This window comes from Pezoporus occidentalis, unplaced genomic scaffold (assembly GCF_034315485.1).
Source record: "Pezoporus occidentalis ecotype Australia unplaced genomic scaffold, CSIRO_AGI_Poc_V1 ctg21, whole genome shotgun sequence".
NCBI classification, from domain to species: Eukaryota; Metazoa; Chordata; class Aves; order Psittaciformes; family Psittacidae; genus Pezoporus; species Pezoporus occidentalis.
In genome coordinates this window covers 151,339-208,643 of record NW_026913964.1, presented here as the reverse complement: position 1 = coordinate 208,643, position 57,305 = coordinate 151,339, and the positions used below count along the sequence as shown (strand labels likewise).

Below are 57,305 nucleotides of genomic sequence, written 5' to 3'. Positions count from 1 at the left end.
ATGAGCATCTAAAGAATTTAAAAGCATAGAATCCTGTAGGTGAAACAAAGCAATAAAAATTTGCATGATTACTGAATCAATATTATACCATTTCCTGTATACTGAATTCCTTCATTTATGGTGAAAAATACCTGTCTGTTTACCTCTTATCTTCTGTAAATATCGTGCTTATTTTTTTACTCCTCCTCTTTCCTCCTCCCATTGTATCTCCTCCCCTGTGATAGAATCAATTGCATCAGTGGATATTATATAAAGAAAAGGTTTCAGTGAAGTTCCCAGTTCACCCACCTTACCCACCATGGGGCTAAGAGTTGCCAGCCTTTTTATGCTCTGGCTGGCTCTTTCCTATGCAAATGAAATAAGAAAAGGTAAGCTCTAGAAATTAAATGGTAGCAGACTGCCTTGTGGAAAAGAGGGAGAGAATTAAAATACCACTGCAGAGGTAGAAAGAGGCAGCGCATTTAAATAATGCACGGGAGTTTTAAGGTACCTCAAATTTCTTAAACTTTCAAATACTGAGGCTACATGGCTCAGCAAGCATAAGCAGATACTACTGTCTTTGGAGAGATTGGTACCAATATCTACTGCATTCATCTCTAGTTGGAGGTGCTTGGAAAAATTTTCAGTGTTACTTTTCTTTCACTAGGTATGACTGGACTTACTTGGCAGAAAGCAACTATGGGAGTTTGGGAGGTTCATTGTTACATCAATGAAGAAAGTGGACAATTGTGCCTTCTGTTAGTTTGGAATGACATAAGTGCTTTCTTTAAAAGTGAATATACTAACATTGGACAAAGATGATTTTGTCATTCAGGACATTAATAATCCTGTAAATGCTCTAATTTACTCTGTTATCAACTTTGTTTGAAGTGTTGAAATGGAGCTGTCATACTGAAAGCTATTTTTGGAGGGATAGGTGATGAATTTTGAGCCATGATCACGTTTGGGATGTTGGTCTTGCTCGCTGCATCTTGAATTTAGCAATGGGAGGAAAGCATTATCTTATGGGTTTTGTCCCAGCTGTGAGTTGTGGGAGAGTCTCTATGTAGCCTTCATTCTGGGAAAGAAGCATATCAGCTTCTGGATATATCTGGTATGATTGATGCCATCAAAGTACAATAACTTAGAGGTCCCCTTGATAGTTTCGCTTTCTCAAATTAAACACTGTGAGATACTTTTGTGAAGGTGAGCGGCATGTGTGCTTTTGATACCTTGGCAAGCTTCTCAGGTATGCTCAGCTTTTATGTTTACCCCTAATCTACAGCATCTTGAGATTTATCACTTATTGTGTTCATTTGTATTATTTGTTGGTACAAATGGCTGGGAAAGGAACAAATACCATAATCAGCTTCATCTTTTGCTGTTGCAAAATTAATTTTTTTTTGTCTCCTACCATGGTTATTTTCTGACTTATCTTATGAAGAATTTCTATTTGGTAACAATAGAAATCACTACTCTGTTAGTTAAAGAAAGAATTCTTTTAAAACTTCTGCAGCATACAAATCCTTTCAGTACATATAAGCTATTTGCCTTCCAGAGTAGGAGTGGTAGTTCCTTGGTTTCCTATCTTTGTTTTCATTTTAGTGCATGTTGCATCAGAGAAGAAAATAGCTCTTAGAAATATTTAATACCGTTAAAAATAATACTGTGACTCAGAATAAAATCATGTGTTTGGTAAAGCACCTCATTGCACTGATGAACCATCTTGTTAGTGGTCAGAGGGTTAAGTTTCCGCACCTCATGCAGACAAGTTCCTTCACCTCAGTGAGGATTATGAGATATGCATGAAAAACAACAAGGTGGTTGGTGACAGCCAGCATGGCTTCACTAAGGGGAAATCCTGCCTCACCAATTTGGTGGACTTCTATTTTGGGGCTACAAACTGATGGACAGGGGTAGAGCAGTTGATGTCATCTGTCTGGACTTTTGCAAAGCGTTCAACACTGTCCCACACGACATCCTTGTATCTAAATTGGAGAGAAACCAATTTGATAGATGGACTACTCGGTGGACAAAGAACTGGCTGGATGGCCGCACGCAAAGAGTTGTGGTCAATGGCTCAATGTCCAGCTGGAAACCAGTAACAAGTGGTGTCCCCCAGGGATCAGTGTTGGGACCGGTCTTGTTCAACATCTTTGTTGGTGACATGGACAGTGGGATTGAGTGCGCCCTCAGCAAGTTTGCCGATGACACCAAGATGTGTGTTTCAGTTGATACGCTGGAGGGAAGGAATGCCATCCAGAGGGACCTTGACACTCTTGTGAAGTGGGCCAATGCCAACCTTGTGAAGTTTAACCATGCCAGCTATAGGCTGGGGGGAGAAGAGATTCAGAGCAGCCCTGCACAAAAGAACTTGGAGGTGCTGGTTGATGAGAAAATGAGCATGAGCTGGCAGTGTGCGCTCGCAGCCAGGAAAGCCAACAATATCCTGGGCTGCATCAAAAGGAGCGTGACCAGCCGGTTGAAGGAGGTGATCCTGCCCCTCTGCTCTGCTCTTGTGAGACCCCACTTGAAGTACTGTGGACAGTTCCGGTGTCCTCAACATAAAAAGGACATGGAACTGTTGGAACAATTCCAGAGGAGGGCCACAAGGATGATCAGGAGACTGGAGCACCTCCCTTATGAGGACAGGCTGAGAAAATTGGGGCTGTTCAGCCTGGAGAAAAGAAGGCTGCGTGGAGACCTCATAGCAGCCTTCCAGTATCTGAAGGGGCCTATAAGGATGCTGGGGATGGACTCTTCATTAGGGACTATAGTGATAGGACAAGGGGTAACAGGTTCAAACTTAAACAGGGGAAGTTCGGGTTAGATACAAGAAAGAAGTTCTTTCCTGTGAGGGTGGTGAGGCACTGGAATGAGTTGCCCAGGGAAGTTGTGAATGCTCCATCTCTGGCAGCGGTGTAGTGTGGGGTGTCCCTGCCCCTGGCAGGGGGGTTGGAACTCGATCTTAAGGTCCTTTCCAACCCTAACTATTCTATGGTTCTATGATTCTCTACCTGGCTTTTGGAAGTATTTGTTAATGTCTTAATTTCTTAATGTCTTTAATTTTAATTAATTAAAGATTTCCATCTCTTTTGCTTCGTGGGTAGATACTTGAGGTTTGAGATCTGTGGCATCACTGTGCATGAAATTGCAAGTGCTTTCTCCTGTAAAATGCAACACAACCTTTTTTGATGCTAGCTCGCTCATTTCACTTTTCTCATGCCTGTTTCTTTTTCATCACTTAACAGGCAGGACAAGAAACCATGGTCACTATGTCTGCAGCACTTGGGGAAACAACCATTTCAAAACTTTTGATGGAGACATCTACCAATTCCCTGGCATTTGCGAGTATAATTTTGCTTCTGACTGCCGAGAGCCTTACAAGGAGTTCTCTATCCATATTCAGCGTGCTCTGAACACCAATAACCACCCTGAGATCCAGTATATTCTGCTAACAATCAAGGACTTTACACTGTACCTCAGACCAAAACTGGTTGTTGTGGATGGGCAGATGTAAGTTCCTTTAGTGTAATAAATGTGCTGGGAAGTTAAAGCAGGATTAATTCTTTACACAGCTGTTTGTATACCATTGAGGAAACTATTACAAACATTTCCTTGTGCAGAAAAAAAAAAACCTTGAAATCCAGCATAAGAATTACTTTGGAGAGGGACTTTAGTATTAGGCATCGTTTCTTGCAAGTAAGGAAGAGGTTTGAATGAATTGTTCTTCTGGTTGTGCAGGAAACAATCCAGCACGTGATCCAGGCATAAAATGACATAGTTTCATTTGTTTTATGGCGTCACCTGGAGTTTAGCAGATGATCTAGCAGATCCTCAGAAATGAAGATGCATTTCTGTAGGGTCTTTTCCTCTCATTTTGTGGCAGATCATTTTTTCTGATCTAAATAATTTTTTAAGGTCTGATGGTCGTTCCTTAAGGGATTGTAACAGATATTATGCAGGTCAAAATTTACACTGATTTGTACATAATAATATGTACTTCTTCACAGTGAGCGGTAGTATTTTAGTTCTCCTGGAACATGGTTGCACAAAGAACTAGTCTGACACCATTATTTGCCTGAGATAAATAGCTGGAAAAATCCCAGCGACTAGAAATTAGGAGATAAAAATTCTTCCAGTCAAGAGATTAGTGAAGAGGCGATGGGCAGAGACATGAATCTTGTAACAATTATATTGGCAAATCTATAGACATTTAACTGGTTATTTTTACTGGATTCCAGTTTACTCCTGTTTGAACAGAATCTAGTTCTCTAGATTTTATAGGATGAGGCTGCTTACCACAATCCCTTTATTGCTGAATTAAATTCAGTAGTGCACTGTAAGACAGATGCGCAGGAGCAGGAGAGAGATCTGGTGAACTGATTCTTTGTCATACAAAACCATCTGTGCTCACCCTTCTTCAGAATGTTTTCTGTCACATTATAATGTCTTGCTGTCACCATTAACAAGCTTGGTCCTGTCAACTGAAAAATAGTTAACTAAGTACTGCAACAAACTACTGAATTCCTCTTTACATTCTCCTTTCTTTTCAAACTTCTGTTGACAGTCCTTGTATCTGCCTGTGCTTTTTAAACACTATTTTGAGAAGGAAGATCCTTGCAAAGGAACATTCATTTTCCTTGAAATGGTTGTCAAATCTTTTGGTAAAGAAAAGCTTCCATTTATGTTTTTACTTATTTCTTTGAAGTAAATTATTAGTGAGTGTTTGGATATCCTCTGTTAATAGCACAATGAGGATGGATTTTCTTTTGATTAAATTGAAGACATCTGACATTTTGGCTTTTTTCGTAAAGAATCTGTACCCTTAGGGAGGCTTTGCCTCTGAAATTGTTTTGCCTTTTAAAGGCGGTAAGTTATGTCAAGTGCCAGAGAGGAGGGTTTTGTGGCTCATTAAAACAAGGCTCCCTGTGCAGCTAAATTCAGGTGGACAGGGACTGGTTTCTCTATTCATTAGGGTATTTTGCTTATTATAGACAATCATGTCATCTCTTATGTTTCTGTACTAATGCAAAATCTCTGATTTTCTTCCTAGTGTGAAGACACCTTACTACAGCTCCGGTGTGGTCATTGAGAGCAATGACATTTACACAAAGGTTTATGCCAAATTAGGCCTGATTCTGATATGGAATCAAGAAGATGCACTGATGGTATGTATGACCCATGTCTTTTTTATTGACATTTTACTGGGTTTAACAGACTACTGTATACTAAACAGAAGTTGACTCTCACAAACTGAACAGAGCTAGAGTGTTGGGCTGACTCACCCAACTGACGCTCATAGTACCTTATTTTAAAAACATAGAAGTTCCCTTCTCTGCAGTGTGATATAGATAGCAGATGGCATGCAGATATTCTTACTGGTCTCAAGAAAGAGAAAAGAAATGTTCTGAGAAGTAGCTAATGTTTTTGCTATAGCACCCCCATAATCCAATCTGTGTTTTCCTTCATTTGTCTTTTGAAGTACTGCCACCACCTACTTTCCTAATTTACAGCAAGACTTAAATTTCATCCCAGTATGCAATTAAAAAAAGAGAAAATTTAAACCAAAGCAGTAGTCTTGTGATTTTAAGAATACTTTACTTTTCATCTTTATCACTACTTCCGTTATTGAAATACAGAAACTTCAGTCACTTCTTTCTGTTTACTGTGTTACTTTTTGCATCTGTGTGTTTATTAACTATGTTACAAATTTATTTGCCACTTTTCTGAGAATTTAGGGTTCACCATCACTCCTGTCATTTAGTAACTTCTCTTTCAAGTAAAAGTATTTGTTTTGGAATGTCTTCATGGACCAGATAACTCTTTTCTGTTTTTCCTTTTTCTTTCCATTATCTAGGTAGAGCTGGACAGGAAATTTAATAACCATACATGTGGTCTGTGTGGGGATTATAATGGAGTTCCAGTTTACGATGAGTTTATCAATGGAGGTGAGTCATCCTACCATAGTGACAGTTATCACAGAAGATAGTCAGATAAGCATTGTGCATAAGAGAACAACAGGAGAGCGAATTTCACCTGAGGGATTTCTATGCCCCAGAATAAATATTGTGTTCTAGTGCTACATTCCTGGTCTAAGGTTATTTTATTCCCAGTAAATCATCTTGCCCTTTTCCCTACTGGCCTTATTTAACTCTAAATTTTTAAGCATGCTTAGACATAATAGACAAAATTGAGAGCTAGGCCTATGTCTGATAGGCACATTTGATAACATAGTAACCGTTTTCTTTGATCAGTAGGGTCCCAGGAATCAAATGCTCCTTGTTGTCAATTTCTGGGGCTCAGGAAGTCCTCTTTGTAATTTTTTTCTCATAGATGAAAGCTACAATTCAATTACATACGGGAATTTACAGAAGATCAACAAACCCAATGCCAAGTGTGAAGATCCTGATGAAACTCAGGCTCTTCCAAGCTGCAATGGGCATGTGAGTATTCCTAGTGGTGAACTTCACTTGCATGGGCACATGAAGACATCCTTGTTAGTGTGTGTGGAGCTGGAAAAACATAGTACCTTCTAGGGCAAATGGTTTCTTCTTCCTTCTTGAATAACTATTGCTGTTCAGAAGGCAAGTTTTTGTGACAAAGGAGGAAGTGTCTAGAAGCTCAGGTGTTTACATATCTCTGAAATATTATTCTTCTTTCTTAGCGTGATGAGTGTGAGAGGCTGCTGACTTCCTCTGCATTTGCTGATTGTCGTTTACGTCTTAATTTGGAAATGTACATCCAAGCCTGCATGCAGGACAAGTGTGCATGTAATGGAAGTGAGGACTCCTTCTGCCTCTGCAGCACCATCTCTGAGTATTCTCGCCAGTGCTCACATGCGGGTGGCCGGCCGGGTGAATGGAGGACACACAGCTTTTGCCGTAAGCAGCTATATGAATTTTACAAAGAAATATTTTGTGGCTATAGCACTTTAACATTTTCATTTAAATTAATTCTTTCTCTACACAAATTATATGTAATTAATCCATACCTTACAAATTTCATGCCAGTAGTGCAATAAACTGCATAATATATTCTTCTTCTTTTCTTCTTCTATTACCCTTGTTATTAAGAAATCATTTTCAGCAAGTAGAAATTCTGTTCCCATTGAAAACCTGTGAGGTCTGATGCTGCAGATGATTGGGATAATCTGATCTATTTGAAACCAAAAGAAGAAAATATAAAAAGCAGGGGAAGCAGTTCAGAAAAATGCTTTGCCAGATGATATCTGGCTTGGGACATCACTGACTTGAAGGGAATAGGGTATATAATCTGTGGTTTCTGAGGAATGATGAACTTTATATACAAATAACTGGTGGTGACTTTCTCATTCTTTCAGCTAAAACCTGTCCTGATACCATGATCTACAGAGAAAGCAGCTCACCCTGCATGGATACTTGCTCACACTTGGAGATCAGCAGCCTTTGTGAGGAACACTACATGGATGGTTGTTTCTGTCCTGAAGGCAAGTGTTATTCTAGGTGTTGCATGTGAACAAAACCAGGAGCTCTGGCGAAGGAGGTCAAAGCTAAAATATTAAATGTAGTCAATTTATATCTTAAAAATTAGTACTACTGTTCATTATTTCCCCCTAGGTGAAAATTATTTATAAGGTTTTTAAACAATATCATTATTGATTAATCAATGATTTTATTCTTAAATCATATACAGGTAATAAATCTGGTTTTTACTTCTTATTTCTGCTAATATATAGAAAATCATGCTTTTTAGGTTCAACAACTGTGATACAATGGATGTCATTTGCCTAGAGAGTGATAATGAGGGTCACTGAGTGAAATTCTCAGACTCATTGTCGACCATATTTAAAGTCATGGCAGTCAGGTGAAGTTCCCGATGACTGGAAAAAGGGTAATATAACCCCCATTTTCAAGAACGGGGAAAATGGATGACCCAGGGAATTACAGACCAGTCAGCCTCACCTCTGTGCCTGGCAAAATCTTGAACAGATTTTCCTGGAAGGCATGCTAAGGCACATGAAAAACAACAAGGAGCTTGGTGACAGCCAGCATGGCTTCACTAAGGGGGAATCCTGCCTGATCAATTTGGTGGCCTTCTATGATGGGGCTACATGCCAAGTGCAAGGTCCTACACCTGGGTTGGAGCAATCCCAGGCATAGCTACAGGTTGGGTAGAGAAAAGATTCAGAGTAGCCCTGCAGAGAAGGACTTGGAGGTGTTGGTCGATGAAAATGAACATGAGCTTGCTGCAGTGTGCGCTCACAGCCCAGAAAGCCAGCCGTATCCTGGGCTGCATCAAAAGGAGTGTGACCAGCAGGTCGAAGGAGGTGATCCTGCCCCTCTGCTCTGCTCTTGTGAGACCCCACTTGGAGTATTGTGGACAGTTCTGGTATCCTCAATACAAAAAGGACATGGAACTGTTGGAACAAGTCCAGAGGAGGGCCACGAGGATGATCAGGAGACTGGAGCACCTCCCGTATGAAGACAGGCTGAGAAAGTTGGGGCTGTTGAGCCTGGAGAAGAGAAGGCTGTGTGGAGACCTCATAGCAGCCTTCCAGTATCTGAAGAGGGGCTATGTGGATGCTGGGGATGGACTCTTCATTAGGGACTGTAGTGATAGGACAAGGGGTAACAGGTTAAAACTTAACAAGGCTAAGTTTAAATCGGATGTAAGGAAGAAATTCTTTACTGTACAGGTGGTGAGGCACTGGAATGGGTTGCCAAGAAAGTTGTGTATGCTCCATCCCTGGCAGTGTTCAAGGCCAGGTTGGATGAAGCCTTGGGTGACATGGTGTAGTGTAAGGTGTCCCTGCCCACGGCAGGGGGTTGGAACTAGGTGATCTTAAGGTACTTTCCAACCCTAACTATTCTATGATTCTACTGTCAACCTCCAGGAAAAATATTACAATGATAGTCTACAGAATATGCCAGAATGACTGAAAATCTAAACATGTGAAAGTCTGAGATTGTTCTTGTGTACTTGCATTAACCTTTTTGTCTGTGTGTAGCTATATAAACAAGTAGACTTAGGTTTTCAAAACTGGATTAAAGTGCTTCCCATGTGTCTTATAGAAAGCACAAACAGTATTCTTCAGTTTTGATAATTTCAGCCTTTGCTTTCTGTGCTGTATTGAGAGCATGCCTCCTCTGAGAGTTTCTCCTCTCTGGAAATCACTTCTTTCAGGAACAGCTGGAATAGTTTACTGTTGTGCTTTACAGGAGCTGTGTATGATGATATTACTGAAAAAGGATGCATACCTGTTAGCCAGTGCCACTGCAAACTCCATGGAAATGAGTATTCACCTGGAGCAAGCATTACCAATGAATGTGAAGAATGGTAAGGATCACAGTTGTTTATATACCTTTCTTTGCTTGATTGTAAATGGGTCTGTGTTTTTCAGTCTTCCACTTAGTCATAGGAGACTTCCTGAAAACATTCTGAAATTAGCATTTATATTGCATATTTATACAACCAAATCTTTTTAAAGTTTTCCTGTATCTATGGCATGTGGCAGAGGGTAAATCTTAAGGAAATGGTAAAATATCCATTTTTAAAACACTTGTGGTTTTCTTGCTGTTTGCTAGGTATGTAGATGCTTTCAGTGCTCTTAGCTCCTGTAATACCTACAAGCATTTTTAAATTATTTGTCTGTTTATAGCACCTGTGATTCAGGCAGATGGACATGCAAAGATTTACCTTGTCCAGGCACATGTTCAGTGGAAGGAGGCTCCCATATTACCACCTTTGATGGGAAGAAATACACCTTCCATGGAGACTGTTATTATGTGTTGTCCAAGGTACTGTGCACTGTAGATCTTTTCTCTTTTTTGAGTAAATACAGATGTCTGTGCACTGATATGTATCAGCTGCCAATTGTTTTATTCCATTTTTATGGGATGAGGGAATTATAAATGCTGAAAACTGTACTGGAACATTTAGGTGGGGCTGTAATAGCGCTTCTGGGGAGTTGAGCACTTACTACAATGGGTTGTTAACAAAGTGAGATAGTAGACTATGTATGCTGTTATTATCCAGTGGAGTCCTTCATGTATAAGAAATCAAAGGATCACTCTGGCTGCATGAATATGTAGGCTACAAAAATTGGCGGTTCTTAGGTTTAGATGCTTTCAACCAGATTGGTAATAGCTGTTCATGTGTCTAAGTGTCAAAGTCAGCTAGGGAAAGGAGCTGGGCCTGTTCTTCTAGAGAACGACAAAGATCTTGAACTAGAAATTGTAGGCAGTTTGGATTCCAGAACCAGTGCTGAAATGGTGGTCTTAATAGCTAAGTTCTAGAGTAATTGTTATTGTAATTGATTACTTTAGTCTTTGTTTTGAAAATAATCTTGTGAAATCTTTGATTTGGCTAATGGGTATTTATTTCCGTGTGATTGTAGGGTTTTGTAAATGACAGTCATGCTCTCCTGGCAGAACTGGCTCCCTGCGGCTCCACAGACAGGCAGACCTGTTTGAAAACTGTTGTGCTGCTAGTAGATGACAAAAAAAATGTAAGTGTTCTGCTAGATATGTTGAAAATTAGCATATTTCCATTATTGTACAGCAATAACTAATCCTTCTGGAGTCACTGTTGTGGACAGATAAGGTACCTCAGGCTGAAAAGCAGCTCAGGCTTCTGCCTTGACAACTCAAAATAGACCTAAAGAGTACAGAAGATGAAAATCAAATAAGATGACATTTCCCCCTTTCCTCCTCTGGTATATGATTCTTCTTACTGTATTCAGGGTTGCCTGGAAGTAAGAGTGCCATTCTTCATCTCCTCACAGCATTTTACTTTATTGGGATACAATTTTATAGACCTAATTGTGTCTTCTTCAGAAGAGACACCATCTTTGAATATTGATACAATCCAACTTTCTTAAATGTTTATATTTTCATTCATTTTGGTATTCTGTTTTGTTATGGGAATATCTAGATTATATTTATACCTAATTTTACATACATGCACACATAATTTTCCTTCCATGTTTCCAGTGTCACAGTATCACAGTATCACAGTATGCTGGAGATTGGAAGGGACCTCAAAAGATCATCTAGTCCAATCCCCCTGCCAGAGCAGGAACACCTAGATAACGTTACACAGGAATGTGTCCAGGCGGGCTTTGAATGTCTCCAGGGAAGGAGACTCCACAACCTCCCTGGGCAGCCTGTTCCAGTGTTCCGTCACCCTCACTGAGAAGAAGTTCCTTCTCAAGTTTAAGTGGAACCTCTTGTGTTCCAGTTTGCACCCATTACCCCTTGTCCTATCATTGTTTGCCACTGAGTAGAGCCTGGCTCCATCCTTGTGACATTCCCCCTTTATATATTTATAGACACTAATAAGGTCACCCCTCAGTCTCCTCTTCTCTAAACTATAGAGACCCAGCTCCCTCAGTCTTTCCTCATAAGGGAGATGCTCCACTCCCTTAATCATCTTGGTTGCCCTGCGCTGGACTCTCTCCAGCAGCTCCCTGTCCTTCTTGAACTGAGGGGCCCAGAACTGGGGCCCATATCCTTTCCTGCATAACTAGGACAAACCCAAACCAAAACAAATCAGAAACCTATAATTTTATGTTTCTGTATGTACAGACTCTCATTTATGAGGAAGTTTAACAAACTGCTTTCTTACCATGCCAGAATCATACTAAATCATTACACAAGCTGTGGCACATGCTTTCATAGAGATTTGGAACTTGATATAGATCTTGAAGGCCTAGCATTTTCTTGCTGGAAATAAAGTGGCCAATATAAATGAGATTTGCATTTCATTACTGCTATAAATTGTTGTAGGCAGGTGTGAAACACTGAACAGCAAGACAAAACCTTACTTGTATCCTACAGGTCTGCTGCACATTCGATTTTCAGACATTCTTCATTCCAAAGATTTTAAGTTCTAGCCACAGTCTAAATGTGCAGAATGTCTCCCCTCTTGATTTTTTTTTTTAGTTTCTTTTTCTCTCAGTACCTGGAACCTCATTGATTCTATTTGCTATTATGCAGGTCGTGGTTTTCAGATCAGATGGCAGTGTGTTACTAAATGAGATGACCATGAACGTGCCTCATGTGTCAGGTAAGGGAGATAGTCTTGTGTGTCATATGTCATACACCGGCCTTCTCATGTGGAGTTGTATTTTTTTCAGAGGCAAAAGTGGAAAACAGTCATATGAAATTGCTCAGATTTTGGAACTTGGGGATGAAAGTGGTTTACTAGTCATCACTGAGAATTTTATGGGCAGATTGACTGTATACGACAGATGATTGAAAAAATATCGTTTCACTATTTTTCATACCTCTTGAAAATACTTTGGCATGTAGCTTGGGAAAGAGGAATTGCCATGGCTTAAATTTAAAGCCAAGCCTGGCTACATGGTGTGAGTAGGTCCTGGCTCTCATTCATGGTGAGGCTTAGGCATGTCTACACCATCCTGCTTCTTCCCCATGCTTTTTTGTTTTTTTAATTCCCTGTGAGAAGAAAGCCTGGCAGAAGGTAACTGCTGTATTTTCTGGTCAATTTGGGCAGGAAAGAAGGATGTACTGTGTAGCATCCTCTCATCTTCTCAGCTCAGTTGACGCATCAATGTCTTTCAATATAAGCAGTGAATTTAGACAGACACTTTCAGAGGCTGACTCAGATCACCTTATGTAAGAGCAGAACTTCTGGTGCAAGGTCATTATCAGACAGCAGCTGTGGCCTCTTGGAGTAACTGTTGAAAGGAATGCAGAACTTCTCTTAGAACTCCTTTTTAGATATGTGTAGGCAGCATACTGATACGGCATGTGTTGCTTCTTATTTACTGGCCTATCTGCAGATGAAAGAAAGTAATTCTTCATCTGAAAGGAGAAGTATTCGTGGGGTGATACATTCATGAGCACTTGTGCAAAAACAATTACAGTGTGTAGCTGAAAGTTTAGAGAAATTAAAGTGCTTTGGGCAAGAAAATAGACCATCTAATAAGAAGATTAAATGGACAAATAAAGCATACAGTAGCGATTTGCTATAAGAAATTGGTTAGCCAGTAAATATTGGGATTTTTTACTTCAGAAAAGTTTTTGATACTGCCTCTCAGACTATCCTTCTGTACAAAATGTCCAGCAGACAGCTAGACAAGTCCATAATAGGTTGGGTGAACAATTGGCTGACAGGTTGTTCTCAGAGTTACAGTAAATATGGTTACAACAGGCTGGCAGACAGTCACCAGTGAGGCTCCCCAGTGAGGCTCAGTTTTAGGGCTAGTGATGTTTAATGTTTTTATAAACGATCTGGATGCAGAAGTCAAATTCACATTTAGTGAGTTTGCCAGTGTGGAGTTGTGAGGACGAGCACTGTATGTAGATAGCCAGCAATTTTTAGAGGAAAGAAATGATTACTTTGAGCCTCATCTCAGAGATTTCATGGCAGGTTATAACTTAGAATCTAGTAAGTGTTTCTTTTGGCATCCTGTGTTTACCGCACAGTTCATATTTTGTGTTTTCAGCCAGCTTCTCGGTATTCAAGCCATCTTCCTACTACCTTGTTGTACAAACTTCTTTTGGGCTTCAGCTGCAAATCCAATTGTTTCCAGTCATGCAGCTGTTTGCAACTGTGGATCAATCAGTTCAAGGAAAACTTCAAGGTAAGTATCTAGTCAAATGGGAAGCAAAGCCATGCTGTACCACAGCTGAAGAGTCATGTATTCATATATGGGTGATAATTCATGCTACTTACTGATTCAAGAGGAGGAAAATGAAAACAGAAACCAAAACATTGAAAGAGAATTGACTCAAGCAAACTAGAAATGCATTTTTATTATTTCACATTGAAGTCACCTATCACTCCAGTGCCAGTACGTGAATGTTTCCTAGGATATTCCTTACTGTTGTATTCAGTTTCTTTTTTAACAAGTCACAAAATCAGGCTTTTGGTGTAATTTGTGGTTTTAATGTCATCAGAAAGTATAAAACATACAGGACAGGATGGTGGTCTTCTGAAGCAGTGATATCTTCATGAAAACTATTCTTCTCAAGAGGTAAAGATTTAAAGTAGGGCTCCTTAATCTTCACTACTTATAGCGTGCATTAATATAACAGTGGAATTATCAGCTGTATGAACTTCAATTCTAATATTTGTGATGAACCGTTGCTTTCCCTTTGACCTTTGAATGAGAATGAGTAATGATTATGTGATTTTTTTTTTGCCATCTTTTTCAATAGGTCTTTGTGGAAACTTTAATGGAATGGAAGGTGATGACTTTAAAACAACCAGTGGGCTGGTAGAAGCTACAGGATCTGCCTTTGCTAACACATGGAAGGCCCAATCCACCTGTACAGACCAGGCAGAAAAGCTGGAAGACCCCTGTAGTCTCAGCATTGAAAGTGGTAAGCACATTAATAAGTCAGATAGTTGCTGTATATTACTGCAACAGGCAAGTAAGCGTTGTAGTGTGGCACTGATGGTTTTTTTTAGAGGACTGTCAAATTAATAATTAATTTCCGCAAGTATGTATACATAGGATCCCTGAAGTGAAGATTTAGGGGGTGATTGCAGAGGAATCTTGAGCTGGAAGGCAGGGAAACAAGGTCATTAATTTATATTCTCTGCAAAGGCAGCTTGCATTTCCTAGTATTATTTCACCCTATGTTTAATTTAGCTTTGTGATCTCTGAATAAGGGCTGTCACAATTCCATGTAGACAACTTGCAGCAGAAAAATACGATGTTTGATTTTATGACTGTGTCTACTGCTAGATAATTGAATATGAGAACAGAAATACATGTACAGTGATTGCATGTAGTTTCTCCTCTCCCTAAAATGCATGCAGTTCTCTCATTTGTATCATTGTATTGCATTTATGTGACAACATAACTAGACATGGCACAAGGAAGATAAGTGAATATAATGAATGTAATGATATAATTTAATTTTTCTCTTTCTTTGCAGCAAATTATGCTGAGCATTGGTGTTCTTTGCTGAAAAACTCAGAGGGTCCTTTTGCGAAATGTCACTTAATCATTGATCCGTCAGAATACTATAAGGTATTGTAATCTTGAACTCTTTTAGTACTGCCTTATTTCAGATGGGTGACAGTAGACATTTATTATTGTTCAAACATTAGAGACATTACTGAGTAGCTAGCTTGCCCATAACAGCTGGTGAGGCTTTTGCAGTGATTAACTGAGGCAGCATAGCACGCATTAGAACTATTTCATATGATGAGTTTCTTGCCAAGTGCTGCTGAAGAAAAAGATAAATTCGTTCTTCTGTTGTCTTATGTTTTGTATTTAATGTACATTTTCATTAGACTGGATATTTGAACTGGAAAGAAGATTCAAGAGATGCAGAGATGCACAGAAAGTTTAAGTCTACCCTTACACATTAGCTGCTAATAAGTCAGGGAAAAAAAGGTATATATTTATTACGTTTCCTGTGTTGGTTACAATGTAACAGCAAATTTTCTTTTGTGCCAAAATTATGCAGTTTTGTTCCCCTCGTGTTCATCACTGTTGAGCAGTAAATGAGGCCTACCTGCGTAAAAAAGAATTTCTATTTCTTTGCAGCACTTTCAGTCCCTGGTCTTTGTCCTTTCCTTCAATACTTCTCCGAGCATAGGAATTAATAAGAACAACATCAAAAAAAGGACACAGAATATTTTGTAGCAACTGAGTTGCAGTTTGACCATTGGTTTCCTGTGGGCTTACTGACCCTTTTTCTCTTTTTTCAGAAATGTAAATATGACACCTGCCTCTGTGAAGACAGTGAAGAATGCTTGTGCGCTGCCCTGTCCTCCTACTCAAGAGCCTGTGCTTTCAAAGGGATCATACTGGGAGGCTGGAGGCAAAGTGTCTGCAGTAAGTAGTGGAACTGTAATCCATGTGGAATTATTTAGCCATGAGATGTAAGTGAGTTCTCTCTGAATTTTGTTGTCAGTGATCGCAATGTTAAAGGATTTGGAGTATCTTAGAAATGTCTAATGGACTTAAAAGAGATAATGCTTATAAAATTTACTAATTCATGTTACATTTTTTAGTTGTCATTTATTCATGACATATTTATAATTAGCAAGCGAAGTTTTTCACTTTCTTTTCCCCATTTGAATAATAATTTTCATTATCTTTCTATCTTTGACTAATGAAATCACATCCATCATGGCTTTTACATTGTCTTTGTTTATCAGTGTCTTTGTTTATCGTTGTGCTTCCTTTTCATCAAAAGTATAGTATTGTTGAGACTAGGAGTTTATTACATTGTGCTCTCCTTCTGATTATCAGTGTGTGGAACAAATATGGGTATGAAAGTAGAAACTATTAGTAGCAATCAAAAGGAAGTCTTCAACAGGTAAACAAAGTTAGGCCAATGTTACTTGACTTAGGATACCTGTTGAAGACTTCCTTTTGACTGCTACTTAAATAAAACCTCAGGAAGTATTTTTACCTTTACATGCTGCACAGCCAAAGAAACCAAATGGAAATGTCATGGTTAAATTATCCACCCTGCATCCCCTAATTATCAGTTTGTTTATTTTCCCTCCAGCTAGTGAAGTGTCTGCCTGCCCAGGAAATCAAATCTTCCTTTACAACCTTACAATGTGCCAGCAAACCTGTCGTTCCTTTGCTGATGGTGAAAAGCATTGCTTGCAAGACTTGGCTCCTGTGGATGGCTGTGGGTGCCCATATAATACATACTTGGATAACCAGGATACCTGTGTGCCCATCTCCAAGTGCCCATGTTATTACAAGGGATCATACCTGGAACCAGGGGAATATGTCACAAAAGATGGGGAACGCTGGTATGCTTTACTGTGGCTTCTTTTTTGTGGGTGATAAAAGCCCTTTTAAAATTTACTTATTAGGTATAAGTTCCTTAAATTTTTGTGGTGCTTTAATGAGCACTTGTAATGCATTTCACAACATCTTCATGCTGAGCAAAGCATCATCATGTTGCAATGCAATTTATTAATAATTGAGAAATGCGGCACTGTTTGGAGGTCAAAGTACTGGTCTTCACAGATAAACATTACTCTGAATTTACACTGTTAATAAGCCTTTGTTGAGCAAAGGGGTAAGAGGAAGATAAAAGTCTGTCTATAATTTTATGTTGCTGTTTTCTTTTCTGTCAGGGACAGATTGCTTGTGTTTTCCATTGAAGGAAGGTTCCCTTGATATGTATTTACTGTAGCATAGGCTTTTGGAAGGAACTTCCACAATGCTGGTATTTTTTATCATTAATTGACAACTGTTTGCTGCATGAATCATCAGTGCAAACTGTGAAATACTTCTCTTATTCAGCAGATGAAGCATACAGGCCAACAAAATTGCAACGTATGAGTTAAATAGGCATGAAAATGTATTGTTTATCCAAATGAAGGTTTTGATTTAAATTCTCATTATTATCCATTTCATTATTGTGTGTTTCCTGAGCCATCAAAAAGATCAGTATTAAGGATTAGTAGAATAGCTGTCTTAGAATAGCTTAAAAGATAACCTTCCAGCACGTTATGCCTAAAATCTTGCTGTGTTTTTTCTCCTAGTGGAAATGCGTGAGTACACCTCAGTAGTGTTCACCTTGAAATATCCATAGAAATTATGCATAATAAATACTAATAAATAATCTCAAATTTGTATTAATAAATTCTTAGATTTAAATTGAAGACACTGACCTTACTTTTTTTTTTTAATTTCTACTTTCTTCACTTTTCTAGTGTTTGCCGAAATGCAAAGATCCAGTGTACTTCAGTGACAGTAAGAATGCAAAGTAAGTGACATTCTATAAAGTAAACTAAAATAAAAGCCATAACTCAACCTCCAAACCCAAACCTACACTTTCGATTGAATTCTCCACTTCATTGTTTTGTGTGTTTGCTTTTTATCTTTATGTGAAACAGTTAGACATTTTCCATTTGTTCTGTCTTCACTGAGCTTTTTTTTTTAATAAGGATAGCCATACCCTGAGATTTCTGTCTCAGTAACTACCAACTTTCACACATTTATTTTGCCTTTCCTGGGTTCATCCAAACCAGCAAAATACCTTTCAGGTGTAACAGAATGTTCTTCTAACAAGACGTACTTTGACTGCAATGCATCCCCAAGCTGGAATTCACAAACACCTGTACAACTTAGCTGTCACACTCCTCAAACTGATCATGTATGTATTTAGTTTTTCTCCATGTCATGTTTCCTTTATTCTATATTCTTTAAATAACACAGTGCAACACAGAAAATGCAGTTGTAACTAGCAGTTGATTTCTCTTTGGTTTAATCTTCTTTTATCCCAAATAATATTACTCATTTGGTAATTTCATGACTTCTCTCCCCTTTTCCTTTTACTGTGTCTTCATCAAAAAAGAAAAGAAAAAGATTAGAAACCTAGAAAGAAAAACCTTATGAAACCAATCAATATTAGGCTGTTTTGTTACAAATGCTGTTTTTACCAGAGTGCTTATGAATAACTGATATGCAGTGCTTTTTCATAAATTAACAATTTTTGCTCCGATTTCTTAGTTCCAGGCAGAGTGTGTCTCAGGCTGTGTGTGTCTGGAGGGTCTATTTGATGATGGGAAAGGGGGCTGTGTGGAGGAGAAGGACTGCCCGTGCATTCATAACAACCAGTGGTATTCTCCTGGACAGCAGGTAACAGTGGACTGCAACATCTGGTAAGTTATAATTTTGTACTGTCTTCTAGAATATATTCTATGCAGTAAATTAATAGCCATGTGTAGGCTTATGTACTACAGTGGCTGCAATAGCTGCAAGTATAAATCTTTATTTTCAGGCATGCTGTTTGCTATCTGAGGAAACACATATTGTGCTGAAAATGTTGGGGTAATAGTTACTTCTGTTTTCAGTTGGTATCTCTTATTAGGAAAGTACACTCTTTTTTTTGAATATGAACACTATCAGATCTGAAAAATGTAGCTAGCCAGAGTTAAAAATCATGTTATAGGGTTAAACCCAGGATAAACTATTGAAGTTGAAACTTAAGACCCTCTGTAACACTGAAATTGGTATTGTGCACATTGTCATGTTTTATCAACACTTCAAGTGGAAGAGGAGAGTTTACAGGTCATGGAAGGAGGGGCTGGCCGCTTGGGAGGAATATAAGGCTGCTGCTAGAGGATGTGGGAAGGCAGCTAGGAGGACTAAGGCATCCTTAGAATTAAACCTGGCAAGAAGGGTCAAGGACAGCAAAAAGAGCTTTTTCAAATACATGGCAGACAAAACTAACACCAGAGGCAATGTAGGCCCACTGATGAACGGGATGGGTGCCCTGGTGACAGAAGATACAGAGATGGCAGAGTTACTGAATGCCTTCTTTGTCTCTGTCTACTCTGCTGCAGGCAGTCCTGAAGAGCCCTGTACCCCTGAGACCTTAGATGAAGTCAGGTTGAAGGAGCGGTTTGCCTTAGTCGATGAGGAATGGGTTAGAGATCAGTTGAGCAATCTGGACATCCATAAATCCATGGGTCCAGATGGGATGCACCCGCGGGTGCTGAGGGAACTGGCGGAAGTCATTGCTAGACCACTCTCCATCATCTTTACCAAGTCTTGGGAAATGGGAGAGGTGCCTGAGGACTGGAGGAAAGCAAATGTCACTCCAGTCTTCAAAAAGGGCAAGAAGGAGGACCCGGGTAACTATAGACCGGTCAGCCTCACCTCCATACCTGGGAAAGTGATGGAACACCTTATCCTTGGTGCCATCTTAAGGCATATCAAGGATAAGAGGGTTATGAGGGGCAGTCAACATGGCTTCACCAGGGGGAAATCATGTTTGACCAATCTCTTAGCCTTTTATGAGGAAATAACACGGTGGATGGATGATGGCAGAGCGGTGGATGTGGTCTACCTTGACTTCAGCAAAGCATTTGACACAGTCTCCCACAGCATCCTCACAGCTAAATTGAGGAAGTGTGGTCTGGATGATCAGGTAGTGAGGTGGACTGCGAACTGGCTGAAGGAGAGAAGCCAGAGAGTTGTAGTCTATGGGGCAGAGTCTAGTTGGAGGCCTGTAACTAGTGGAGTGCCTCAAGGGTCAGTACTGGGACCGGTATTATTTAATATATTCATCCGTGATTTAGATGAGGGAATTGAGTGTACTATCAGCAAGTTTGCTGATGACACTAAGCTGGGAGGAGTGGCTGACACGCCACAAGGCTGTGCTGCCATCCAGCGAGACCTGGACAGGCTGGAGAGTTGGGCAGGGAGTAACTTGATGAACTATAACAAGGGAAAGTGTAGAGTCCTGTGTCTGGGCAGGAACAACCCCAGGTTCCAGTATAGGTTGGGAAATGACCTGTTAGAGAGCAGTGTAGGGGAGAGGGACCTGGGGGTCCTAGTGGACGACAGGATGACCATGAGCCAACACTGTGCCCTTGTGGCTAAGAAGGCCAATGGCATCCTGGGGTGTATTAGAAGGGCGGTGGTTAGTAGGTCGAGAGAGGTCCTCCTTCCCCTCTACTCTGCCCTGGTGAGACCCCATCTGGAATATTGTGTCCAGTTGTGGGCCCCTCAGTTCAAGAAGGACAGGGACCTGCTGGAGAGAGTCCAGCGAAAAGCAACAAAGATGATTAAGGGAGTGGAGCATCTCCCTTATGAGGAAAGACTGAGGGAGCTGGGTCTCTATAGTTTGGAGAAGAGGAGACTGAGGGGTGACCTTATTAGTGTCTATAAATATATAAAGGGGGAGTGTCACGAGGATGGAGCCAGGCTCTACTCAGTGGCAAACAATGATAGGACAAGGGGTAATGGGTACAAACTGGAACACAAGAGGTTCCACTTAAACTTGAGAAGAAACTTCTTCTCAGTGAGGGTGACAGAACACTGGAACAGGCTGCCCAGGGAGGTTGTGGAGTCTCCTTCCCTGGAGACATTCAAAACCCACCTGGACGCATTCCTGTGTAACATTATCTAGGTGTTCCTGCTCCGGCAGGGGGATTGGACTAGATGATCTTTTGAGGTCCCTTCCAATCTCTAGCATACTGTGATACTGTGATCAGGTAGCTGAGGATTTGGTTTATTCTGTAGTTTACCAAACAACACACTCTTGGTGAGATCTGAAAATTCAACTCTTTTGTTCTCTTCTAGTACCTGCCAAAAAGGGGTTTGGAGCTGCACTGAAGATGTGTGCTATGGCACTTGTATGATATATGGAAGTGGCCATTATATCACCTTTGATGGAAAATTCTATGACTTTGATGGAAGCTGTGAATATGTGGCTACTCAGGTAGTGCTTATCAGGGGTGCTGAAATGACATCTGATTGCCTTGACGATATCCTTTTCTTCTTGGTTTTGTCATTTCTTATTGCCGTCCATCAGTCTTCCTGAGGTGTTTGCACATTCTGCCAAGATAAATTCTGAAATTCTGTATTTTCATTGCCATCAAGCTGTGTGAGTGTGGGCTTTTTTTGATACAGCAGTCACAAATTGTATTATGTAAGAGGACTGTTTTTATAGTGAGCACTAACAACTCATTATCAGTTGTCAAATAAACCAAAATTCTTAAGTTTATGAAACAAAGATATTTATATTTAAAGATATATTCCTCATTTTGTTTTATTGTCCCACTTCTTTCCCAGGTTTTGCCACACATTAGACTGAAATATTTATATGTATGCAGAGAGGTATATGGATATGTTTGTGCATCTGTAAAAATAGATATATGTAGGATTTCACGTATGAAGCAGCAGTAACAATGTATTCATTGTGGAGATTTAAATGATTCTAATTAGTATGAGATTGAACTAAAAATTAAATATTCTACCTAATCTTCTTATGCTCATTTTTAACTTTTTCAATAGGATTTTTGTGGTGACAGAAATTCCAGCGGCTCATTCAGTATCATCACAGAGAATGTCCCTTGTGGAACTACAGGAGTTACCTGCTCAAAGGCTATTAAAATGTTTCTAGGGGTGAGTAATGATGCTCAGTGAATATCAGTATTCAAGTATTAAAAAAATGAAAGTACTGCTCCAAAGCCACATCCCTAAAAGAAGCTATCACAAGCAAAGGTTGGAGGCCCTATCAAATTTATCGGTAAAAGCATAGATTCTCAGGTACTAGAACCTCTGTCAAACAAAATTGCTACACTACTTCCTGTCGTCTCAGAAAGTCATTCTAGACTTTGAGCTATTGGTTTCAGATTACTTGCATTGTTATGAGCATATAAATATTTTTTTCATCATAAAAGTTAATGTTATAATAGTTCTCTCTTTTGTCTTTCAGAAAACTGAATTGAAATTGGAGAACAAAGATTATAAAGAAATTCAGCGAGATACTGGTGATGATGTACATTATTGGAACAAGACAGTAGGCCTCTACCTCGTTATTGAGGCTAGCAATGGTGTGATGCTTATCTGGGATAAGAAGACTACTGTTTTCATCAAGCTGACCCCTGATTACAAAGTTAGGACCTGTCTGTCCTTTTCCTGAAGTAGTAGTATGAATAGATCAGTGAGATAAGGAAACATATATGTTGTTCTATTCTGACTCCATGTTTGATTCCTATATCCTGTGCACACTGATTATTAGCTTGCAATATTACTATCACAGCTTGCAGAAGTGCTACTGGAGTTCCTTACTGTCCATCACGATGCATTGCAGAGGATGCATAGCATGTGATTGCAATAAGGCTAAACTTCTAAGGCATTCTGAGTTTGTAAATGTTAAGAACTAAACATCCAAAGTAATTTAGGGAATGCAAATTGACAATACATGCATTTGGAAACCTGCATAGAATCTCAGCCCTGATTTAAAACCAGTCTCCCCATGCAGTGTCTGGAGATGGTTCTGATTTCTGAAAATCAGCATGCTGAGTTATAGACTATGAGATTCATTGCGGTGAATAAGGAGGTGAGGGGTTGTATAAACAAGATGTTCCTTAAGGGGGCTGATGTACCTTAAATAGCACTACCAAAAATTCACTGTTGTAAGTTGCTAAATTCTTTCTTTCAAGAAAAATGAGTCCCTGTCATTTTTTTTTCCCCCATGGATTAAGTGGTGCTCATTATGTTAGAAGTTTTAAATAAAAACAGTTTTGAGCAGAATAAAACTCACTCAGGCTTATATTAATATAGCTGAGTGATGATAAATTGAGAAAAATGGAAATAAATGAATTCTTCTCAGCTGAAAGAGGTTTACACACTGCAGTGTTATAAGTTGGATGAAAAGATGCCACAGTGACATGGAAATACACTAGATATAATTGGTTTCAAGTAAGGAAGACATGGCAACTGAATAGTTTGCTGAGTACACAGACAAATAAAGGTTTATTTATTTTATATTTTTTATAATTTTATTATATAAATATAATTATATAGAGAGATGTTTACTATATAAACAAATACAAATTTTATATTTATTTATAATTTTCTGTTAAAATTATTTGGAAGTAAAGATGAAAATGCTGGTTACACAGAGAGTCAGTTGTCCTCTTTAATGTCAATGTTTTACTTCAATAGAGTCTGTTTCTCACTTCTGTAGTATATTTAAAATCTGTGGATATGTTAAATTTTTTTCCAGGGCAAAGTGTGTGGTCTGTGTGGCAACTTTGATGACAAGTCTAACAATGACTTTACAACAAGGAGTGGGCTGCAGGACACTAGTGCTCTGAAGTTTGGGAATTCCTGGAAACAGTCTTCCATGTGCCCAGATGTTACAGAAGAGATAAAGCCCTGTGATGTAAATCCACATCGGAAGTCCTGGGCAGAGAAAGAATGCAGCATCATCCAGAGTGAAGTCTTTAAAATTTGTCACTCCAAGGTTTGTAGAGGGTAGTAAGTAATGGGACAGCATGGTGCATTTCCGTTACTGCAGAAGCACAGATACTGTCAAAAATGAAGTGGCTAAATAGTTATATTAAATTAAGTCTTCAGTACAGCTACAGGTGTCAACACATTTTACCTAGCCTTAGTCAAAGTAGTTTGAGTATCTGTGGCAATGTGACTGTATCAGTAGTGGCATCACCCCTGGCTGTACAAGCCCATATTCGTCCCCGCAGTTTCACAGTTTCTGCTATGCAAGTTAGCTTCATAAATCTAGCCTGAATAGGTCTGTGTGTACTGCAGTTACGCTATCTCTTCCTGAGAGACTAGCATACTGTAATTTCTGAAAGGTCTTGTAATCATCAGACCCCTCTTCTGACAGAAGCAACATACTATGCTTGAAAGGTGGCTGTTGAAGAGACCACTGCTGCTTGTTAAATTCAACCCACAGAAGGAATCCAGGTTGGAAACGACTGACATTGTACAGTTTAGTCATTTACTAGCTTTGCCACTGGTAATGTGCCTCAAATTCTCATATGCCATGTCAAGCCAACAGCCTCCAGACTACAGTGCACAGGGAGCAGTGCCCTCTACTTCTTGTCTCTTTCCTAAGTATGGTCATATTAAAAACAGTTTCTTCTTAACTCACAGTGGAAAAGTCACAAAGAATTACTAATTTAATTAACTTAATGTGTGTTTCTATGTTGATTCCTTTAGCAGCTATAATCCAGACTAAGTTACTCTTCTTGCAGTCCCAAACAAAAAGTATTTTGCTAATATGTCTTTCTGTTATTAGTCACCACTTGGTTGGCAAAGCTTATTGGAAGGTTAGACTTCATTGGCATTAAACAAACTTGGTTTTGAGAGCAGTAAAATGTAACTCTGTTAAAAAATGTGGGCACAGACAAGGACTAATTTTTTCAGTCATAGCAAATTATGAAAGTACTGTATTATCCAAATTATTATCCAAAATATATTAAGCAGCTGGAAGCCTATAATCTTTGTGATTTGGTAATTCTTAGAAACAGTCTCATTACTGCCCACCTCAATTTCCATATCTCAAGAGATCTTTCAAGCTTACTAGTTTGAAAACTAATTTGGAGATGAGCTGGGGCATCATTTCTTTCCCCGTCAGGTGGACCCAATTCCTTTCTATGAAGCTTGTGTTCATGATGCTTGCTCTTGTGACAGTGGTGGAGATTGTGAGTGCTTCTGTTCTGCAGTTGCTGCATATGCTCAAGAATGTACCAAGCACCAGGCCTGTGTTTTCTGGAGAACTCCTGATATATGCCGTGAGTAACAATCAAACACAACTTTATCTTTCTGGCTGCTGTCAGAAAACCTATCAAATAAATCATTAATAATATAAAATTTTACGTATCCTAAGTTTAATAGCAGAAAGTCCAGGTCCTATACCTCAAAAGAAATTTTGTTAGCTTAACATGTAGATTCATTTAGATTGTACCTTTAAAGATCTGATCAGAGCTGCAGTCTGGCAACTACACTTTTATCCAGCTTCTCTTTTTTTTTCTCTTCAGCGATATTTTGTGACTACTACAACCCTCGTAATGAGTGTGACTGGCACTATGAGCCTTGTGGTGCTAATATCATGACTTGCAGGATAATTAATAATGTCAGCACCAACTTTTCAATACCATACCTGGAAGGTAAATTCCTTGCCATTTTTGTATTTTATTTCATATACATTTGTTCAGGTACCGTGTGATAATGATGAAATAGTCCATCATCTTGATGAATCAGCTTCATAAATATTTCTGTATCTGTTATGTAGAATTTATCTCCAGTCTTATATAAATGTTTCATACAATGTAATTTGTTATGTATTAACATCAGTGGATGATCGTTACATTCCTGGTAGCCATAAAACTGGGTCTCTGCTTGGATAATATCCTCAAATATGCAAGATTATTACACCATTGTTATTTTGCATCCCATCATAAGGGCATTTCAAGAGAAAGAAACCTTTTACATGGTAAAGAAGCAAGTTACTGATATCTAGGGGGTTTTAACCTCATCATTCTTTATGAATCAGATCCATCTTGACTTTATTAATGTGCAGCATCCTCTTATCTTTAAAAGGAAAATATCTTTGATATCAGGCACACCGATGCTGTTATATGTTGTCAGAGGGATACTGGGGGCTACCTCCATCTTTAGTTGATTTCAGAGGGCTACTGGTGGCTACCTCCATATTTAGATATATTAGTATGTGAAAGTCATTTTGTTTGGTAACTGAAGAAGAATCTTATGTTAGGGGACTGCAATGATCCAATAATGTGAATGGCCTTACAAATATCATCTGTTTTACCACATGATAAAGTTGGAGAAAACAGCAACTTTTTTGGCCTCAGTCTTTTTGATCTGGACTGGAAGCAGTTGTCTGCAGTTCAGAGATCATAAAGAAATTCCCGTAGTTACTTTACATGTTACTTTAATCCTTGAACTGCTGGTAACAAAACAAACAAACAAACAACCCTGAAAAACCCTAAGCAAAACATATTTTTCTTTTTTTTAAAAAAACGTAATTCCATGTTTTGAAATAGATTATTTTAGATTATTTAGAAGGATTTGGAAAGTGTCAGAAGACAGATCATTATATATCCAATTATCTTTCTATATTTTTTTTTCCAGTGGAAATATAGAGCACATTTACTTTTGTTACAGCTTCTTTAATACTAAGAGTGTGAAGCAACTTTTAAATATCAGTTAATTAGTTGGTCGTTAAATTCATAGGCTATTTGAGACAGTGGAACAGGTTGACCAGAGAAGTTGTGGATCTTCCCTGGATTCACCCCTGGCTGTGTTCAAGGCCAGGTTGAATGGGGCTTTGAGAAACCTTTGCTAGTGGAAGGTATGCCTGCCTGTGGCAGGGGGTTGGAACTAGATGAGCTTTAAGGTCCCTTCCAACCCTAACCTTTCTATAATTCTACGATAAATAGAATTCATGCAATTAAGCATTGGATTTTACAAAAGTTTATTTGGAAGCAGGATAGAATATTTTTTTTAAATGTATTTACATAAAAAATGCAATGAGAATTGACATACAATTAATCCGTTTCAACTGGGGTTTAGGTCACTGGGCAAGGGTGCACAAAAATGCAGATAAATTACGTTTGGGATGGAGATACCTGATCTATTGAAGGTGCATAAGCAAGGTCTAGTGTTCCAATAAATGTAGTGAAAAACTTGTTAATGAATCCACTTCCATATTCTTTACTGAATTATTATTGATACAGTGATGACATTTCAATATCTGTAGAAAAATGGGGGTATTTCTTTGTCTTAAAATTACTAGCTGCCCATAGAAATTAATATAAATTAGGGATTTTTCCAAGATCTCAAACTAGGAAAAAACAACTTCTCTAGTTTTCTTGACTAAGCTCTGATTTAATCCTCCTCACCCCAGTATTATCAGTAAGAATTTTTTGATGTCTTTTGGAAAGACTTACTGTCCAAGGTTTAATTTGAATTGGAAATTTTCTGTTTTATTAGCTATGCTTTATTCAGTGAGAATCATTTACCTTCAGAAGATATCCTATCATTGAGTTAATTCTTTATACTTCATCCTGCATACTGCTCTGCTTGTCATCAACAGGTTGCTATCCCAGATGCCCTGATGACAAGCCTGTTTATAATGAAGAGACAAAGGAATGTGTGACTGAAGATCAATGTTGGTGTTACATCAATGGAACTCATGTTCCTCCTGGGCATGAAATAACCACAGAAGAGAACTGTACAAAATGGTAAATAAAAAAATTGCAGAATTTTTGCAGTATTTTAGGAAAGAATTTATGTATGCTGAGGCCCTCATTTACTTAGCTGGGCTTCAAGCAAATAGAGGTGCAAGTTCAACTGAAGAGCTGGAATATTCTAGTATTTATCTGTACAAGTAATAGCATCAATGCCATCTATTCCAGTTGAGATTTACATTCAAAAAATGGGGCAATTACCGTACATATAGATTATGAACTTTTCATTCATAATTTTCCAAACCCATAATAATCCATATTTCAAATTGATAGTGTCATTATAATAGGTGTGTTAATGATTGCAGTAGTATATTTAAGTGTCTTAAAAAAATTAATGACATGAAACCTGGATGTGTCTCTATAACATTTTGATTCTCATTGCTCTCTCTTAGTAGAGAGGGCCTACTCTGCCTTGCATTCTCACTTAAAACTGGGATTTCAGATTCACTGTAACCTGAAATTTTTTAGCCCTGAAAGAGATAGCTGAGTCTTAACTGCTTACCCCTAGAACCTTACTAATGATAGCAGTGACATCTATGACTCTACATGGTGACCATAGACACACAAAACACCGCTTATCTAGCTATAAGTTCACTGCCCTGAAAAGCAGTTGCTAATATTGCAGTATTGCAACTTGCAACACATAGCGATTCATGATAATTTTAAGATGTACTTAAAGAATGAAAGTGATGACTTACTTTAAATGAAATAATGATAGGTAATATTGGAAAATATTACACCCAGAAAAATATCCTGTAGGATGAATAAAGATTAAATGACAAATATCTACAATTCTGTGGTCTTGGCTCTGCTAACAGGTGCCATAAAACATCTGCAATATGTTAATATTTGAAAATTTTGCTTTTAGTGTCTGTGGTCCCTCAGGATCTATACAGTGTACACCAATCCCAGGTAAATAACATTTAATTTTTCTACAAGTTAATGAAAAAAAAATGGATGGAGCTGCTACATCTGTCTCTACAAAAGACTTAGTACAGGTTTGGAATAATTCTTTTCAGTGCAAGAAAGTTGTGGCCAAAGAAAATTGGGCAGCACTTTTGTTAAACCTTGCTGTTAGTATTTCTTGTTCAAACTTCTTCTCACTTCCCTTTATTCTTTCTCCCAGTGTCCCATATCCAAACTAATGGATTTCACTACAAGAGTTTGCAGTCCCAGAACATGTATTATTGTAGAAAAGTATGAGATGGTAAACTGCAGTTGTTATTTCTTAAAGAACATTTTAAGACCTGGTTTGTAACTCTGTTCTTCCAAGTGTTTTATGCAGGGCTTTATTTAATGTTTTAATGTTCCTCTAAATGTCAAAATAAATTAGTGCCATGTATTAGATCTAAGCTCTACATATAGATCTGAAAAGAGCATGCCTGAATCATGTAAGTGCTTACTTGTCCATAAATAATAAGAGCCTTTGTCTCTTACCAAGTAGTAGACAAATTGCACAATAAAGCTGTTTCTTGCAGGATGTCCTTGTGTCATCAACGGAACAAGTTATGAAGTGGGTGAAATTGTGGCACAAATACAGGATGGTAACATATGCATCACATACGTTTGTGCAGAAAATGGTTCTATAGTTGTTGGAAGTACTTATCCTTGTCCGACATCTACTTCACCTACAACCATTTCAACCTCCTTTCCTACCAGTACTCTAACCACCACAGGTAAAACTTCAACAGAGATGTACATCTAAAAATTATTTTCTTTAAGTAAAATTCTTTAAAGATAGAAGTACAAGTATACGGCCTTATAGTTGACACAAACGGAGCAATACTTATGAATAGTTTTATCACTGCACACTAAGATATTTAAAACACTGAGTTAATTTACTTTAAATGGAAGAAATTGTAACTATAAATGTAGATTGTGCCTTCCTAATTCTGAAAAACCCATTAACATTTCAAAACCCTGCTGAGATAGAAGTTTTATCAGTAGTGTCTGCAAAAAAAAATATAATTAGGATATTTAAAACTACTATTATAATTTTTCTAACTTTGCAGATGATGTACTCTAATTTTTTTCTATTTCAGTTACCACTACAAGCCCTCCAATAACTACAAGTAAGTTTTAAATCGAAAACTACGTTAAAAAATGTCAAAAGAATGCTTAAATTAGAAATAAATTGAAGATGGCCACTATAGGAAAAATATCTATAAAACAAAAAAAGAATTTTTTTAATTGCAAAAGTACAGTAAGTGTAGAGAGATGACTTTCAAAGGCCTCTGCTTGGTGATTTTATTTTGATATTAATCTTCCTATTGAAAAACCTGGTAATATAGAACAAGCTGTAGAGCTCTTTTTCTCTACAGAAAGAAATATTTTCTCATTTTGAAAAATTACTAGTTGCAATGGGTTGCTCTAGTCTCTTATGGAGTAGAATACATAATCAAACTTCACAGAATGTTCTCTGTAAGCTCAATGCTGAATCTCTCTTTTCTTGCAGCTCCATGCTTTGGTTTAATCTGTAATTGGACTGAGTGGTTTGATGTTAGTAAACCTGAAGAGGATGGTGGTGACTATGAAACCTACGATGCAATAAGAAATCAATATGGAAACAAAATATGTGAAGCTCCTGAAAATATTGAGTGCAGGGCTAAAGATAATCCAGATGTTAGTTTAGAGGAACTTGGCCAGAAAGTAGAGTGTAATGTTACATATGGACTAATCTGTAAAAATGAGGAGCAAGATGCAACTATTTGGCAACTTTGTTATAATTATGAAATCAGGGTAAATTGTTGTGAGTGGCATGAAATTTCTTGTGAGACTGCAAGTACACGGCATCCAACACAAACTGCAACTGCAACCACCACTAGCACAACAGTACCCATCACCAGTACAGCCAGGCAGCCAACAACAATTACCACCACATCCATACCCACCTCAACAATCACAAGCGAATTCACACCGTCGGTTACCACCCCAGTAACTCCAACCTCTCCAGGTATTTAACAGACCAATATTCTCTACTCTTGCTTTGTATAGTAGAAATACAGGGCTGTCGGTTACCAAAGGCATGTCATTTTCATAGCACATACTGAGCTGGCAAGAAGTCTTATTTGTGCTGGTCTGGGTGTCTCTCCTCCTGCTAGAGACTTCCAGAAGGTCCCATTGTGTGAGACTAGGCTAGGGCTTGATTTAGAGTACCATCATTCTAGGCATTATCTGGGAGGAGCTTGGCAGAATTCCTTCTATTTCTCCTTCTGTTTTCCCTCTAGCAATGCTAAAGTTTGCTAGTACTCTGTAAATACCCTTCATCAGGCTGGCATTGCACAGCAGGGAAATGACATGACAATTAGACTGGAACATATTCTTATGCATACTTCCTTCCCAGACTACAGCTTCCCCTCTTAATTATTACTTCATGACATAGCAAGATGTTCCAAGTAGTAAGACAGGGATAGAAAGCTTCACACAGCCTAACTCCTCCTCATAGTCTTACCTATTATTAGGTAATTTTGCTTACTGAGAAGAACATTACAGCAGTATCTCTAGAAAAAACACAGGGGCAATGTGTAATGTGCGACTTATTAATTCAAAAATGCGAGAAAAACATTGCCATGACCTTGTCTGTGCAGTAAATTTGAATTAGTTTGCTTCTAGGGCCAGACTAGAAGGACTAGAGAAACAGAACTTTACATTGGTAAGAGTGGGGTGACGGATATAGGTCAGTGGCACCTCCCTAACACATCATTTCTTTTCAGTGCACATTATGTCCCACTCAGGTCTTTTGTAACTTACCTGTTTTCTCTATCACCACTATTTATAATAGGAAGACCCTCATCCGCAATGAGCACAGGGTCTTTTCCACCCCTGTCGACAACCACTCCCATGCCAACACCATCAGAGCCTCCCAGTAGCACTGCCAGCACCTTGATGCCCCCCAGCACCACGACGCCCCCCAGCACCACCACCAGCAGCACTGCGGGGACATCAGCAACCGTTCCTGCCACATCAACACTCACCCTAACTACTGCGAGCACATCCACACCCATGCCAACGTACACCACCACCACACCACCTCCAGGTACTTGTCTAGTCTGTGCTCTCGTGTGTTGCCTTGCTGTGGGAGAAATGAAGGTTCGTGAGCACCTCAGCTTGTGTCTTCTGTCTGGGATCAAGGATAGGAGTAGTTGTTGTGTGTTCCCTGAAATGACAAGTGCCCAAAGTTAGCCCTTGGTGTGGCTGGCTCAGTGGTGAGGAGGGTGCAGTGTCCTGGGTAGAAAGTCTTGTGTTCCTTGGCTGAAGAGAGCCCTGAGGGTATTTTCTGTGCTGGTGCCTCTGCCCACAGCTTAGACAGGTACTGAGCTGCTGGGAAATCTTACTTTTGCTGCTGCTTGACCTCATCCTTCAGCAAGAGAGAATGTGCTCAGCAGGCACCATGGTGTGCAGTGGGAGTGGAGCTTGGTTTTGTGGCATTATCATTCCAGGTGCTGTTTGGGCAGAGCTGGGCAGAGTTTCTTTGCTTTCTTCTCTTGTGTTGCCTCTGTGGCCATTGCTGCCACTCACCTGTGGTTCTGTCTGTAGGAAGCTTTGAAGGTTTTCTCCACGAGGCGCTGGGGGAAAAGTTTTGGAACACATATTGCCCCTTGCCTTGAACCAGTGCTCTGGGCAGCTGGACTCTCACAGCGTTCCCACGACTGCTGTTTTCCATCTGTCTGTGTGCTGCCGGGAAGCACATTGGTGTTTCAGCAGCAGCAGGTGTCCTGTGCCTGCTTCCTATGTGCTCACAACCCTACCAAGTGCTTGGTTTCTCTCTGGGATAATGAGGTGGTGTGAGTGGCAACAGAAGGTTAGAGAGTGGTGGGAGTCCCTGCTTCGTCCTGCTCTACCTCATCTGTGGCCCTTTATGTACGCAGTCTTTGCACTCGAGAAGCCCAATAGAGCAACATGCTCTAGCTGTGAGGGAAACACACGTGCCTGTGTGTGCTTTGTCGGGCCATTAAAGAGAGGCCTGTCCACACAAGGGACTCTGTTGCACCAGGGTTAGATACTGGTGTAGCAGTGCCCGAGGGGCACCTTTGTGTGCATTGGACTCACAGGGCACCACCCTCGAGTGTGCTGGTGCTCTGGCTTTCTGTATCTGTTCTCTAATTTTTCTTTTTGTGTCACCCCCCCCCAGAATGTGACTGTGTCTGGACAGACTGGATTGATGTGAGTTACCCAGATAGTTCTGACAGAAACAGTGGTGACTATGAAACCTTTGAGAATATTCTGAAGAACGACCCCTCCTGGGTCTGTGTGAAAGCGGAGAATATTTCATGCAGAGCAGAAAAGTTCCCTACCGTTCCCATTGCGGATTTAGGGCAGAAGGTGGAATGCAGTGTTAACACGGGGCTGACCTGTAACAACAGCGATCAGGTCATAGGAGGCATAATGCTGATACCGGTCTGCCTCAATTATGAGATCAGTGTCTGCTGCATCCCCAACATACCAGAGTGCATTCCCACAAGTGCCACCACGAGCACCACGACAGCCCTTCCTTCATCCACAATGAGCACAGGGTCCTTTCCATCCATGTCAACAACCACTCCCACGCCAAAACCATCAGAGCCTCCCACCACCACCACCATCAGCACCCAGGAGACATCAGAAAGCATTCTTCCCACCTCAACAACCCCCCAAATAATAACCGTAACACCAACAGCTCCTCCTACAGAACGACAAGGTAGGTCCATTACTTATATTTGTTTGCTTATATTGTGATAAAAATGATTTTATTGCCACCCTAATATGTGTTTTAATACTTATGCTAAAGGAGTGACATTGATTTATATTTCAAAAATACATAGAATTAACTACAACCACCATGAGCACCACAACTTCAGGATCACCCACACCAGAGCCTACAACCAGCACTTCTGTATCACCACCACCGGTACCTACATCCCCAGTGACATCCTCCACATCTAGAGTCACTGAAAAAGAATCAACCACCGAAACCACCACATCAAGACCCACACCCTCAGGAACCCCTCAACACAGCACCACAATTGTAACGAAAACATCAAGCCACGAGACGACCTCCACTGGGACAAGGAGCCCCACAGGCACATCACCTACAACCACCATAAGCACCACAACTCCAGGATCACCCACGCCACAGCCTACAACCAGCACTACTGTATCACCACCACTGGTACCTACCACCTCTGTGACAGCCACCACGTCTGGAGTCACTGAATCAGGATTGACCACCAAAACCACCATATCAAGCCCCACACCCTCAGGACCTCCTCCCGCCACTACCAGAGTGGTAACAGAGACATCTCGTCCTTTGACAACAACTGCAACTAGCAGTATGTTAACAAGATCACCTGTTACCACCACCACAACTCCAGGATCACCCACGCCAGAGCCTACAACTAGCACTACTGTATCACCACCACCCTTATCAACAACCCCAGTGACAGCCACCACATCTGGTGTCACTGAAATAGGATTGACCGCCAAGACTACCATATCAAGCCCAACACCCTCAGGACCTCCTGCCCCCACTACCACAGTGGTAACAGAGACATCTCGTCCTTTGACACCAACTGCAACTAGCAGTATGTTAACAAGATCACCTGTTACCACCACCACAACTCCAGGATCACCCACGCCAGAGCCTACTACAAGCACTACTGTATCACAGACACCGGTACCTACAATCTCTGTGACAGCCACAACATCTGGAGTCACTGAAACAGGATCGACCACCAAGACCACCACATCAGGACCCACACCCTCAGGAACCCCTCAACACAGCACCACAACTGTAACTGAAACATCGAGCCATGAGACCACGTCCACTGGGACAGGGAGCTCCACAAGCACATCACCTACAACCACCATAAGCACCACAACTTCAGGATCACACATGCCTGAGCCTATAAGCAGCACTACTGTATCACCACCACTGGTACCTACAACCTCTGTGACGGCCACCACATCTGGAGTCACTGTAACAGAATCGACCACCAAAACCACCACATCAAGCCCCACACCCTCAGGAACCCCTCAACACAGCAGCACAATTGTAATGGAAACATCGAGCCATGAGACCACCTCCGCTGGGACGAGGAGCCCCACAAGCGCATCACCTACAATCACCATAAGCACCACAATTCCAGGATCACCCACGCCAGAGCCTATAACCAGCACTACTGTATCACCACCACCCTTATCAACAACCCCAGTGACAGCCACCACATCCAGTGTCTCTGAATCAGGACTGACCACCAAAACCACCATATCAAGACCCACACCCGCAGGACCTCCTATCTCCACTACCACAGTGGTAACAGAGACATCTCGTCCTTTGACACCAACTGTAACTACCAGTACATCAGCAGGATCAACTGTTAGCACCATCACAATTTCAGGATCACCCATGCCTGAGCCTACTACAAGCACTACTGTATCACCTCCCCTGGTATCAGCAACCCCAGTGACAGCCACCACGTCTGGAGTCACTGGAACAGGATCGACCACCAAAACCACCACAGCAATACTCACACCATCAGGAACCCCTCAACCTACCACCACAATTGTAACGGAAACATCGAGCCAGGAGACCACCTCCACTGGGACGGGGAGCCCCACAAGCACATCACCTACAACGACCATAAGCACCACAACTCCAGGATCACCCACACCAGAGCCTATAACCAGCACTACTGTATCACAACCCCTGGTATCAGTAACCCCAATGACAGCCATAACATCTGGAGTCACTGAAACAGGATCGACCACCAAAAGCACCACATCAAGACCCACACCCTCAGGAACCCCTCGACACAGCACCACAATTGTAACTGAAACATCGAGCCATGAGACCATGTCCACTGGGACAGGAAGCCCCACAAGCACATCACCTACAACCACCATAAGCACCACAACCCCAGGATCACCCATGCCACATCCTACAACCAGCATTACTGTATCACCACCACTGGTAGCTACAACCCCAGTGACAGCCACCACGTCTGGAGTCACTGAATCAGTATTGACCACCAAAACCACCATATCAAGCCCCACACCCTCAGGACCTCCTGCCCCCACTCCCACAGTGGTATCAGAGACATCTCGTCCTTTGACAACAACTGCAACTAGCAGTACATCAGCAAGATCAACTGTTATCACCATCACAAGTTCAGGATCACCCACGCCAGAGCCTACAACTAGCACTACTCTATCACCACCACCCTTATCAACAACCCCAGTGACAGCCACCACATCTGGTGTCACTGAAATAGGATTGACCACCAAGACTACCATTTCAAGCCCAACACCCTCAGGACCTCCTGCCCCCACTACCACAGTGGTAACAGAGACATCTCGTCCTTTGACACCAACTGCAACTAGCAGTATGTTAACAAGATCACCTGTTACCACCACCACAACTCCAGGATCACCCACGCCAGAGCCTACTACAAGCACTACTGTATCACAGACACCGGTACCTACAATCTCTGTGACAGCCACCACGTCTGGGGTCACTGAAACAGGATTGACCACAAAAACCACCACATCAAGCCCTACACCCTCAGGAACCCCTCAACACAGCACCACAATTGTAACTGAAGCATCGAGCCATGAGACCACGTCCACTGGGACAGGGAGCCCCACAAGCACATCACCTACAACCACCATAAGCACCAAAACTTCAGGATCACCCATGCCTGAGCCTATAACCAGCACTACTGTATCACCTCCCCTGGTACCTACAACCTCTGTGACAGCCACCACGTCTGGAGTCACTGAAACAGGATTGACCACCAAAACCACCACATCAAGCCCCACACCGTCAGGAACCCCTCAGCATAGCACCACAATCGTAATGGAAACATTGAGCCATGAGACCATGTCCACTGGGACAGGGAGCCCCTCAAGCACATCACCTACAACCACCATAAGCACCACAACTCCAGGATCACCCACGCCACAGCATACAACCAGCACTACTGTATCACCACCACTGGTGCCTACAACCTCTGTGACAGCCACCACGTCTGAAGTCACTGAATCAGGATTGACCACCAAAACCACCATATCAAGCCCCACACCCTCAGGACCTCCTCCCGCCACTACCACAGTGGTAACAGAGACATCTCGTCCTTTGACAACAACTGCAACTAGCAGTACATCAGCAAGATCAACTGTTACCACCATCACAAGTTCAGGATCACCCACGCCAGAGCCTACAGCTAGCACTACTGTATCACCACCACCCTTATCAACAACCCCAGTGACAGCCACCACATCTGGTGTCACTGAAATAGGATTGACCGCCAAGACTACCATATCAAGCCCAACACCCTCAGGACCTCCTGCCCCCACTACCACAGTGGTAACAGAGACATCTCGTCCTTTGACACCAACTGCAACTAGCAGTATGTTAACAAGATCACCTGTTACCACCACCACAACTCCAGGATCACCCACGCCAGAGCCTACTACAAGCACTACTGTATCACAGACACCGGTACCTACAATCTTTGTGACAGCCACCACGTCTGGTGTCACTGAAACAGGATCGACCACCAAGACCACCACATCAGGACCCACACCCTCAGGAACCCCTCAACACAGCACCACAATTGTAACTGAAACATCGAGCCATGAGACCACGTCCACTGGGACAGGGAGCTCCACAAGCACATCACCTACAACCACCATAATCACCACAACTTCAGGATCACCCATGCCTGAGCCTACAACCAGCACTACTGTATCACCACCACTGGTACCTACAACCTCTGTGACAGCCACCACGTCTGGAGTCACTGAAACAGGATTGACCACCAAAAACACCACATCAAGCCCCACACCCTCAGGAACCCCTCAACACAGCACCACTATTGTAATGGAAACATTGAGCCATGAAACCATGTCCACTGGGACAGGGATCCCCAGAAGCACATCACCTACAACCACCATAAGCACCACAACTCCAGGATCACCCACGCCAGAGACTGCAACTAGCACTACTGTATCACCCCCCCTAGTATCAACAACCCCAGTGACAGCAACCACGTCTGGAGTCACTGAAACAGGATTGACCACCAAAACCACTACACCAAGCCTCACACCTTCAGGAACCACTCAACACAGCACCACAATTGTAACGGAAACATCGAGCCACAAGACCACGTCCACTGGGACAGGGAGCCCAACGAGCACATCACCTACAACCACCATAAGCACCACAAGTCAAGGATCACCCACGCCACAGCCTACAACCAGCACTACTGTATCACCACCACTGGTATCAACAACCCCAGTGATAGCCACCACATCTGGCATCTCTGAAACTGGTTCGACCACCCAAAAAACCATATCAAGCCCCACACCTTCAGGACCTCCTCCCGCCCCTACCACAGTGGTAACAGAGACATCTGGTCCTTTGACAACAACTGCAACTAGCAGTACATTAACAAGATCAGCTGTTACCACCATCACAAGTTCAGGATCACCCACGCCAGAGCCTACAAGTAGCACTGCTGTATCATCACCTCCGGTATCAACAACCCCAGTGACAGCCACCACGTCTGGAGTCACTGAAACAGGATTGACCACCAAAAGTACCACTTCGGGCCTCACAACTTCCGAACTGTTTCCCTTCAGCACCCCGACAGTAACAGGAACTGGTAGCCCCCTGTCAAGCACTGCAGCTTACGCTACTTTAGTAAGATCTACTGCTATCAACACAGCAACAACTGTGGGGCTATCTTCTGCAGAGCCTACAGCCAGCATAACTGTACCTCAGTCATCCGTATCAAGTCCCATGTCAGTCACCACCTCTGGTACAACTCCAACAGAGTCTTTTACCATGACTTCAGGAACTACCTCTAGTAATTTTACCACAATCACTGCAACCACCACCACCTCTGGAATTCTTTCCTCTGGCTCAACTAGTATGTCTGTTCCAATTGCTACCTCAAGTGCAGTCACCATTCCAGGAAGCTCTACATACAGTACAGTTACTAAATTCAGTGCTTCGAGTTCAACTCTAAGTCTACCACCAACCACTCCTGGAAAAAATTGTTCTATTTCACCTAACGAATCTTACGCGGTGAGTAGATTTCTGCTGTGGATGGAGACTAACCACGTAATTTCTATGTTAATAACATATAGAGGATGTATTAATCTGGAAAGAAGAACAAGTTTTAATCCATTCTATTTATTTATGGTTTTTTTTTTGTGTATCAGCATGATTTCCAATGATATTCAGTTTGATAGCTTGTATACTGCTATTAGTTCTTCAAGTATAGTTTTAAAAAGATTTTTCAGGGACGTAGGTAACAGTTCTGTGTTCCTATTTAGGATAGCTTTGATGAAGAGGTAAACAAGAGCAAAGTGGTGCTAAACTATCTTTTTTATTTCTGCTTTTGAATAAGTCTAGAGTGGGTAAAAGTTGTTTATGTGTTTACAGTGCAGCCCAACAAGGAACCAGAGGGCTGTAGTAGTCTGTGTTTAGAATGAGTCATACTGGGTCATAGTCTGGTTTCAGGAGAGTACTATGAAACAGATCAGCGCATTCAAATGCTAATGACATTTGACTCAGGGTTCTGAGGTTTTTCGAACCCTCCACTTCTGACACAGACAAGCTAATGTCTTGTACATTTTTAAAGCCTCCTCACAGCTTAGATGTTTATCAATTTGCTTAGTATACAATATTATACATGGCGGAAAAACTGGTAGAAGATAGACAAAATGCATACAATCACAATGCATGCATGTAATGACCTTAGGCATTACCTCCCAAATAACTGGTGTTCACTGTGTCTTTAGCTCTTAATCTGTTCGAGGCATTCACGGAAGGGGATTGCTTATATATTCATCATGGATCTGGATCAGTATCTTTCACTGATACTGGCTTAGAAAGGGAGTCTAGATGATGAAATTATATCAGACATTTAACTTTTAGATACCCGAAACTAAAAAAGGCAATTCCCACTTGAGGTTACTGGTTTGACTTTTATAAGTAATGCTTTTCAATCAGCAGCTCTCAGTAGTGCTAGTTCATCCTGCAGGCCTTTGTACTGCCTGCTGCACTTCCCATTTTCAGACTTCTGGTGGGAAAAAAATTGTCAATAAAAATATGACATTTTAAATACTGCAAAAGATTTTCAGGCGTAACTGCTGGTAATTTGACCATAAGGTTTCTCTCCCTCTTCCATCAAATACTCTCTTTCCAAACACAGCCAGGTGAATCATGGTGGCTCTGCAACTGCACTAAGGCCATATGCATAGAAGATGATGTAATCCAGGTGGTTCCCATAATCTGTAATCCACCTCCTAAACCTACATGTGCCAATGGTCTTTCTCCTGTACAAGTCATTGATGAGGATGGATGCTGTTGGCACTGGGAATGTGACTGTAAGTATATATTTTGTTGAATATTTTGTCATTGTCTGTGGGAACAATGCTAGTGTCAAGAGCAACAGTATTTTTTTTATTAGGGGATAAGTATCACACAAGGTTGTGGCCCTCAGACTTCTAGTGTTGGACTATTTGCAGTGCTTCAATGATTCTTTTTAGCTACTGAGGGCTTTTACTTATATGCCATAATTTCTATATAATTATTGTGTTAGGAGAAGTAATTGGTCTCCCAAGGCAGGATGTAAATATCCAGATGCCAACATCTATCTAAAGGCTAGAAGCCTACATATACTTGGGAGTGTTGTTTGATGAGAGGCTCAGCACAATGTGCACTTGCAGCCCAGAAAGCCAACCGTATCCTGGCCTGCATCAAATGACACCTACAAGAAGGCAGGAGAGGGATTTTTTATAAAAGCAGGTAGTGATAAGAAAAAGGGGAATGGCTTTAAACTGAAAGAGGATAGATTCAAATTAGATATTAGGAAGAAATTCTTCACTGTGAGGGTGGTGAGGCACTAGAACGGGTTGCCCAGAAAAGCTGTGGCTGCCCCATCCCTGGACGTGTTCAAGGCCAGGTTGGACAGGTCTTTGAGCAACCTGATATAGTGGAAGGTGTCCCTGCCTGTGGCAGGAGGGTTGGAACTAGATGAACTTAGTCAGGCTATCTGTAAAGGTATGTCTAGGATGAAGTTAATCCTATTCTCCATTGTCAGAAATGTCAGATGAGCTGTGCCCTGAAAGTGCCTGTTTTCCTCTATTATTTATGTGTTCTAGATAACGAGCTCATGCATTGACATACACACTTTAAAAATGCTTAAAGTTACATGAAATGAATCCCTACAGATTTTGTTTGTAGTCTGGCCTAATTCTGTGTGTTGCCATAAGGAGCTAACCTAGCTGTATGTTTCTGTAGGCTACTGCATTGGCTGGGGAGACCCACATTACATGACTTTCGATGGACTGTACTACAGCTATCAAGGGAATTGTACATATGTCCTTGTGGAAGAGATTGATAAGAAAGTTGACAACTTTGGTGTCTACATTGATAACTACAATTGTGATGTACGGGATGTAGTCTCCTGTCCTCGAACACTCATTGTGAGACATGAGACTCAGGAAGTGCGCATAGCAACAGTCAAACAAAATACTCTGCAAGTAGAGGTATTGGAAAATGCTACGTTTGATTTCTTGGTTAAAATAATAGTGTAACATCAACTTGATAATTATGTACACAATGTCAGGGGAAAAAATTAAAATCAAATCTGTGTTTCAGAATTAATACTAGCTTGGACTTTTCCACAAAGGAAAATAACAAATGTTGAATGGGAGGTTATAACATAAATTAGGCATAAGATTTAAAGCATTGGCCTTAAGCATTTTTTTAAAGTGAAATTACTAGCTTTGACTGATGTCAATGTTTTCATTTTGCAGAATAGGGCCTATTATGTGTTTATTTAATTGATAAACATGATGTCCCAGTTTTGAGCCTTCAAAATTGGATAAGAAGTGTTTGGGTTTGTGGTTTTGGGGGTTTGGTTAGTTTAGTTTTGTACATTACTGTGTGGGAATATTACAAGTTAGGTTGCAGGATGTTGTTGAAAATTTGCAACATTTAGACCATTTTTTTTTCTGTAAAGCAAAGCAAACTACCTTTGCTGAGTAAAAGCAGTCGTGTTAGTTCCATAGGTATATGACTACTGTATTTAAATAAATAATACAGATTTTGGCTTATTTCTTTAATTTGATTTTCCTACAACCATGTTCCCTTTTTGCCCAGAAAGTTAAAACTGTGCCCACTAGGAATTTAGGAGGATTTCATATTGCACTTTCATAGGGTGTCCTTGATGTCATAGTCACTCTAATAAATCTGTTGAGTGTTAGAGTTCAGCTGGTTTAAACTCTGAATTTTAGCCTAGTTTATCAGTGGCTGACAGGCCTTTTTTTTTGGCTGAGGGAGGAGAAGTTTGGCTTTCCAGTAACACAAAAGGAAACACAGGGACAGTTGCTGCAAACTAAAAGCATCTTATTTGCTTTTACTTTCTGTCTCCCATGCAAAATAATGAATAGTCAATTCTTTTCTGAAGTCAAAATAAATATATGTCTCTTTTCTCTTTATTTATTAGGTGACAGTAAACAAACAGGAAGTGGCTTTGCCTTATAAAAAATTTGGTGTGAGTATCTATGAATCAGGCATAAATCGCGTAGTGGAAATTCCTGAACTAAAAATGAATGTGACCTACAATGGCTTGTCCTTTTCTATCAGAATGCCCTACAGCCTGTTTGGCAACAACACTCATGGACAGTGTGGTAAGGCTTACTCTTGTAGTTTTTGTACTCTCACAAAACCATAAACAGGGAAATGACAGCCTTGCCACCAAGATGAATGGAATTTGATTACAAATCTGTGCACAAATTCTTTCTCCCCTTACCAATTTTAGGTACTTGCAATAACAACACGGCAGATGACTGCATGTTGCCAAATGGAAACATTGCAGAAAATTGTGAAGTTATGGCAGATCACTGGCAAGTTATTGATCCCTCCAAACCACAATGCTCTCCAGGCCTAATTCCTACAAAAGCACCTAACACAACTCCAACGCCTTGCAAAGACTCTTCCATCTGCGAGCTTCTTTTGGGAAGGTAGACATTCCTTTGGGATTTATAAGCCTTTGATCTTCAAATTAAGTGGCAATTTTAAGATTCATTTATCCATAGGAAGTCTTTCTAACTATTACTCCATTTCTCATAGCTTTTTGGGTTGCCCCCATTCCTTTTACTGTTCCTGGATGTCATTCTTTGCTGATAGTTTGCTTCCAACTGTCTGGCTTCTACATAAACCTTTCTTATGTTCTCACATTCTTCTATATCTCTGACCTGCACTGTTCTATGCTCTTGTCTTTTCCCATGCTTAATTAGCAGAAAACAGAGTGCAACTGAAAAGAGAGATCTTCATTTTTAGAATGTTGTGTCAGGAATTGAAAAGAAACCCAAATAAACAAAATCTCTTTAGAGATTTTAGAACTAGTTTTAAAAAAGTAGTTCATGGTTGTTGTGGTTTAAGCCCAGCTGGTAACTCAGAACCATCCAGCTGCTCACTCACTTGCCCCTTTCCTTCCCCCCAGCTACCAGCAGGATGGGGAGGAGAATTGAAAGAATTTAAATCCCATGGGTTGAGATAAGAACAGTCCAGTAACTAAGGTATTATACAAAACTACTACCACCAATAATAATAATAGAAATAACAAGGGGAGAGAATATAAAAGGGGAAAGGAAAAAAACCAATCAATACAAGTGATGCACAATGCAATTGCTAACCACCCTCCAACCAATACCCAGCCTGACCCGAGCAGTGATATGGGCCTCCTGGGTAACTCCCCTAAGTTTATATACTGGGCATGGCGTGCTGTGGTATGGAATACCCCTTTGGCTAGTTTGGGTCAGGTGTCCTGTCTCTGCTTCCTCCCGGCTTCTTGTGCCCCTCCTCGCTGTCAGAGCGTGAGACTGAACAGTCCTTGATCGAGGTAAGCATTACTTAGCAACAACTAAAAACATTGCTGTATTATCAGCATTGTTCTTAGACTAAAGTTGAAAACACAGCACTGCACCAGCTACTAAGAAGGAGAAAGATAGCTGTTACAGCAGAACCCAGGACAATAGTTATGTTTGATAATATTCATGGGCAGAAAATATTGGTGCCTGGTTGTTTTGTAGGTGAGGGGAGGATACATTGCAAGGGGAAGATATGTTGCAAGGTTAAAATCTAGATAAGTGTTCCTAGTAAAAATCTCTCCATAATATAGTCCTTGCTCGTATCTCCTGAAGTACCACATATGCCACATCATAACCTGTTAAGCATCTTGAAGAATTCAGTAACTATTCAGTAACTAATAATGATAAATGTATATGTTTCTAGTGTGTTTGAGCCGTGCCATGGCCGTGTCCGGCCTGAAAAGTACTATTCAGCCTGTGTTTTTGATAGTTGCGTACTTCCCAACTTAGACCTGGAATGCTCAAGTCTGCAGATCTATGCTGCCACCTGTGCTGATCAAAGTGTATGCATTGACTGGAGAAGTCATACAAATGGTGTTTGCTGTAAGTATTTGGCTGTTTGTCCAGACTATTACAGAAGCTTATATGGAACTATTTTGGCAATAATGTCCTAAGAGTAAGTTATACTGTATTCCGATCAATGAAGACACCAGTAAATCACAACAGCTGCTTTTCTTAACTAATTTTACAGATTACATTTTTATCAGTGGAAATGATAAATGATCCTGCAAAAATATACATCAATTGACTGTGCCAGAAACACCTGTATCAATAGATACTTCTTTGTGCATGGGCAGTTTTATGTTTTGTAGGCATCAGCAGATCACTCTGTATTTAGTTACATATGCATTCATTTTCAGCTGTAGTAAGATGAGGACACACGGTATGAATACACTCCCCTTTGAGAACTTGTGAAAAAGAGAATAAAATTATGAAAAAAAAAGAAAAGAAATAACTTTATCTCTTTAATGTAAATTACAGTGTGAGGCATCCCTCCCCATGGAGGGGCTAGAACTAGATGATGGTAAGGTCTTTTCCAGCCCTAACCATTCTATGATTCTGTATCTATATGGCTACATTGCATAAAATAATTCCTTTCAGAGACATGAGTCTGATACCTGGTTCTGGTAGTTTTTCTCTTTGTTTCTCAAGATTGTCAAAGATACATATGGAAATGAGTATTCAGTTTTGAAGTTCTTGACATAAAGTCATGGGACTTTTATATGAAAATTGTCACTGAATTCTTCCTCCTTTTTATTCTCCCATTCCAGCTTATACATGCCCCTCAGATAAAGAATACAGAGCATGTGGTCCTATTAAAGAGATAACCTGCAAATCAAGGTAAATAATTCCATGTTATAGTTCATACAAGTAGCTGTTCAGTCATATTTAATGCATAGGTAGATAAATCAACCTCCTGTTATGTCTTAAATTGACTGGTACCATTGTTCTCTTCATCCTAAATGAGAGTGCATGTACTGTTTATATTGTTTGGTTATACCAAACATGAACACTGACAGTACCTAAATCGCAAATATGCATATTCTTTGCCACTGTATCTTCAGTGAAAGATTATTTGGCATAATCCTCCTCTGCATGTCTATGATAGTAATGGCGTTCCTCTGAAATTTTGTCTCATATAGCCAGCAAAATGAAACTTCAACTAAACAAGTGGAAGGCTGTTTCTGTCCTAATGGAACAATGCTGTATGACTCTGGTGTGAATGTCTGTGTAAAAACATGTGGTGAGTTTTACTGCTTCACTTGGATGCATGTTTGTTTCCTCTTTGTTGTTTCCTTTTGATGTATACAGCATAGATCTGACTGTATGCAGTACTCATCCAACATATAGTAGAGATATCTACTGTTATATCAGTGGTAATTGAAATTTATTTTGATATTTTCACAGGCTGTGTTGGAGTGGATAAGATATCAAGAGAGGTATGCTGCCATATGCTTTTGTATTTCAAATAGAGGCTGAGCCTGGGGAGAGGAAAGTGGTGTCTACTTGTGCAGTCTTGCTTTGTGGTCTCCCAAATTTTCATTCCTGTTTTTACTTCTGTTCTTTTTAATTGGTAATCATGCAATCACTCACTTTATTTTCTTTAATGACAGTTTGGGGAAAAGTTTACAGTAGACTGTCAGGACTGTATTTGCCTGGAAGGTGGAAATGGCATTGTATGTAAGCCTCATGAATGTGCCAAACAAAATAAGACCACTTGTGATGGAGAAGGCCTCCATGAAGTCAGTGAAGTCAATCCTGATGACTCCTGCTGCCCCATTATCACATGCAGTGAGTTTACACTTTTGTTTTCATTCTTCCTGTACCTTTTAGGGTGAGAAAGATAAAAAGAACTGGACTAGTTTAGCACCAGAGACTTGCAGCAGGGAGTCATAAAATAGTATCTTTCTTCATGCTTTTTAAAATCAGCTTGCCCAGTGTTAGGGAAAATACATTTTAATATTGCAATGGCTCAGGATAACTGAATTTAAAATTATGGGACTCAGCTAAATCTATAGTTCTCAAGTTCAGCACCACATTTTATTCACGTGAAATGCAGATAGATTACTGAATTCTATGTGGGTTTTCATTTTGCAGCAATTACTTACAACATTGGAGATAACAGTTGTCCACTAATTCTCTGCAAAGAATTGTTAGTGCTTGTAATTACATAGTTGAAAAATTTTCACAAACTAGTGCCTGGATTCACTAAGAAAAATGTGTTCTCTTTCTGAAATTTGTTTCTTTGGAGAAGATTGAGACTGTTGCTTATCAATAGGAAGTCTATCCTAAATGCTTTATTAGATGTCTATTTCTTGTAGCTGTGATTTAGTATACTTTCTGGCTTATTCCTTTTTTTTCAGAATGCAATACAAGCTTGTGCACAACTAATGCCCCCAGGTGTACACTGGGATTTGAAGTTCATTCTCACATTCCCAGGGGCCAATGCTGTCCTGTGTACCAGTGTGGTAAGTCTCTTGGAAATATATTAACAATGATTAGCAGTATATATTGAATAATTTAGTATCACACTTAGTAAGCCTGTATACAGTAGCCTGTTGAAAGAGGTAGCAAACAGTCAGATTCTACAAATTGGTTACTATTAACATTAGTTACTACTGCTATGGTTATGCTGAAAACCTACAAAATCAGATACAGCTCATGTGGCTCAAATTCAAGTTTCCTTGTTGTAAGTACATATCAGAACAGCTACAGAATTAACTGGAATTGTGGTTTCAGTTTAATCTAAGAAAATGTCCTGCCAGGCATCCCCAGTAGAAGACAGCTTTACAAAATCTGCTTTGCTCTTGGTAATTGAAACAAGGATTTACTTGTACCTGTTAAATGTGCATTCTTGGCTATTAACTGGACTGAGTATAATGGGCTAAATCTTCCTTTCAAGCATGCGGTATTAGTTCTTGTATTCATGTAAGTCATATCTGCTACCAGAAATGGACAAACAATGTATTTGACCATATGCATTGTGATTCATTGTGGAAGGAATGAGTTTAACTAGAGCGGGGTGAAGAGGTTTGTTTTTTTTTTCCCCTCTGTATAACCACCTATCTCCTTGATTGTTAACAGTTTCCAAGGGGGTTTGTGTACATCAGAATGCTGAATTCTTGGTAAGTTCCTATTTCAATAGTCTTCTGAAAATGGTTTAAATACCAGTTAGTATACTTTATCAGAAGTATTATGAGGAGGTTTATCTAGTACAATCAAGTATTTTAGCAGTTTTCAAATGTCTATCAGGAGTCCATCAGTTTTACAAAGCCTAAATCTTTTCTGTAAAGGTTGCTGTGTATAAGAGACTGAAAAGCTGTTTGTATGTCAGTAGCAGAGAGATTCGCATTTAGAGTTAAGTGTACATGCATTTTAAAAAATCAGCTGACGTCTTATGATGTCAGCACATTGTTGCAATTTTAAGACTCTGCTTTCAAAAATGATAATATTTGTAAATAAGTATTATTCTAAACAGACTTAGATTCCTAATAAAGTATGTTTGGTCTAGTAATTTATTTATCGCAGATATTTTTATGACACCTGTTCTTTAGATATCTGAGTTTATAATTGCTATATAGGACTTCAGTAAAGATACACGCTAAATTAAATCCAATATTTAAAATGTTGTCTCATAAATGTCCAACCAAATAGCTATCCAATAGTTGCTATGATTGTTTTGTTTTCTATTGATTAGTTTACTGATTTTTTAGAAATTAAGAAATGTCTGTCACACATGTCATGTCTGATTAATATATGAACCTTTTTGTCTTCAAATTTGTAGCCTAATTCCTCAGTCTTTGTTGATAAGTGTCAGAATTGTTTCTGCACTAATGAAGTTAACGTCAGCACTCAACTGAATATCATCTCATGTGAACATATTCCATGCAACACAGATTGCAAACCAGTAAGTGACAAACTTCAAACAAACAAACAAAAAGCCAAAATACCCATGTATGTGAAAAGGAGTTTGATCCATGAGAGGTATAAGCAAAGGACAAGGAGCAGAAATCCAGAGTCCAACTCCAGCATGGATACCAGCTGTTCTTGAGCAGTCTATTACATGAAGCTTGACTGTGTAACTTACAGTATTCAGTTCATATTGAACTAGCTGGGAAATTTCTGTAGAGCACATAGTAGAGTTGTATTTAATTATTAGGCATATTTATTTTAGTGCTTTAATTTATTCCACCTATAGCCTGCTTTTATTACTTGTCTTCCATTGTGTTGGAACACTGAAAGGTACGCAAAAGCACAAATCTATAGTGCACTTCAAAGCATAATCAATTAATGTGTTAGTATGTTTTCATTTATTTCTCTGAAATATATCTATCATAGTACTTTCATTTTTAATTAATTTTAATATTTAGGGATATGAACATCAACCAGTGGAAGGTGAATGTTGTGGAAGATGTGTGCAGACTAAGTGTATTATACAAACAGCCAACAATTCTGACCTCATCTTGAGCGTAAGTATGCTCTACATCTTCTTTACCAAATTTGTAAAGTTCCCCCTTTCAGAGAGGGAACATCTCCTTTTCAGAGATAAGGCTTAGTATAAGTTTGCACCTAAAAGGTCATAGGCTCACCTAAAGCAAAGCCTATCTGCATTTTTTTGGCTTGAAAAAAGGACTTTTATAATCGAATTTTCTGGAAGGCTCTTCCTGGAATAACAAATCTAATACCATTGGAAAGATTTTTCTTGCAATGTCTGGAAGCTTGGGCTTTTCTATATTATGTAATTTCTGTGTGTTGAAAAACACTATTAAAGCCTGAATATGAAACCGTTTTATTGCCCTGTAGGGTGAAAGTTTAGGATTGTTCTTAATTACCATATTTAGTTTAGCTTTCCCTAGGCAAAATCCATTGCCATAGATTATTCTGTTAATAACTCTGATGTACTCTACATACTTTAGAGGGATTTTTCTTTTGCAAGGGAAATCACATGTAAACATGACTATTCTTTCCATATATGGCATACTGCAATGCATATAATAAGCTGTTAACCTAAAATAATTAAAATGGCTGTTAAGTGGATGTTAAGCTAAAATAATTGACTGGGGAACAATGAGGAGAGTCATTGTCAGAGGGCAGGAAAATTTCTGACTAAGCTCCCTTCAGCTTTCATTATTACGTTTTGTATTTCACTTGCAGCCTGGAGAGTTTGAAAATGATCCTAACAACAACTGCACCATTTATAGCTGTGTAAATATCCAGAACCATCTTCTCTCTTCTAAATCTGAGATAACCTGCCCAGCGTTCAATGAAGACAGCTGCAAACCCGTAAGTAAATATGGAAAACTTACTCTCTACTCAATGTATAGATTACTTCAGTTTACTTCAGCCACTTAACTATCAACAAAAGTCCAATAAAGCTCCGATGACCTTTCACCAACGTCTGTCCGTCCCAAAGGCAAAAGTTTTGCTCCATCCATGCACAGACCTATACAGTGTATGAAGTAAGATATCTGGGTGATAGTTCATGGCTTGTAGCTGGCAGCAGTCTCTCAGCAGCCAAAATACTGTTCAGCACTTAGATACAAAGTCCTTGCTGACTGCTTTGTGTGGGGCTCTGCAAAACATTTTTTTGGAATTTTTTCTGAGGAAAAATTGCATGATGTTAACTGTAGGCTTCCTTCAAAGCATTATCTCAATTTTCACAGTCCTTTGTAAATGGCTATATTTCAAGTCTAGAAGACATCATTATCTTTTTTATCAGAACAATCCTTCAGTTTTTGCTGGTTATTTCCAGCCATTGAGGAATCACTCTATTCAGTATTGGCCTAAAAGCTGCTTTAATAAAGGGAAAGAAAATAATCTTATTTTTCCTGTTTCTTTGTCTTTTAGGGAACTATTGCATTCTTACCTAACGGTTGTTGCAAAACCTGTAAGTATTCCAGTGTACCTGAATCAATAATACAGAGAATGAATTTTCTTTTATATCAATCCGTTTCCCAGCCATAAAGGCTGAAATGTTTGTATTCAAATAGATTATATTTGTGTTTGTTATTCCAAGCATTCCCTGTCCATGTCTCTAGGAAAGTTGAAATGGAAGCAGAAAGACCACTAAAGACGATTTGAGTGCACTAGTGAAGTCCAGCAATTGTTGAACTGCAAGGAGCTTCTGGAGCTGTTTCACTGAAAGTATTTTCTAATCTTTCCCTGTAGGTATACCCCTGGATAGTCCTACACCGTGTTCTGTCCGTCAAAGGAAAGACTTTATCCTCTATAAGGGCTGTCGTTCTGTGGACAGAGTTGTCATGACTGAATGTGAAGGAACATGTGGAACCTTCTCGCTGTAAGTAAACTGATCAGACAATGGGATTTGAATTCTGCTGGCACTGAGCTTCTTTATATAAAAAGAACAATAAATAGTTAGACTGCAGAGTGCTAGAGGACTTGAAACTATCGGCTCCCCAGAGAAACTGTCATTTGCTGCCTATCACTGAATATGCCACAGGGCACCTTAGAGGGGAGAAAACTGATCTTTAGTCTCAGATTAAGCCCCTATTAGCTAGGTGGTTTACCAGTATTTTGAAATACCTTATCATCTTAGAGTCTTGCTCTGGTTGCCTCTGCACCAGTACAAGAAAAAGATGACTTTTGACACAGTTTATAGACTGATACTGACAGATTCTGCCACTTAGGAAAGGTGCTTGTGAAGCTGATGACCACAAGGCTTCAAAAAAATACTTTGCTGTAAGATAGGAACAGAAAGAGCTGCTGCTTCCTCTTCCTGTTAACACTGCTGGGTATGGGACATGCACTTTGATTCACACAATGCGATTGTAGCCCTTGTAGCCAATTGATTGATGTGATGCCATTGTAGATGGCATTGTAGCCACTTGTCTGTACAGTATTTTTACTCAGGTCAGGGCTTTGTCTGCCCTTAATTATTCATCTGGTGTATTTAATATCCATCAGGGCTGGAATGATGAGAGGAATTTAAGGAAGCTGAGCTCCTAGAACTTACTGGGTTATTAGGACTTCAATGCTAATTGTTTTTCCAGAAGAAAAGAAAAATCTCAGCAAATGCAATGAATTTTATAAGCATACTGTTATAAACATTGTTCTGTCAGATGAGTTTAGCACTTTCATTAGCCACAACTGTGGCTCTTCTATATATTATTCCAAACTTCTCACAGTAGTTCCATATTTAATTTCACCCTCTTCTTTATATGCTGGCCTCTGACACAGAGTAATGTTGCCATTTTCATGTTAACAGATATTCTGCTGAGGCCAATTTTCTGGACCACAGCTGTTCCTGCTGCAGGGAATCAAGGACTACCATGAAGGAAGTGAAACTGAAATGTCCCTCTGGGAGTTCAATTTCACACAAGTATATATATGTGGAAAGCTGCAGCTGTCAAGACACTGAATGCAGCAACTCACGGTCCAGTGAGCTGCAGACCACAGAAGAAAATGATGAGGCAAGCACTGTAGACCGTATCAAGAGGGCCATCAGCTTAACATCAAAATGAACAGGAAAAAAACTAGCAGCATTCAACTAAAAGGGTTATGCACCATTCTCATCTTCCTTGACAACTTTTGAACTTTACTTTTCCCAGTTACTGTATCCTGTTTGTTCTCTGATTATTTTTAACAGTGCTGTATTTATTTGTGCACAAAATAAGAACACAGATTTGTATTCTTCCAAGTGCACAGCCTGTTGGTTCCTTATATAATCAGCTTATTTCCTTTGAATGATTAAAAGCACATTTCAAAAAACACGGATTTTGTACTTACTCACATGTTGTCTTGATGAGCCTGAGTTTTAAAAGGGAAGAAAAGTTCTTTTCCAGTTGTAGGAAGTCAACTGACATATTTCTTAAACTTTTGGGGTATCTATTTCTCGCTCTTTAAAAAATGAAGTATCAAGAAGGTACTGTCTGGAGGACCCAGTGCGTAAGCAAGGGCAGAAATTGATGTTGCCAGAACAAAACCAAATATGAAGAATGATCATGAAGTGATTCAAATGACTCAGAGAAACTCGGAAAACTTTGAAAAAAGTTTAGCACCAGATCTTATTTTAGCAGGGCTGTCTCAGTTCATCACAGTTATATATTTTCACTAAGAAAGTGGTCCCTCAGCTTCAGAATATGAAGTTCATTCACAGTGCTTGATGGATGTATAGATAGTACTGTAGTAAGAGCTCTCCAAATTCCAAATGCTTATAAAACATTGGAATGCCCATCTCTGAGCTAGTTATCATAAGCTTCCTTTACAGGAAACTGAGAGAAATAGTCATTTCTGGCATTCATTTGCCTCACAACAAAGGACATATCTGAAAGAGGTCAAATGAATTACATTCTGAAGTGCCTGTTTTTCTGATCTTACTGTAAGGGAGCTGAAGGAGATCAGCTGAGATACGGGCATCTTTTGACTTACCGGAAGTACAATGAGGGTAATCCACACCTTCTGCTGAGTGTGAAAATGCTTTTGGTATTATTTCGTCTCTTTTAATGAACACAAATTGTGCTTTACCCTTCTAAGAACTTAAAGTAACATTAAGATTCAACATTAAGTAATGTTGAGCCACAGTCAATCTGAATACAAGCAACCTTGCTACCTATCACCATTTTGTGCTACTATTAGTCCTGCCAAATGTGATGCAACTTAGAATGCAGACACCAGTAGGAATGCACAGAAAATGAAACTACTGAAGTTTTGCATCTTTAGAATATTAAGATTAGAGAGCTGATTTCTGTGAAGCTTAAAATTATATAGGTAGATTAAGAAGTTCCATCAGTTTACAAAGCAAGCTCCAGTACTAATGAAGCCTGGTTTCTGCTTCAGTACGAGATTCTAAGGATTTCTGTCTCTAGGTTCATCGTGAAATGTGACTGAGACTTTTCTCCTGGGGCATTTACCAGGTCATTCTCCTTTCTGGATTCTTTGTCACATCTAACAGTTTCTGTGCTGACACTATAGCCATTAATTTTCTGGAGTGGTTTGAAAAAAATACTTTTCTCAAAATCTGTTGACATTAACCACCTCTGAGATCTTCATTTTAGCAGTTAAATTTAGCTGAGGTCAGCAAATCTGAGGTCAGCAAATAGCTTCTGGAGACAAACAGATACAAAGTGTGATCAAATCTGCCTCGTTTCCTATGAAAATGAGATAAAACATTCCAAATCAGTAGTGGCATTTTATTGCACACTGTATTTACGCTGAAGACTGAAATCTCCCTTGCTTCAATTTTTTAATTTGTTCTGCAAATGTTCTGGTCTCTTTCTGTACCTTCTAGTGATGAGCATACTACTTCTAAATAAGGAAGTTAAAAGGTACTGTACAAAAGTCAGTAAGGCTGCAGATTTTGGCTACGCCACTGCAGGGCAGTCTATGGCCAAGAATTTAAAATTATTTCAGACACAGAAAAAGCAAGCTGCTTCCAGAAGGGAATTTGTACTTCAACTAGAGGGGTTTACCTCTGAGAGGAATGTATGCTGGTATTCCCCACCCAGCCACTTACATGCTTTTAGTAAGCACTGAAAAAAATTTATTCTGACAGGAATTTAGATGCATGCACAGGATGGTATTCCTTTCAGTGCTCTGGATTATATCAGTGCCTTCAGTTTTGGTGCTATGTCAGTGCTGCCCATAAACAGGCTCCCAAGCTGGTTTTGTCACAGAATTCTTACCTACAAGTGCTTGGTAGTTCCAGGTCAAACTGTACATGTCAAACCTCCACCCCTTTCTGTACTCTTAGTCATGGTTCAGATTGTACCTGTATTTCCATTGGAACTGGATGACTAAGTAGAACAAATTAATCTTTTTCCATCAGAGAAATCCACAAATAGTCTTTTGGAGAGAAAGGAAGAAAAGAAGCTTTAATTGTGTGTCCCTACAAAGACAGTAATAGTGGCAGTGAGCAATACTTTTGCTCCTTAAACAGCCCTCATGGAAGTAAACAGAGACTTGACCTACCTGATCCCATGGAGCATTTTGTTTCTTAAGCAAGAGCTGTTGTGTCTGTAGGTCACAAGCAGAGATTCATCTGGAAAACCAAAGAGATGAACTGAAGAAATTTCTCACAAGGCTGTGTTAGCCCTTTAGGGCCTCAGAGGAGATGGTAGAACCTTCTTACCCTGTTATCTCCTAGGCAGGACCTACTGCAAAGGGTGCTGGCAGCTTCATAAAATGCATTGGTTCTGGAAGGGAATGGGCTTGACTCCCTCTGTCCTCCAAGAATTATTCCATTCCCCAGGAATTTTCTTGTCTTCTGGAGTCTTGCAAGAAGGAAGCAGTAGCAAGAGCCATAGCAGAGTTCAGATGAGTGGCAGAGTGGCTAATACACTGTCATGTCTCCATACGCAAATCATATGTTCATCTCCTCTAAGACTTTCTGTCTAGCCTTTCACTTTCATTGGTGGCAAAGGGTTTCTTTTGGGTTTGTTTCTTTTTCTTCATCACCAGTTAGCAGAGAAGCAAGGAAGTCTTGGGAGGCAAGTGGGACTTCCAGCCACACAGCCTTTGAAGGCACTAAAAGCCAAGGTAATAGCTCTTGCTCTCCAAGAGCTGCTTGATTTGGCCTCACTTTGTTGCATTGTCCATAAGGAAGAGATGAGCAGAGTTCCTCTAAGCATGGTGTGTGAACACGTTCCTGAGGCTCTCAAAGAAGTACTTGAACCTGGTTGGACATCATGCTGAACGAAGCAAAACAAAACAAATCATGGCCTTATTGCTGTTCTCCCTAAGGTAACGAAGGGCAGATACCAACAGGCTGAAATTCCTAAGTACAGGCTGAAGCTGGTATTCACCTGTAGCATAATTATTGCCTCGGTTGCCAGCAGTTGTGATTTTGAGTCCTTGACTCAGGTGCAGGCTCCTCCAATGCAGCTGGAAGCTCAAGCAAATGCTTCCTAGGTAGCTGCAGGCTTACAGGAAGCCCCTCACAGTACAGAGCTAACTGTAGGAGACCACTGCCAAATGCTGGAGCAAACCTGAGTGAGCTGGCTGCAGCTCAGGGAGGGTGCTGTTGCCACAAAAGAGCACTGCAGCCTTCTCCAAGGTAGTTTGAAACTCAGACAATTTCTTCCTAATTACTTGGAGATGCACTGGAAACTCAGTGTTGTTCATGTGATGCTACAGTGACATAGTGAGAGCCTTCAACTGGAGTTAAAAAGGAGTTAGAAGGTTTGCTGATTAAGTGAGCACAGTTATTTTATGAACCATTGCTGGACAAGTGTTTTAAGAACACTGGCAGAAAGGCAAATGCTTGCTAGCAATACGGTAAAATCACTGCTACTATTTGAGGTGAGGAGATGGAATTCAGAGAGTAGAGAAAAAGCCAAATGCAAACAAAGAAGAACCCTGCCCCAAATAATACAAGGTAGGAATTTCTGATCTAATAACTACCTATATTAGTGTTGCAGCTATAATATTAGTATCATTTTGTGCTGTAGGAGAGGAAAGGTAAGATAAAATTTTGAGTATGTTTACTGTTGTACTGTACTTTGCTAAACCACACATCACTGACCTAAGCACACGCAACTCTGCACATAAGCCCCAGTGGAAGGACTTCAGCAAAGGCAAAGCCCTAAGTAAATAAGCATGTAGTTACTGTGCATATTATACACTGTTTGAACTTGTATAGCAAGGCAAACTCAGATATTGAGAAAAGAGAAAGAAATAGACTTTCAAACACTAAGATCATAGGAAGAAAATTCTTGTGAACTTTAGGTCCAACAAAAACTGAAATACATCTAAAGAACTGTAACACTGACATACAATTCCTGAAATTTCATGTCCTAGTAGAAGCTTTGAGAAGTAACCAGAATAAGTTCTTCAAGATAAGCAGCCCTTTTCCTAAACCAAATTTTCTAAATTAAACTCAGTCTTTCCAGAGTGCCACAAACAACTGTGTTCTTAACTGGCAACCTTCCAGACTAACTTCCAACCAGGCTACTCAAGCCGTATTTCCATTACTAATGTAGAAAATCCTGTAAGGTTTTTTCAGCATCACCCTTTTAATATCTCTTATGTTCAAACTGGACTTCCTTAAATGTTTCAGTTTTTCAGCATTCGCATGTAAAACGCTTGAATTCCTTTCACGAACTTGTCTTTAGAACAATGAAAAACATACTAAATCTGTTAATCTCAGTCTGACCTAATGGTAAGAGAAGCATAACAGATTTTCAAATCATACAAAGATTCATATGTATGTGGGGAGTAAGGTGGAGAAGAAATCTTTGATATTAACTGAAGCAACATACGTAAAACTAGCTTATTTGGCAGGAATCAAATAGAAAATACGACAGAGCTGGGGCTGAGAGGAAACACCTTTGCCTCATGCAGCTCTCTTTTAAGCAGTTACAAAAGGCAGCAGGAACTGTGATCAAGGTATGAACATAGCTTTACACAGTGCCCATGACCTGGCACAGCAGTGAAATTTGAATAGCCTGTCCCTTTGGATTAGGGTCGTGAGCACTTCTTGCACTTTGCAGCATCTATGGGAGCTGCATGCTCACTTTCTTGACCAAACAGGCCAAGGTTGCTTAGCTTCTCACCTCACCCTGTTTTCTGCCCCATCTCTCTGCTTTTCTTTTGGTTTATAGTAACTTTCAGTCATGGTGGACATAGTCACTGGGTAGGTAATTTCATGTAATTTCAGGGTTATACAGACTTCAGTATTACGTATGCAGTGGCCTACTCTGAATTGTCTTGGCATCTGTGAAATAACAAACTGCTTTCAAAAAAAGGGATGGAATCTGTTCTAGCCTGAAACCCATAAAACTCTAATTCTTAAAGCAGAATGTTTATATCCTTTCCCAAATGGGAGCCTGTGTTCCCTTTGTTCTACTACTCCACATTTTTCACCATGAAGGTTTAAAGAAAAATCTTTCAAGCAGAAAAAGCTCCAGGGCCCAACCTCCTGTTGAGATGGCTTTCTATGCAGGGAGTCTTTCTTACTTGAGGAAATGCCATGTGGTCAATGAGACCTGTGTGCACAAACACCAGTCAGCCATGTCATTACTCCTTGTGTATGGATTTTGAAAGACTTGCATCTTCTTAAAAAAAAAAAAAAAAAAGCAAAAAAGCCAACCACAAAACCAAATCAGAAAAGAGCAACTGAACTGATTTCTTACAAACATGAGCAACTAATGCCCTTGATTAGTTCAGGAAAAGTCAAGGAACCCTTTGTCAAGATGAAAGTTTAAGGAGCTTTCTGTTCATTCTAAGGAAAACTGAAAGAAAACACCCAACCATCTCCTATGAAAATTAAAATACTGAATGCATTCTCGATGCATTTTAATTAACTGTGTGATAGATGCAAATCTGATGCACCAAATAAATCTGTGATATGAATTTCCTAAATTTTATGGGATTATACCAAGGATAAAAATATAATCCATGCTGTTTTTCTGGCAATTTAGAATGTGGATTTTTGGCACAAAAGGGTTTGGCACCAAATCCAAATT

The 57,305-nt window shown here is 40.0% G+C and overlaps 1 protein-coding gene across 1 annotated transcript; it reads left to right on the top strand.

The window, feature by feature from the left end:
- Positions 1–298: 298 nt before the first annotated feature.
- Positions 299–51,595, top strand: MUC2 (mucin 2, oligomeric mucus/gel-forming). Its single transcript, XM_062619395.1, has 50 exons — positions 299–368; positions 3,231–3,495; positions 5,036–5,150; positions 5,840–5,930; positions 6,316–6,425; positions 6,647–6,863; positions 7,322–7,447; positions 9,180–9,297; positions 9,620–9,758; positions 10,358–10,468; positions 11,958–12,027; positions 13,433–13,570; positions 14,148–14,312; positions 14,874–14,968; positions 15,655–15,781; positions 16,464–16,719; positions 17,632–17,684; positions 17,965–18,074; positions 18,431–18,582; positions 21,011–21,149; positions 21,725–21,835; positions 22,149–22,328; positions 23,445–23,684; positions 24,822–24,978; positions 25,225–25,353; positions 27,303–27,450; positions 28,325–28,368; positions 28,935–29,132; positions 29,499–29,528; positions 29,912–30,409; positions 31,238–31,492; positions 32,588–33,133; positions 33,258–38,524; positions 39,657–39,831; positions 40,748–40,995; positions 41,958–42,141; positions 42,273–42,474; positions 43,748–43,926; positions 44,655–44,724; positions 45,027–45,127; positions 45,292–45,323; positions 45,498–45,675; positions 46,248–46,352; positions 46,969–47,009; positions 47,669–47,791; positions 48,255–48,353; positions 49,039–49,167; positions 49,732–49,771; positions 50,053–50,182; positions 51,110–51,595. The coding sequence occupies exons 1-50, from the start codon at positions 299–301 to the stop codon at positions 51,363–51,365; spliced, it is 12,762 nt and encodes a 4,253-aa protein (XP_062475379.1). The 3' UTR covers positions 51,366–51,595.
- Positions 51,596–57,305: the final 5,710 nt, after the last annotated feature.

Excerpts from the sequence above, each read along its gene's own strand:
- MUC2 (XM_062619395.1), top strand. The coding sequence starts at position 299 with ATGGGGCTAAGAGTTGCCAGCCTTTTTATGCTCTGGCTGGCTCTTTCC. Across the intron at positions 43,927-44,654 it reads TCATACAAATGGTGTTTGCT|CTTATACATGCCCCTCAGAT; the intron begins GTAAGTATTTGG and ends CTCCCATTCCAG. Across the intron at positions 45,324-45,497 it reads TGGATAAGATATCAAGAGAG|TTTGGGGAAAAGTTTACAGT; the intron begins GTATGCTGCCAT and ends CTTTAATGACAG.